Raw genomic sequence first — 61,873 nt, 5'->3', positions numbered from 1 at the left:
AAACACAGCCAGCATTAATGTTGTTAACTACAACTGTGCTTTTCCTGCTTTGACATGTCAACATTTTTGCAGTGAACACTCTAGTAGAAATAGTGACTAGTCAAACTTGAGTTCTTTAGACGGTATAATATGAATTCGGGCAAAAACAATGAATTCAAAAGGTTCAAAAAAGCTTTATGGTCTATTGCATAATGATAGGAAATTGTCTTCAGTTAGGGGCTCACAGACCACATAAAAAAAAAAACATACACCCATGAAACATGATGACTCACATGCAATTACATTCAAAAGCAAATAACTACACCAATTCCATAAATAAATAAGAGCAGGTGTGCAGAGTGCATTAAAAGAAACTGTTAACGGTCTATTTTGTCTTGTTTAAAATGGATATCGCAGTGGGAATGAAGGAGTTTTATGTCTCTATTTGGCCAGAGCGGCTCTGAAGCGTCTTTTTGTCGGCCACGGAGGTTGGTTTGGGAGATTAAAGGGGTGGTAGAATGCAAAACAGAGTTTACCTTGTCATAGTTGAATTACGACAGTTCGGTGGGTAAAATAGGCATACATAGAACCTCAAAGTCCCATTGACGCCTCTTTCCTATGCAAATCTCACAATTTGAAACTGCTGCTGAATCTCAACGAAGCCAGTAGTTGACGTCAACTCAGGTGGCTATACCTTATTTGGCTCTAGTCTGTACCTTTGTCACGCCCCAAAATGTACATACAAACCACTGGTCTGAGACCAGCTGGTGTTTTGAATGTTGGTTGCGCAGATCTTAGACATTTTATTATTCGTCTGCTATTTCATTACTAAATTCACTTTCAAGACTTTTTTTAATGCGAGAAATCTACTATGTAGAGCTCAAATATGGGCCACTTTACGAAAATTCACAGACCCCGCTGTGAGCTGGCTGGAGCTCTATCAGGAGACCCACGGGCAAGAGGCGTTTATTTCCCCGATCGTCAACACACATATCCATTATAAGATGATAACTGGAACCTATGGTTTCTAAGTTGCTCCACAAGAGATTGCGAGCGTAAAACAAGTTTGCTGACTCGCTGTCTCCCCTGCTGATCAGTGCTGCTGTATATAGGAGAAAGCAGAGAGGGTAGGGGCTGCTCCTCATTCACACAAGAGAAGAAAGAAGTGACTGTTTTGGCGGACACAAGAAAGAAATACCTTTGCGTGCTTGCCGGACAATACTGGCATCTTTTCTACAGAAAGTCGCCAGATTTGTTGCTAGTTGCTTTTTTTTGTGTGTGTGTCGCTTGTTGTAAACCAAGCAATCAGCGCGCAGCTCATCTAAATCTTCATGAGCACACCATATAAGTAAGAAAACCTCTCGTTTCAATCCAGGGCCATTTCACAAGGTTGTATTAGGGCACATAGAACAGCACCCAGGCCATTTTCAGCCCAACCAATGTTACATACCCTATTAGGCGACCTTAATGAACAGTGTGAAATACCCTATATAATCATTTTAATACCCCTTTAAAGAAGTCCACTTTGTCACTTTTTTTCCTTACGGTTGATCGGGACAGCACTGTCAATTTGTCACATGCATCCACTAAAATGAGGGCTAAACCTTCCTTCACTTGCCCATTTTAAACCTCTGTTAAGTTAAAAGCTTAAACATTTATAGTCATGTTCAGGTACTTTTTGCTGCCACCTAAGCGCAACAAGTTCTTGCTACATCATTTTCCAGTCTCCCTAACAACGGTCCGCTCTCACAAGCCTATCCAGCTGACACAGCTGGATGGCATCTGACTAATTATCCTTCTCCTCAGGAAAGTGTGTGCAGGTACAAATCACATGATATGGGTGAGTGGTTAGCTCTGTTCCTTCACAGCAAGACAGTTCCTGATGTGATTGTCCTTTGGGGCTGATGCTGTATTTTGACGCAGGGGCTCTTGCCATCCCCCCTTGATTGCCTGATGCGGCGGTACAAAGTGAGACACCATAAAGTGACATTGGCTCACATGTGAAATAGGTGGGGGCTATAGAAGCTAGGGGACATTGGCTACTCCACTTCTTTTTGTTTTTACTCTGACAAAGGGGGTTAAATGAAAGTAAATGATGCAACACACCTAATAAATATCTATCTATCTGGGCTGGGACGATTCGTCGACATAATAATTTGCGTCGACGCGTCACACGTAGAAATCTAAAAACAATATGGCTGCCTCCAGCAACAGCGCAAGTATGGATTCCTCGCACGTTCAACAACACTTTGAGAAAAAGGCTCACTACGGTCTTCTAAAGTGTGGGAGTATGTTACTCTTAAAGGTCCCATGGCATGAAAATTTCACTTTGAGGTTTTTTTAACATTAATATGAGTTCCCCCAGCCCGTCTATGGTCCCCCAGTGGCTAGAAATGGCGATAGGTGTAAACCGAGCCCTGGGTATCCTGCTCTGCCTTTGAGAAAATGAAAGCTCAGATGGGCCAATCAGGAATCTTCTCCTTATGAGGTCATAAGGAGCAAGGTTACCTCCCCTTTCTCTGCTTTGCCCGCCCAGAGAATTTGGCCCACCCATGAGAGAGAGAGAGACATCATGGCTTTCAAACGAGCAAAGTGGCAGTTGGTCAAGGCCACACCCCCACACTCCACATTGCCCCCGCCCCAGAAATGGCACATAGTAAGGAAAGCTCATTATGGGACTGGCTCTAGTGGCTGTAATTCTGCACCAAAGCTGAATTTCGGGAAAGAGACTTCAGATACAGTATTAGGGGACCACTAAGGTCTATATAAAAGCATCCACAGAGCACCAGGTCCTGGGACCTTTAATGCCAACAACAGCGTGGTAGTCTGTAGACTTTGTAAAATGCATCCCGAGTCAGGATAACAGCAGCAAAACACCGTAAGTTCTGCTCAACTTTTTGTCCCTTTCCCTTCCAAGTACAGTTTAGATTCTCTGCCTGAGCCTGAACTTGACCCACGGGCTGGGCTGGGACAATATTTCCCGCCAATATCCTCGGGCCGGGCCGGGCCCTTGATCAAGCATTTGTATGTTTTTTTTTTAAATCATGACAGGACAGCTTAGGCTACGTTCACACCGCAAGTCTTAATGCCTGATTCTGATTTTTTGCTCAGATCAGATTTTTTGTTTGGCTGTTCACATGACCTGTGGCCTATATCAGATTCCAGTGAACTGCGCAAAAGAACAATAACAATTATATCAGACGCAGCACGCTGTTGCGCTAAAGTTAGGGAGGTTATGGAGGAAGTCAGCATTTTTATTTATTATTCAGCTTTTATTTTTTTATTTTGTATTAAATTGTTTGTGTAATGGCAGCCATAACATTAATGCGCAGGTGCTGAGGAGGAGAAGACTGAAGAGAAAGAGACAAATTTGCGGGTTTATGGCTGCAACTTCACTACAGAGGTCTGTGTGACCGGACGGCCAATTTGCACGTCAGGACCGCTACGGGCCTCCACCACTCTGGCTTCGCCCTCGCACACGCTCCACCTCCCCGGCGGTGCGGCGACTCGGGCCGACCCCGAGGGACCGGGATCCCACCTCACTTTCATTGCACCACGGGGCAACCCCGACTTGCGAGCGCGTTAAACTCCTTGGTCCGTGTTTACAGGCGGGTCGGGGGGCGGTTGATTACATCACCTTTTTACGTGAGCCGATCCCCGCCCTGGCGATGCAACGCGCGGTTGGGTAACGAGGACAGTCCGCCCCGGTTAACAGCCGCACTGGAAGCAGGGAGCCCCGCCCCTCCCCGCGGGGAGAGTGGGCGCAGCGAGGGTTTTTGAGGTAAAAGTCACATCAAATCCGCCTTGGCTGTTCACACTGCGGTCGCATTGAAAAAAAAAATAAAAAATCGGATCTGGGTCGGATTCAGGACCACATGTGGAAGTGGCCTAAATCTGATCTGAAAAAAAATCAGATCTGGGCTAGATTTGAGTGTTCACACTACTTCTGAAGAAGCCTGACATAGTCACTTGACCCCACTTGGCCTCTTTGGACTGCGGTCTGAACGTAGCCTTAGACATGAAAGGGGGAATGACGTGCAGGTCAGAACCAAACCCCGGGCCTCTGTATCAGGGGGCGCGCTCTACCAGGTGAGCTACCCAGGCTGTGACTGCTAGAGACAGTCGCAGTATAATTATGCTCTCTCTCCGACACTGGGGATACATTCACCTAATATTTTTTTGTGTAAGCTAAACGCAGAAATAAAAAAGGGAGAGTAAAGTGCTCCCATCCAGTGGAAAATGAAAACCAGAAAAATATTCATGGTGTCTGCTGTCAGCATGAATAACTGTACCACTTATTCTGTTTAACTGGACTTCAGTAATTTAATGTTCTCTACTATGCTTTGACTATTTGTGAAATGGAAAGTTTACACTGATAATACATCTTCAAATCCTTATTTATGCTTTATCACTATCATGTAAACAATGAAGTAAAGTAATTCATCTTAAGAAATCTTAGAGCTTAATCTGCCTGTCAAACGTTGGCCTCTCTTCATTCATTATTTCTCAAGAAAAAAAAAAATTGCTTTCTTCAGAAGGAACAGGTTTAGCCTAAGAAAGTGAGGATTCCAACTGTGCAGCCAGCTCCTGAGGCTCTCGCCGTGTTGCCGGTGAGCAGCTGATGGCCTTTGGCTTCGCAGAGAGCAGCAGGACTCATCCCTGTGGAAACTGTGTCATTTGATCACTGGGGGAGTTGTGAAAATGAGTAACATCCTCTTGAAAATGGCATGATGGGTCACTCTGGTGCGAAGGTCAGTGACCAGAATGGCAGAAAGAGTATTGATCTGAGAAGATCCAGTAAAGTCATACTTGGCTTGGACCCAAAATGCAGAGACGATTATTTTGTAAAATAATATGCTCCGCATCATACATGTCTAAACCTTCTAGGTATCATGTGAAAATGAGTTTAAGAGGGTTGAGTTCCTGCCTGTTAAGCTTAGGGTTGAACAACTTAAACTCAATCATATGTACAGTATTATTAATGGTGTAGCCCCAAAGTGTATATAAAATAATAGTGAAGCAAGAAAATCCTTTTATACAGGAATTATTTTATGGAATAGTCTTCCACTTTATATCAAAATGGCAGCAACGAAAAGAGATTTTAGATTTAAAGTTAGGGCCTACTTATGGAATAAAATAGATAATTAGGGAAAATTAAATCTAGACTGGGGTGAAGGGTAATTTATTGCTTTGTAGCTCATTGTGTTTTATCTGGTATTTTGATGTGTAGTTTTTTATTTTTGTATTGTTTTAACCTTAGGACTGTATGTGTTTGCATGTGTTGTATGTCCTGTTCTCTTACATCAGGGACCATGTTGGAAAAAAGTGTTTCTCCCTTCTCGCCCACCCCTTGTTGTCTTTCTATATCCATAAATAAACCAAAACCAAAAAACGAGGCAGTGAGAAGGTTTTCAAGGTTTATTAAAATGGCTTACAACAAAGTGTTCTGATGAAGTGTCCAGGTGAAAACTTGCAACGGAGAGCCAAACAAAAACCAATACACTGGAAACACTGAAAACTAAGAAAAGCGAGAAAAAAAAAAAAAAAAAAAAAAAAAAAAGGAAGCAACTAGACAGGGAGAGACGCAGGGAATGACAACCATGGGACAACACAAAGAAATCACAAGTCTAAACACTCCAGGTATCGAGGGTGGTAACGAGGGACAGGTGACATGAAGGAAACCCATCAGGGCAGGGCAGACATTAGCTGTGTTCGATACCGTTCCCTATCACGGAAATAGTGTGCTAGTGTGTCCGCCATTTTGTAATGGTGTTCGAATTCTCCGCAGTTAATTTCATTCACTATATAGTCCACCATAAAATACCCACAATGCACTGCTAATTCAAGTGAACATACAATGTACCCTACATTTTACGTGTTTTCCCGGGAGGAGAAGAAGAAGCACATGCCCCGGCAAAAACTGAAAAGGAAAAATGGAGTAGGCATTCGTTTCTAAACAGTGGAAATGCAACACACACACACACACACACACACACACACACACACACACACACACACACACACACACACACACACACACACACACACACACACACACACACACACACACACACACACACACACACACACACACACACACACACACACACACACTTTTGCTCTCCTCCTGAGTGCTGGGTTTGTTTCAGGGACGTATTACAAGTACTTTTGTTTGTTTACATGATGTTGACTCCGTCATACAAATAACTGGCGCATCTACGGATGCAACGATATTTTCAGTGTAGTGTCCGAAATCTCGTTTGGTCTTTCCCTGTACTACATAAGGAATAGTGAGTGAGTGAATAAGGGAACAGTTTCAAAGACAGCGAATCGCAAAGGCGGGAAAATACACAAGGCAGGAAGTAAAACAAGACACGACACGACACAGGAGAAACAGACTTCAAAATAAAACAGGAAACCAACTGACATGACAGGGACAAGACAACGAGGACTGATAACACAAGACATGCTGACAGGAGTAGACATTAAACAGGTGTACAAGGAAAGACATTGGGCAGGGCAACAGGGACACACGAGGTACACACGAGGTACACACAAGCACAGATAACTCAAAAACTGTCACATGGTCAAGTAGCCTAATAAAAACCAATAGTCCACTGAGCAGGACCGTGACACATTTTCTGTCAGTCCATAGCAGCATATGAAGATCAAGGTGTTAGCAGAATGAAATGGTTTTATTTGATGTACTTATGCAAATATTACTTTTCATTTGCGTGATACTTGGAGGGCCATAACAATTTGTGGCTGTATTAGAGCATTGATTTCCAGGGCTCTGAGCCCCCGCTGACCTTCATCCCAGCCATCTAATCACGGAGCATTTTACACCCAGGATGCAAGGCGGTTATAATTAAGGCGTAGGAGAGAAAAACAACTGTATGCTGAATGCCGAGGATCAGAGCTGAAGACCACGGGGTTAAAAGGAGTTTGATTTGTTCAGGCTCTTGAGATTTAATGTGTCTCTGTGCAGAAATGATTGCAAGCAGCAACAATCAGGTGCAGAGCGCAGCCCCGTGTCAATCTACCTCATTATTGTGAATTTATTTTCAAGAATGAACTTTCAATCCCAGTCCAAATCCTTAAACAGGCCGGCCAACTACTAGAAATTATGTTTATGTAGTACTCTGTAATTGTCCCAATTACGCTGTGGTGACAAACTGCTGGCTGGGTTACGTTCAGAGGCAACCATGTTGGGTGTACAAAGCACAACTTTGACACCAGGGCCCAGGGTTATCCTGACTCACATGTGTGCTTAGGTTTAGGCAACAAACCCACTTTGGGAAAGATTGTGGTTTTGGTTAAAATGTAAAAAAAAAAAAAAAAAAAAAAAAAAAAAAAAAAAAAAAAAAAAAACGTCTAAAGTTAACTCTACAGCGGCATAGGGCCATTGTAGGTATGAAGAAATAAAAAAATATAAGAATTGCAGAGCTGAGGGAGGGCGATAAATATTCAGAGAAAAAAAAAAACGTAAAAATGTTACGAGAAAAATGGCTTTTGGTCAAGGAACCAAATGTTATATTTCCTGAAGCACAAAAGCTATCACCTCATCCATGTTGTTTTCTTCTGTATAGGCCCAATTCACAGGAATGTCTCTTCAAAGTCCAGATGCTTATGATAATATTGTGATTCTGATCTAAAATCACAGGTGTTTCCTTATTGCTGAAACCGATTGCAGAGTATAATTTGATGAGGTCATCCACTGCCATACACGGTAAGCAGCGGCATCTGTGCTGTGATGACAAACGTTTCTCGTACATTTGTGAGGTTTATTAATAGCAGCATGGTGGCCCAATGGTTAGCACTGTGGCCTCACAGCAAGAAGGTTCTAGGTTCAAATCCAGGTTGTTCTGGGCCTTTCTGTGTGGAGTTTGTATCTTCTCCCCATGTTTGCGTGGGTTTCCTCTAGGTGCTCTGGTTTCCCCCACCATCAAAAACATATATATGGTCAGTGCCCTTGATCAAGGCTCAGATCTGGAGTTGGTTCCTGGGTGCTGTAAATGGCTGCCCACTGCTCCCTTGAGGGATGGGTTAAATGCAGAGAATTCATTTTTCTATGTGACAATAAAGTACTTTTACCTATGATCTTATCTCGTAAATTTACCACTTTAATGTGTGAAATTCAGATTTTTTTTCCCCTCTAAATATTACTTCTCTCCCACGGCTCTAATTGTTAGGGCTGCCCCCTCTCAGTCCACTAATCTGTCGTTTTGGTCTTGGTCAAATAAGATTTCTTTAGTCGATTAGTCATTTTGTTATGCTTTTTCATGCCGAAAGACTTAAAGTGGCGCTTTTGCATTCTTTGTTTTACATATCTGTCGATTAAATCAACTAATCGATTAGTCAACAAAAAGTGTTAGTCGTCTAAGAATTTATTTAGTTGAGGACAGCCCTAGTAATTCAATCTCAACAGTACTTGAGTAAATGTACTTAAGGCGTTTTTCCATTACATGGTACCTTCTCGACTCGCCTTTTTTGGTTTTCCAGTACGAAAAAAAGTCCCTGGTTCCTGCCAACAGATACTTTTTTTAGTATCACCTCTGTTGAGGTTCCAAGCGAGCTGAGGCGATACCAAAAGGTGACGTGAAAACCTGCAGACTACTGATTGGTCAGAGAGAATCGTCACGGCAGTTTCCTGCGGTGTCGCTATGACGACCAGCCACGCTCACCTCACGCACGAGGCGGTACTAAATCTGCACAAAAAAATGGAGGACGGGGCACCGCGGCCAACTCGAGCCGAGTAGAGTAGATCAGGTACCATGTAATGGAAAAACGCCATTAGTTATATTCCACCACTGCAACCGAGGAAGACTGAGTGCGATACGATCAAAAGCTCCAGAACAGCTACCTTGTGGTGAGATAATTCTGTTTCCAAGGTTCAGAATGAACTTGGCAATGTGTCACAGAAGCACACGTGTTAAGAAAAGCCCTCAGTTGGAAATCCTTTTAATATGATGGAGATGCAATTAGAACAGATCATCACGAGGCAGCGCCTCAAAAAAGGCAAACACAGAATTACTCATTCCTTTTTAAAAAGGATTCTTTTTTTCTTCCTCTAAAGATATAAATATCCTTTGTTTTAAGTTTGATTCCATTTCTATGGATACCGCTTTGTTGCTATGTGACGGAGTTGAAACGTGAGCTAGAGACTGTATGTGGCATGTGAAGGTATTTGATGCATGTACAGTTTGTATGTATTCATCACAGAAGAAAAAGATATTGGGTTTGCCATCTGACCACAAACGTGATATTGAGCTTTTTCTGACGAACGTTTCAGTATTTATCATTGCTAACAAGTAATTTTAGTAATATGTTACGGACTAAATGCAAATCCGTCTGCTCTTTTCTGCAAATACTCACCTCACATCTGATTTAATTATACGGAGGTCAATTAAGTAGTAAGAGGATTAACCATACCTTTAGGCTGAACACTGAATATGGCCCGTTTTATCAAAGGCCTTGGATTAACCCAATACCAAATTAGTCAGGGCTCATTATTTCAGTAGAGCTGGTTTCTGCTTTCCTCTTGTTTTTCATTCCTACTTGGAGCCTCTTTATTTTTGATATTAGGTTCCACAGAAACACAAAGTGATTTAAGGGAGAACACATAAATATGCCAAAAAGGGTTTTTCCCCCTCACTCTTTTTGCTTTCTTTCCTTCTGTTGCACCGCTCTGTAGTCTGTGAAGACTAGAGAAGTCAACGTCTGCTGTCAGTGTTAAGGAGATGTCAGTTCATAACTCCGCGGGTCTGTTGATCACTATGGCTTTGATTATAGCTGTGCAAAATAACAGCTCCCATCTCCGTGCAATCTGTGCAGGCCTTCCTCTCCGCTGTGTGCCATTTAATGGGCTCCTTTTGTTTCCTTGATGTGTTTCTGTGATAATAGTTATCATCAGCAAAGTATTAGTCATATAACGATGTTGGCTTGTTGGTAATTATACCTCAAAGATTTATTAATAAAAATGTATGCTTTCTCCATCAGTGTTCAACCCATGCTTTCAATGTGGAAATATGGGACCTAGTACCTGGTGAAAGATGATCACCATTTCGCTAACAGTGGAGTGCATCAAAAAACAAGACTATGTTCCCTGAAATACAAGGTTTTAACTCAACGGGTGCCATATGTAGGAGGAAGATTTTTTTATTTATTTTGCATTTTGAGAATTAAGTCGAAATGTTGAGAATTAAGTCGAAATGACGAGAATAAAGTCAACGTGACGAGAATAAAGTTGAACTACCATTTCGAGAATAATGTCGAGATTAAAGTTGAAATGACGAGAATAAATTCAACTCCTTTATCAGTGAATCACATTTAGAGCGACTGTCCGCCATGCCAGCTGCCATGTAGGCAACATCATAGATATGGGTTACGTCCTTGGAGTGCCGCGCTCGCCTGAGCCCCACTCCTTCAGGATCAAAACTTATTGTGTCTTGTGATACAACATATGGGTAGATGTAACCATCGATAGCCTTGCATCTGTCCATTACAAGCTATTTCAGTTTGCAGGAATACGGCCACCTCTTCCAAGTTTGTGTGGTTTCTTCCTCTGAACGGACGCAATTTTCGGCACAATCTCTTCAAAGTCCTAATATTTATCACCTTACTGTGTTTATGCGCTAAAAGAAAGAATTTCCTTATTAAAAACAGATTTAAAACAGATTCTGAAGTATAATTTCACGAGTTCATATAGGGCTTCATAATGCATTTTGTAGAAGACTATAGGTAAAGCTTGTAGTTTGGTTTATTCTCAAAAGTCCGACTTGATTCTTGAAATAAGCCATTTTATTCTCGAAATGGTATTTTCAACTTTATTCTCATGTTGACTTTATTCTCGAAATGCAATAAATCTTCCTCCTTAACTTTTTTCCCCTTGATGTGGCCCTAATGCTCCGTCGTACATCTCTCATTATTAAGGCTGTGTTTTCAACAGTGTTTCAACATGCCCACGTTCACTTCCCCTAAGCACTTGCCCTCGGGGGGCGGATCCCCACCGCCAACTTAAGTGTCCATTTGTCTGAAAAAGTGAAGTGAACTTGGTGAGATCGACCCCCGGAGTGCTGAGGGAGCGAGTGAACAACGATGGGCACTCCAGAGGTGAATATCACCCACAATGCATTGCAGTTATGCATTTGGTGCAAGAAAATACATCCATGGTTAGGGGGCAGTGATGTACAATCGCTAAAACTCCTGTTGCTGACCACCAAAGGAGAAGTAAATTCAGAATAAATTGAATTAACCCATTTCCATTTTTTGTTTCCTCATTGTTAACTTGATATTTGACTGAAACATGAAGGCTAATATAACTAATGACAGTTAGCATTTACTTTATAAATGTTCTTTACTAGATATTGTAGGTTTGATTAATTTATTTCTAACATTATCTGTAAATGCAGAGAAGAAATTCTGTTTTTGCGAGATACAGCCTAAGCATTAATATAATTCATCATGGTATAGATCACAAACTTTCTAAATCAGAAACTCATGCAGTGGATTACCAAGCCTCATTGAAATGAGTCTGCAGGTATTTATGATGTGTAAAAAGCAGAAATAATACTTTTTATAAAGAATATTTGTATAGCGCCTTTCATACAAGAAATAGGCCTACTGTGCAGTAAGAAAGTTGCAAAGCTTAAGGAGACATAGAATGAATATAAAAAATGGGGATAGAATGGCGTAATGAATGGAACTAAGATGGAAAATAAAACAGCAGTAGCGCTGAGCCTACAACTGGCAGTTGATCCGTCTAGTATGGGCTGAAAGTAAACGAGGGCAGGTACGTTCCATTTCAATCCCCCGCTGCTGCCCCCGCCCACTTTCCCTCTGCTCTCCAAGTGGCCTTCGTGCGACGTAAGCTCTTACGTCATACCAAGGGCTGAGGGGAAGTGAAGGAGGGCATGATGAAACACTAATGAAACACAGCTTTAGTCATTTAAGTTGATTCTAAATTTGAACCCTAAACTACATGTTGTGCATCAGTTCTTCCTTTGGTGCTTGTTATCTGACCAGCCAAGGTCTCTTATGGGACGTTGGCACAAGCCATTTGATTTCTTTCCAAACTCTGAGCTTCTGCCGTCTTTTAAATGTGCCATTTCTTCATGTACAACTACAAGGTTACTCACACTATTTGGACTCAGATTCATGCTATCAGACGCAGTCTCTGCTGGATGTAAATTAGGTCTTGGACTCAATGTATAAGTGAGATGAAGGAACAGGAGGCCTTTGGAGTCTGTTCTCAACTCGGCAGATGGACTCCCCCACCCACATCCCCCTTTCTTAGTCCTTTCTCTAAGGGCGTTTTCACACATACCTCATTTGGTCCGGACTTTTGGACTTTAGCTTGATCCGAACCAAAATTACAGGTGTGAAACCTCCCCCGGACCGCGGTCCGGATCAAAAGACCAAATTTTGGTCCGATAAAAAGAGGTGGTCTCGGTCCGGACCAAACTGAACCATGGTCCGGTTCGTTTATAGTGTGAAAGCATTTTTTGGATGGTTCGGACTTTTGGACCAAATACAAGAAGCTCTGGCAGGCTCTCCTTGTGTTACAAGACCGGGGAAGCTCCTTTAAGGTGCTTAGTGAGAGAGAGTGACGGTGAATGCGTTCAGAGAAGACAGCTGTCGGCTATCAGAGCAGAGAATACATCAGCAGTTTATTTGTTAAGTGGTAAATGTACAGCGTAGGTTTCAGTTTGTCTCTGAATAAATGCTCCAGAAAGAAAGTTCCTGTGTCTTGCTTCTCAACATCACAACAAAACAAAAAGGGCCGCGGCAATAGGGGGAGAGCAGCAGTCAGTAGGGGGAAAGCAGCAGTCAGTAGGGGGAAAGCAGCAGTCAGTAGGGGGAAAGCAGCAGTCAGTAGGGGGAGAAAATTAGCAGGCAGTAGGGGGAGAGCAGCAGTCAGTAGGGGGAGAGCAGCAGTCAGTAGGGGGGGAGAGCAGCAGTCAGTAGGGGGAGAGCAGCAGTCAGTAGGGGGGGAGAGCAGCAGTCAGTAGGGGGAGAGCAGCAGTCAGTAGGGGGAAAGCAGCAGTCAGTAGGGGGAGAGCAGCAGTCAGTAGGGGGAGAGCAGCAGTCAGTAGGGGGAGAGCAGCAGTCAGTAGGGGGAGAAAATTAGCAGGCAGTAGGGGGAGAGCAGCAGTCAAAACTCCGACACAGAGAGAGGATATGAGAGGACGAGGAAGCCCTTCAACAAACCAATCAGTTAGAAGTATCTGGAGACGTAGCTCACGTATGTGATGACGGCAGGACGTAGGTTTGTCACGTATAGATCTTTAGTGCGCTTGCAAAACTGCAGTGTGAAACCACAAGTTACCGGATCAAATATACACAATGTAACAAAAACATGGACCTTGGCCCGGACTTTCATGTGTGAAAACGCCCTAAGACAATATGGACAGCTAACATGGGCAGTTGCATTCATTATAAGAAAAAGGCCAAAAAAATGACTAACTCAAGATTACTAAAATTATACACAAATACTGAAAGTCTGTTTCAGGACTGTACTGTTCAAAAGTTATGTCACAAACTGTTTGTTACAGCAGCACCAGTTTGGAGGTCAGTCAATATTTTGTTATCGTCAATTAGACTCTCTCATATCTGCCAAGTTTAGTTGAAGGTTTCCTAGTTTATGAGATTCTGATAACTTTAGGACAGGAGAAGACAAAAAAAAACTAAATGAAAAAAAAAAAAAAAGACTAATGGCCCCATCTTGTACCCAGCACAGCTTATTTGGACACGCCCTAAACGCACCTGTGTCAGGAGCTTCACACCGTGCGCTTAGATAGTTAAAATAGGGCCCTACGTTCAAACTTCATGCAAATGTGATTGGTTTTCAAATCAGATCTTTAAGACAGACTGTCCGCACTGCACTGTTATTTGCAAGTAATCAGATCAGATTTGTGTGACCAGACATCATCAACCTGCCAACCAATCTGCGTGGGTTGCTGTGGTAACAACGTTAGGCGTCAGTAACTACTCTCATGAACGGGTTTGTATGATATCGTACGAAAACCTATGCACAACAATTCGTAGGATATCTTACGAAATTACACCTACCGGTCAAGTGACCGTTACGTTTAGCCACAAAAAGGTGACTGTGATGTGAGTACTTGCCGGATGCCCCTTATTTTCATTTTCCCGTTACCTTCTGCTTCAGTCTTTGTGTTGCCGTTGGACTGAGGACTATGGTTAACTGCTCCTCAGATCTCTGCAGTGTAAATTCAGACAGCTAGCTAGACTATCTGTCCAATCTGAGTTTTCTGTTGCACGAATAAAACTACTTTTGAACGTGCACATGTTCCACCAAAACAAGTTCCTTCCCGAGGCTATTTTTCAGAGGCACCATGGCTCCGTCTGGCGCTTAGCGCCGCCCAAGACGGTTTTGATTGGTTTAAAGAAATGCCAAAAAACCAGAGCACGTTTTTCTCCCATCCTGGAGTGCTGTGTGGACTAGCCAGACCCTCCTCCGCAACGCTGTGGAGGAAGGTCTGGCAATGTTAGACTACCGTCAGGTGACGCTCGTGGCAGTTAAGTTTAGGCACCAAAACAACTAATTAAGATTAGAAAAGAAGTTTATAGCGATTATAATTTATCCTAAGGGGAACATGAATGTCTGCACCAAATTTGGCAATCCATGCAACAGCTGTGAAGACATCTCACTCAATACTACAAATGTCAACCTTATGGTGGGATTCATCCCCTAGGGGACCACGAATGTCTGGATCAAAGTGGACCGATCGACTGACCAACAGCCATTCCTAGAGCCATGGTGCTAGTATGGTAAAAAAAAAAAAAAAAAAAAAAACAAACACTGAAAACCCAAAAGGTTTAAGGATGATGAATAGGAATATGGCAGATTTTCATTGTATGTTTGTGTGTGTGCGTGTATGTGTATGTGTGTGTGTGCAGAGAGGGATAAGGACCATTGTTGGTCTGCGGATCAGAGGAAAGTACTTTGTAAACGATTGGATTTCTGAGATGAAACCACTGATTCCACTTCCATGCTCCTCTGAGACATCGTGAGACAGCTGAGTGCTTGTGAAATGTGAGAGGAAGACAGAGATCCATGTCATTCGACTTACGGGCAGCACTTCATACTGGACCACCAAGAAACTCTCCCTCAATGGCAACAATTAAGATGTAACATGAGATTAAACATATTGCAAACACCTTCACACCATCAATATGATACTGCTTCTATTTAGACAAATGATGCAACATAGTAGCAAAATATGATTGAATCAACAGTGAGATATTGTCAGGCAGAAGATATGAATCTACATAAATGCCTGGCATTGAAACCAAACTGATTAATATTGAATAAAAAACGTCAAATTTAACCACCACTTATTCACTTATCTAAAAAAAAAAGAATATTTTTTTAGATATATTGAAACAATGTTACACTGATTAACTACAAACAATTTTTCATGACATTTTCTGTACACATTACATAGAACATGTTACATATAGGTTAAGAACATATTGTTCTTAACATGGAGAGAGAGGAAAAATAGCCTGAGACTTCCCCCATGATAGACCGAGATCAACTAGGCTTTAACAAGGTTGACGAGAGAGCGAGAGCGAGAGAGAGAGAGACATCTGTCCATTATGTAATGTACTCAGATTGCAGTTGTTGTTTTGGATTGACATTTAATGCACAATGTGTGCTTGTGGACAAAAATAACTTTTAAAAGTACCAACAACCATGGCCTCAAAGGATGACCATAGAGACAATTTTAACCCATTAACTAACTACTTCCCCAAATATCTCCTGAGTGAAGCCAGGTCGAAAATACTTGAGTATGGGGCCAAGTCACGCCCATTATGTGATATGTAATTGGCAAAGGAATTTTAAGCAGCACCCAATAATATTTAGTATCTAAAATGAAGTCCACTTACCATTATAAGTCAGGAGCAAGTAGTGTCATTGGCTCCCGCCAGTCTCAAGGAAGGCGTCAGCACACAGTAACATGACTCCTGAAAAGAAACCCACAGAAAGTTTACCTTTAACAGAAAGACTAAAATGTTTTGAAGAATTCTGTTTCTTAAAAAAGGACTTGAAGTCAAGATAAATCTTGACGGGGCGGAGTCATTAGGTTTCCATTAAAGTCTGTGTGTGTATTTCCACTGACTGCGGAACGGCTGAGTTCCAACTCCGGCACAGCTCTGGCGGTCTGCAGCCCTCCAGAGCAGATACACAGAGCTTCTATTTTTGCCGGACGCCCGGAGCGCTCCGCGGCAGTTCAGCACACGGCAGATAGGGGGACGGGACAGGAAGTCGAGCACAGAAACTAAATAAACATCCGGTTAATTTTCAAAATAAACTACACCGTACACAGAGCGGATCATATTTCCCTGCACTACACCTTGAAAACACAGCACAGAGCTGCTTCCCCTCTACTCCTCTGGATGGAAACGAACTATTGTTAGTTTCGTGGTTCCATTCTACTTGAATTCGCGAGATCTCGTGGGTCCTCGTGACTACAGCTGTCAGTCATGGCCGCAGCCGTGCCGCAACAAATCCGGACCTGGTGGGTATTGACAGGCGGTGGAGCACGAAGCCGATACGCAGCGGAGCCGGCCCGCGTTCTGCATTCAGTGGAAATCCGGAGTAAGGACTGGGTAGGTTGGTGTTAAAATTCAGCGGATTAAAGCTAGTGTGTAGTTTCTATCTCCCCCATTAGAAATTATAAGTAAAGACAACAAAACTGTCGGCACGTCCACATGATACAAGCCTTCCATGATCGCACACGCTGTAATGGAATTGGTGTAGTGGTTTTCTTTTGTATGTTATTTTCCGCCCCCTACTGGTGATTGTTAGTAGCTGCACTAAAGAGGAAGTGATGTTTAGAAAGTTCCTTTTTTCCCATGGCTTCATAGAGGGAGCATCACAGTGTACAAATCTGCTTAATCCTGTGCCTTAAAGTCCACAAACCGGCTTCATCCGTAAGTTATCCACTATTTACAGTTATATTAACATGTTTATGTTAATATTTATTGATTTGAGTAAAGTATGTTTGAGGATGTTTAGTTTATTGTCAACTACATAGGGATGTATTCAATCTTTGGTTGTTAAAGCGTGGGTGCTTGTGTAAATGATATTTACAGATTGCAATACATAGTTTTAAGAACCTTTTTGTGTTGTTCATATCAATAATTCTCTACTAATGTACGAGAGATATTTGGTACTTGTAAAGATACTTACTGTGTTTGTATTTTTGTGTTCTTTTTCGCAGTTTTACAAAAATAAGTGATATTTTCCTTAATTAAATCCTGCCAAACACAACAACCTGCCTGTTCCTTGGAGGATATAATGCTGGAGAATATAATGTTAAGCTAGCTGTATAGCTGAAGAATACGTTGCCTGCAACAACCTTTAGTGAGGACAGCATAGTAAAAGGATGACCACCTACTGTGGGAGTTTAAGAAGGATTTCAAGATAGTCAAGCTACACTGCACTTCATCACCATGGCAACCACAGTTAAGTCAGTAGAGGTTTCGGTGAAGACAAAGTAAAAGGCTCACAAGATGGTAGTGAATCAGGCTCAGTCCTCTCCCACAATCACTCCAGAAAGTCACGCTCTTCACGCTCATCAGCAAACTCTAGAGTCAGCTTAGAAGCAGCAAGAGCCCGTGCCAAAGCAGAAGCAGCCAAAGCTAGGCTGGCCTTCACAGAAAAGGAGAGTGAACTCAAAATTGAGAAAGCTAGGCTGGAAGCCAGAATTGATCGCGTCAATCTACAGCGAGAAGCTGAAGCTGCCCATGCAGAAGCTGTAGTTCTGGAGACAGCAGCAGCAGCAGATATAGATGGAATTGACCAGATCGAAGAACTTGAGTTCTTGTCCCTTCAAGAGAGTGCACAAAAAAGGACTGATGACTATGTTACCCATCACGCACTGCAGCCCTTTGCACAGGGCTCTAAAGATAAGGATGATCATTACCCCTCACCTCCAGCACTCACAACTCAACCATTCATCCAGACAGCAAGAGAGGAGAGGGAAGTTAATCACAACTTACTTTCAGTAAACACACCACATCAAGACTACACTGCTAAGAGTGAAGCTCAGTCACAGATCATCAATAGCAGACCGATGTACCAACGCAGGGACACACAGCCGCCTCACACAGATGTACCACAGCAGACAAATGATGTCAAGCATAGTGCTCTCCCCACCAAGCCATCACGTTCAGCCAACACAAATCATGACACTACAACAGCTGATCTTGCCAAGTTTCTCGCTAAGAACCAGCTGGTTTCCTCAGGTTTGACTAAGTTTGATGACCTACCTGAACATTACCAAGCCTGGAGAGAGACGTTCATCAACACAATTGAAAACCTTGAGGTGTCAGCAAGTGAAGAGATGGATTTGCTAATCAAATGGCTGGGTAAGGAGTCAAGTGAGCAGGCACTCAGAATTAGGTCTGTAAATGTCAGACGACCATCTCTCGGTCTCAAAATGGTTTGGGAGAGATTGAATAAAACATATGGATCTCCAGAAGCAATAGAGAGAGCTCTGTTTAGTAAAATAGAGAACTTTCCCAAGATTCAAAATAGAGACAGTAAAAAACTCCAAGAGCTGGCAGATCTACTGATAGAATTAGATGTCGCCAAGACAGATGGGTACTTGCCAGGGCTAGCTTACCTTGACACGGCGAGGGGAGTCCAGCCCATTGTTGAGAAGCTGCCCTTCTATCTCCAAGACAGGTGGTTGTCTCACGGGTCCAAATACAAGAGAGACTATGGTGTTGCCTTTCCTCCTTTCTGCTTCTTCAAAGGGTTCATCTGCAGGGAAGCTGAAGAGAGAAACGACCCCAGCTTTAACCTGCCCACTCTCTCTACAACCTCTTACAAGAGAGAGAAGCAAGGTCAAAATAAACCTGTCTCTGTGCATAAAACAAGCATATCATCATCAGATACAGTATCTAAAACGGAAAATCCTGACAGACAATGCCCAATGCATAACAAACCCCATTCACTGAAGAAATGCAGAGGGTTCAGGAAAATGAGCCTTGATGATAGAAAGAAATTCTTGAAAGAGAACAATATATGCTTTCGCTGCTGTGCTTCTACTAATCACCAGGCAAAATCTTGTGAAACACCCATCAAATGTACTGAGTGTGACAGCAATAGACACCTTTCCGCTCTTCACCCTGGTCCTGCTCCTCAGTCACAGCCAAGTTCTTCCTCTTCATCAGAGAACGGCGGGGAGAGAGAGGACACAGGGCAGTCAGATGTCACATCCAGGTGTACCGAGGTATGTGGTGAGGGATTTAAAGGCAAATCCTGCTCAAAGATCTGCCTCGTAAATGTGTACCCCAACGGTCATCGCAATCTACAGAGAAAAATGTATGCCATTTTAGATGACCAGAGCAACGTGTCATTGGCTAGATCAGAGTTTTTTGACATGTTCAACATCAAAGGAGCAGCAGTAACCTACACACTCAAAACCTGTGCAGGTACAGTGGAAACAGCTGGGAGAAAAGCTCATGATTTCATGGTAGAAGCTGTAGATGGAAAAATAAACATCCCACTACCTACACTCACTGAGTGTAATGAGATCCCCAATAACAGAGCAGAGATACCGACGCCAGATGCTGCATACCACCACCACCACCTAAAGCAGATAGCAAATGAAATCCCACCCCTTGATCCAGTTGCTGACATCCTGCTGCTATTGGGAAGAGACATCGTTAGGGTACATAAGGTTCGTAAACAGCACAATGGCCCTCACTACGCACCATATGCACAAAAGCTTGACCTAGGGTGGGTTATCATAGGTGATGTATGCATAGGGGGGCTCACAAGACAAACACAGTGAGTACCATGAAGACCTGTATCCTTGGAAATGGAAGACCAACTTACCTAACTCCATGTGAGAATCGGATACAGGTGAAAGAAATGTATGGTATTAAAGGTAATTACAAGAATCTTCCCCTGCACAAGCCCACACACAAAAGAGCATCAGTGGCTTCAAACAAAGATAACCTTGGAAAAACAGTCTTCTGCACAACAGAGAATGACAACCTGCTCGCCCACTCAATTGAGGACATAACCTTTCTTCAGGTCATGGAACGGGAGTTCTTCCAAGATGACACAAACAGCTGGGTCGCTCCTCTCCCTTTCCGACACACACGGAGACGTCTCCCTAACAACAGAGACTACGCTTACAACCGCCTGATGTCACTGCGAAAGATGTTAGAGAAGAAGCCTGAAATGAAAGTGCACTTCACTGAGTTCATGCAAAAAATGCTTGATAATGGACATGCCGAGCTTGCACCACCACTCAAAGAAGGAATGGAATGTTGGTATCTCCCTACCTTTGGAGTTTACCACCCACAAAAACCAGGGCAGATCCGTGTGGTGTTTGATTCTAGTGCACAGTATGATGGAATCTCACTGAATGAGGTGTTACTTTCTGGGCCAGACCTTAACAACAGCCTCATTGGAGTGCTTCTCAGATTCAGAAGGGAACCTGTGGCAGTGACAGCAGATATTCGCCAAATGTTCTACTGTTTTGTGGTGAACGAAGACTGCAGAGACTTCCTGCGTTTTTTGTGGTACCGGGAAAATGACATCAGCAAAGAAGTGGTGGAGTATCGTATGCGAGTTCACGTCTTTGGAAACAGCCCATCACCTGCAGTAGCAATCTTTGGCCTGAGGAGGGCAGCGAAACACCAAGAAGATGAATATGGCAGTGATGCGAGGCACTTTGTTGAGAGGGATTTCTACGTTGATGACGGCCTTCGCTCATTTGCAACAGAAGCTGAGGCCATTGATGTTCTCGTCGAACACAGCAAATGCTGGCCGAGTCTAACATTGTGCTACACAAGATAGCCTCAAACCGAAAAGAAGTGATGAATGCATTTCCAGCAGAGGAAAGAGCAAATGATATCAAAGACCTCAACCTCTCTGTGGACGACCTACCTGTCCAACGCAGCCTTGGGGTTAGCTGGAACATTATGTCAGACACCTTCACATTCCACGTTCCTGAGAGTCAAAAGCCATTCACACGGCGAGGCGTCCTGTCAACAGTGAACAGTCTGTTTGATCCATTGGGATTCTTAGCTCCAGTTACTATTGAAGGCAGATTGCTCCTCAGAGAGCTTTCGACCCAAGATACAGAGTGGGACACATGTCTTCCTGAAGCCAAATTTGAAGATTGGAAAAGATGGCAGGAATCACTGTTAGCACTAAAGGAGGTACATATCCCACGCACATATGCATCTTTCTCCACTTCCAAGGCCCGACACACAGAATTGTGTGTCTTTTCTGATGCCTCTGTCAAAGCAATATCGGCAGTGGCTTACCTGAAGATCACAGATGCGCATGGTCACAGTGAAGTAGGCTTTGTCTTTGCTAAATCCAAACTTGCTCCTCAGCCTGAGCTGACAATCCCCAGGTTAGAGTTATGTGCAGCTGTACTGGCTGTTGAGATTGCAGAGCTTGTCGTCAGAGAGGTTGATCTGAAAGTGGATGCAGTCAAATTCTACACTGACAGCAAGGTTGTGTTAGGATACATACACAATGAGAAAAGAAGATTTTATATCTATGTGAGCAATCGTGTACAACGTATCCGACAGTCAACACAGCCAGAGCAGTGGAGTTATGTTCCATCGGAGCTGAACCCAGCCGATCATGGGTCCCGGTCTGTTCCAGCTGCCGGTCTTGCAGGCACTACATGGCTGACTGGACCAGCTTTCTTGACCAAGCCAGTCAATTCAGAGGTCAACGCTGAAAATGAGATGACATACGACCTTGTAGATCCAGATTCAGATGCTGAGATTCGTTCCAAGGTAACATGTCTCACCACCCGAATTATTGCAGGCAAGCTGGGCTCAAAGAGATTTGAGCATTTTTCCAAGTGGAGCTCACTCACCAAAGCTGTGGCCCACCTCTGTCACATCGCTCAATGCTTCTCACTCCCATCAGGCAATAGCAGCTGTGTGGGCTGGCACATGTGCAAGATCGGATTGGCAGTTGCTGACATCACTAAAGCGGAGCATCTCATCATAAAATGTGTGCAACATGAAAACTATTCAGAAGAGCTCAAATGCATTATGTCAAACTGCAACCTTCCCAAAACCAGCCCTCTCCACAAACTTGCCAGTCATCGACAGTGAGGGCTTGCTGAGAATAGGTGGGACGTATTGACCAGGCGCAACTTGAAAGGTGTGAAGCTCACCCTATCATTATCCCAAGCCGTAACCACATAGCAACTCTCCTCGTCCGCCACTATCATGAATGTGTAAAACATCAGGGCAGACATTTCACAGAAGGTGCAATCCGCGCAAGTGGCCTGTGGATAGTAGGAGGAAAACGTCTCATCAGCAGCTGCATTCATAGGTGTGTCACATGCAAAAAGTTGCGAGGAAAAAAGGAGCAACAACAAATGTCTGATCTACCTGTAGAACGCCTGCAGGTTGACCCCCCATTCTCGTATGTCGGACTTGACGTTTTTGGGCCATGGGAAGTCATCACACGTCGTACCAGGGGTGGCCAAGCCAGAGACAAAAGGTGGGCAGTTATGTTCACATGTATGTCCACGCGTGCAATTCACATTGAGGTTATCGAAACCATGACTTCCTCGAGCTTCATAAACGCACTCAGGAGGTTTTTCTCCATCAGAGGCCATGCTAAACAGCTTCGATCAGATTGTGGGACCAATTTTGTTGGAGCAAGTAAGGAGCTGAAAATGGATGCACAAGGTCCCTGTGATTCAAGCATAAAAGACTACCTCCTTCAACAAAGGTGCACCTGGGTTTTCAACCCTCCTCACTCCTCCCATATGGGTGGCACTTGGGAGCGCATGATTGGAGTCGCTCGACGGATTCTAGATTCCATGCTTCTACAAGTTGGACCTTTAAAACTCACTCATGAAGTTTTAAGCACCTTTATGGCAGAAGTCTGTGCCATTGTGAATGCCCGGCCATTAATCCCCGTATCCACCGACCCAGAGGCTCCCCTCATTCTAACCCCTTCCATGCTGCTGACGCAGAAAACAGGGGTATCTCTCTCTCCAGCCAGTCACTTCTCAAAAGGAGATCTGCTTAAGAACCAGTGGAAGAGAGTTCAAGCCTTGGCAGAGACATTCTGGGCTAGGTGGCGACGAGAATATTTGAGCACACTACAGTGTCGGCAGAAGTGGCAATCACAGAAACCTAATCTCAAAGAAGGAGATGTAATTCTGATGAAGGACAGTCAGACAAAAAGGAATCAGTGGCCAATGGGTATTATTATAAAGGCTATTCCCAGTAAAGATGGACTCGTAAGAAAAGTGGAAGTTAAAGTGACAAGAAATCATACAGTCAAGATATTCTCTAGACCCATTTCAGAGGTGGTCTTGCTTTGCTCCCAGGAGGACAAGAATACTCACCAGCCAATTCACCATGGGGGTCAGTAACAGAGCTACTGTTGAATCAGGTGACATGATGGTGACCACGGGTCACATAATTCACAGCCTGCTGAGTGCAATCTGGTGAAGTAACAGCTATTCCCCTGGACAGACTCTTATTTGAAAAGAACTTGGGTTAATATGTATATAGTGGCATATTTCTTAATATTCCAGGCGGGGAGTGTAATGGAATTGGTGTAGTGGTTTTCTTTTGTATGTTATTTTCCGCCCCCTACTGGTGATTGTTAGTAGCTGCACTAAAGAGGAAGTGATGTTTAGAAAGTTCCTTTTTTCCCATGGCTTCATAGAGGGAGCATCACAGTGTACAAATCTGCTTAATCCTGTGCCTTAAAGTCCACAAACCGGCTTCATCCGTAAGTTATCCACTATTTACAGTTATATTAACATGTTTATGTTAATATTTATTGATTTGAGTAAAGTATGTTTGAGGATGTTTAGTTTATTGTCAACTACATAGGGATGTATTCAATCTTTGGTTGTTAAAGCGTGGGTGCTTGTGTAAATGATATTTACAGATTGCAATACATAGTTTTAAGAACCTTTTTGTGTTGTTCATATCAATAATTCTCTACTAATGTACGAGAGATATTTGGTACTTGTAAAGATACTTACTGTGTTTGTATTTTTGTGTTCTTTTTCGCAGTTTTACAAAAATAAGTGATATTTTCCTTAATTAAATCCTGCCAAACACAACAACCTGCCTGTTCCTTGGAGGATATAATGCTGGAGAATATAATGTTAAGCTAGCTGTATAGCTGAAGAATACGTTGCCTGCAACAACCTTTAGTGAGGACAGCATACACGCGCTCCCACTCATTTACTAGTAGCCAAGGAGGACACAGAGGATAAAAAAAAAAAAATTGGGACATTGACTCTTCAGAAAAAGGTAATTATCTTCACTCAAGTTTCTGCTCGGGAATGTCACTTCTGAACATAGTCATACTGAGAAACACAGAGATAGTTGTGTGGAGCTGATAGTCTTACTTAGCTTTGTAGCAACTCATTTGGCAACGGCTTGAATGTAACGGACGGTCAATAGTATCAAAAAGTTACGCTCTAAAGCTTTAAAAAAAATGTCTGAAAACGCCACCTAGGTTCTCGTAGTGAGGCCTAGGACCTCTTTAAAATTAAAATGGGATAAAGCATTAAAACCCAGGTTCTTTTGATCGGTTTTGACTCCCATTCCTTTTAAACTTCACTGTTTTTTAGGATCCTGGGCAGAGGAGGCCAGCCAAGATGCACAAACCCCTTGTTGTAGCCTTGTTGCTGCAGTGTTTTAATAGATATAGATTTGTTTTAGCTGCGATTCGAAATTCTGTTTCTGAGTAAAAATGACATTTGATGTTTATTCCCACAAACATTTGTCACCAAGCACAATAATATCCCCCTGACCTGTCCACGGGCACGGTTATTGTCCATAAGCACCATTACTGTCCCAAAGTATGTCCTTGCCACTGTCAAAGCACTGCCCCAATCAATTGACTCAAACAATTTCTAGAACCACAACACTGGCACTAGACTACATGTCAGACGGTTAGATTGCTCATATAGCCTATGCCTTCTGTACTGCCTCTCACCTATTTGGCTGAGGAGACAATGTTGCTCTAGGCTACATAGGCTACTCAATATAATCACAGAAATGTGTGTACAATGTGTTCTACATTAATTTTCCTCCAAAATTGACGTATTTGTTTTTCAAACACAAGAAACGTTCACAACCAAAATCCTAACTTCATAGTTTTATTTTGTGGAGAAGGCAATGACATTTTCATTGATGCAATATCCCAAATAGGCTTAGTTAGGCTATTTATGTCATTATTTATTTATCCATGAATTCATACACAAAATGTACTCATCTTCGACTCAAGACATTCATGCCTAATATCTGTGAAACTAATATCTGCGTTATATTTTTGTCGCAATCTAATATTTTTATTTATACATTAACAAAACAATACACTGGGACATAACGCGTCCCAGGAGCATCTGGGAAACGGTTTGTGACACAATGCTATTTTCCTTTCACCACTCATCGAGTTCTGAAGCTTCGAGTAGTGAACCAGTCCCTCCAGAAAATCCCAATTATGCGATCGCATAATCAGCCAAAGTCCGCATGCGGGGGCCGCATTTTTTCAAATATCCCGCACTTTCACCACATAAATTGCCGATTTCCGTGCAAAATATGCGGTGCTTGCATGATTTCATAATCCCTGCATTTTCGTTGCAAAAAAAAAAAAAAAAAAAAAGAAAATCACATATATCTTAGCAGAAAGTAGAAAAATGTTGCGTTTACTCACGTTTACTTCACACAAGAGCAGCCATTTTCCCCTGTTGCCATGGGAACGTTATGAAGTGACGTAATTACGCGACGTGAACATCAAAAAGCAGGGTGTTGGAGGTTGAATTTGACATGTACTTTGAGTCTCTTAAGTTGGTATCCAATAAGAAACCTATCTGAATATCTGATGTCTACTCAAATTTCCTTGTTTAAGTGCTCCTGCTGTCTATATTATTAACAATTTTTGAATGTCTGTCTCTTTTGTATCTTTTATTTCCCTCTGTTTAGACTATTACTTTTATTTTTACTTTAATATTATATTATTTGTATATATGTTTGTATCTTATTTGTTTACTTATTGCAATGACTGAATATCTGTAAACTATTTTTGGAAATTAAAAAAAGCAGGGTGTTGGGGAAATCACTTTTTCTTCTGTTTGTCATCAAACCGCAGTTTTTGCAAGTTCCCGCAATTTCATTGCATAAAATTACATAAATATCCCGCATATTCCATCGCATTTTTTAAGAAAACGTGCCGCATAATCAAGGATTTTTGCCCGCAACAATCAATCACAAAAAAAAACTGTGTTTTTCTGGAAGGACTGGTGAACCTTTTTTCGATACAATTGGACTGAAAGCTTCACTGGTTCAGAAATCTTCCGTTCGACATCACTAGTTTGTGTTGTGGCTTTTGTATTTGTGTCGAACTGTCTCGGCCACTGTAGGCTTCATCTCGCCATCACTAACGCCCTGGGACGTAGGCTCACACTCACCTACACTGCAGGCGGCATCTCTTCGCTCCCCAGTCCTATCGTCCCCTCCACGCCACCGTCTCTGTTTGCCGTCCTCTCTTATTCCTCTGTTCAGTCACACGTTCTTTCCTTCTTCTCTCTGATTGCCACCTAAATTGTCTTTTCACACCGCCACAGGTGGCTCCCATTAGCCTTAATTAGGCACAGGGGTGAGACAAGGTCAAGTTAGTGTCAACTACACAAATCAAACGCTACAAAATAAAAGCATGCAAATCAAACTCACAAAAAGGACAGGCTCTGAAAGGTCTCCCGTGGAAATTCTACATGAAGGTTAATCAAGAGTTTTGATGTTTATTCATATTGCCTACATGACAATATGTGTGCTGATTAAGCAAGCCTAATTCACCTGTTGCCAAAAGTCCTGAAAGTGACCATGAGTCGCTCCCCTTGAAGAGATGCAGTCCCTGTAACTGGTGGTTTATCATTTTCCAACAGCCTGTGGCACTGCTCTGGTAAGACTCTAGAGAAGATAACAAAACCAGCAACCACCATCTGTCTTCATTTTCCAGCGCCGACAAAGATGAAAAGCTCCCTTATGTTGTCTTCTTAAAGGTCCCACATCATGCATACATTATTTTTGTATTTTGGGTTTCAACTAGTATATGTTTACATGCTTTAAATGTAAAAAAAAGGTATACTCTGTCTGAATATACCTGTATTCACCATCTGTCTAAAACGCTCCGTGTTAGTCCCCCCCATATCTACTCTGATTCGTCAACGTTTCCTGGTCTTCCATATCTGCACTCTGGGAATCTCTGCGCCGTCATTGCAGCCGGGGAATGACTGTAATGGCACTGTAGCGGCACTTTCTACATATGTATAATATAGTTATGACATCACAACCATACAGATGTCCTGACAAGTCATTTAAAGACCCAGTTTCTACATATGTGCATTTCTCTGTGGAATGAGCGTTTTAATACACACAGTTCACAGTATTTAGATACTGCAGCTCCTCGACCTGCTTAATAATATAAAAAAAAAGACATGAACATCTTACATTTTACAATATGGGACCTTTGATAACCACTGCTTGCTCCTGATTTTCTTCCGATATTTCTTGCGTGTTTGAAGATATCTTGCCACTTTTAAACACAGTAGTACAAGGAGTTAGTGTCTCTAAATTACAGTGGATGTCCTCCTCACTCTCCATTTAAAAGTGATCTGTGACGTCAACTCTTTGACCTGTTTTGTAAGGATTGGTTTGATCAGTGTACCATTGGCAGTTAGTTTCAGTTCGTTTTAAATACATTCTAAGACTGCCAACATAAGAATATTCCCCGTTGTCGGATGTTTGATTGGTGTGCCATGGGGCTTTAAACAGAGAAATCTATTATAGAACAAGCAGAGACAGTCATTTATCCATCAACAATGCAATGTGACTGTAAGATACGGTATGTTTTGTGTGAGGGGCGAAGCTGTCATGATACACATGGTACAATGTTCACAGACTAGTCGACTACCTTGCTTTCATCCACGCATACACCCACCTTTGATTAAAGGCAACCAGCTCACACCCGCTGGTGCTGTAGCTACTGAAAGTCTTTCTGGGAAACAGGAAATTACAGAAGGTACAACCTGAAGTAGCATTATGAGGTACGTTTAGGGGAAATGTGTGCAGCAGAAGAGAAACGAAATAACCCCTATAGAAGGTAGATGTATGATATCTGATCACATCAGCATCACACTGGGCTCTAATGCAGCAGCTTTTACAAATTTTGTATCCACTTCTATTAACAAACCGATGAGGTCTATTTGAAATTATGCCTTTGAATAAATCCAGAGATTTTCTGTGAATATCGTCCCAATTACTCTCCTGTCAGGACTGGACTGCTGTGAAAGGGAAGCATTATATAAACACAGGAACTCTGACACTAAAGAAATGATCTATGGAGCAACGCGTTGCTCGTGTTGTTGGTGGTGGGCGGCAGCTGTATTTACCACCGGAGCCTGTTGTTTCCTGACTTAATGAGCATCAGGGCCACTTCAGAGCTGATGGCACCGTTCAACTCAGAGCAAGAGTGGGATTTCACCAACTGGTTCTAATAATAATGATAACAATAACAATAATAATAAACCATTAGAACTGTTTGCACGGCTCTCTGCACTCTCTGCTTTTCTTATGTCACTGTGAAATGTAAATGTGATCTGAATGTGAACATTTTATCATTTCAATCTGGAATACTAATACAGAAGCTGCGATTGTGCCATGTTGTGAGTTGATATGGGGATGTCAATTCAATTATTATTTTGTTTCTAAACTACTGTATTATTATTGCTGTATTTTCAATTATTATTTACATTATTGGTTCTGTCTTGTGTGTTATCTGTAGCCTAATGTAGCATTCCTCCAAAAAAAGGGAAAGGCTAGAGACATTGACATATAAATATATATATATATATATATATATATATATATATATATATATATATATTATGTATATATGTAAGGGTTAATGCCCGACGACGGGTCCATTGTCAGGAGTGAATGGACAACGGAGGAGGCCAGAACCGTCTGACACGCAGCAGATAGATTTTCTTTTTCCATTAATGTAGCGCATTCATTTAGAACAGTCAGTTTCACCAGAATTCCTCAGTAAGTGTCCTTTATCACTGTTTTATGGACCCCCTGCAGCCAATCATAAATTGAGTATTCACCCAAACCATGGTATAAAAAAATATAATGTTCAGAACCAACTAGGAATGATCCGAATCCAGGATTCGGCCGAATATTGGGCTTTTTGACGGGGTTCGGTTTCGGCCGAACCTTAGAATTTTTTTCTACCGAACCGAACCCTACGCTTGCACTGCTCGCGCTATGCTGGTCGACGTAATGACGCTGCCGTTGATTATGGGAAGGTGTTTACGTAGGTGGACCATTCAATGCTGTAGGCTGCAACCAGCCAAAAGAAGGAGACCCAAGCAGAGCCACATGCCCAACCCGCAATGCCGACCTGTCCCGTGGCGGCAAGGACCCCAAAACAACACACAACATCGCCGCTGCCAAAACATTTGCGCATGAAACATCCGAAAGAATACGAGCCACGCATGAAGGAATCTACAGACAGACGGCAGCCAAGACGCAGCAACCGAAGGTACGGCAGAGGAAGGACAGTCCCAGCTAAAAACTTGTGTTAACCAGACAGTGCCCCTCCTGGGCTGACAGCCGTTCTGTTGCTCGTTAGCTAACGTTAGCTTTCTAATTTCACCCACCCAACATGCCTTCATCATACACTGGTTAGCAAAAATTTGCCAAACTAAACTGTCACTCATCTGGCGATAGCGATGTGCTTTCCTACGATGTAAAAAGAGCGTGTCAAGATTAAGTTGTTACATTTAACTATTTGCTTACTTCATTAATGTGTTTACTGTGTTAATGGACTGAGGAAAAACTGAAAAAAGAATTCGGCAGAATCTTCACCAGTGGATTCGGTATTCGGCCAAACCCCAAAAATCTGGATTCGGTGCATCCCTAGAACCAACATGATTCATAGGGGGAGCTCAGTGGCCATAAAGTAACTTAAAGCTTAAAGTGTCCATATGTAACTTTCACTTTGGGTTGATTCTAGTGGCCGCTTTGGACAAAAGCGGTAGTGTTTTTACCACACCTGCTGTCATAAAGGTCTTTCCACTGGAGATTACTGAGTTAGCGTTACCAAGGAGGTCATATAGTCATGATGAATCAGAAAATCATTCATTTACAAATCCATATTACCATCATTGTAAAAGAAACTGCTGCCAGGACAACTCCAACTACAAGTTAGGTTATGACTCTTTCTATTCTGAATTTTTTAGTCCATGGACTTTTCATCTTTGAAAAACTTCCCTCTAGCCGAGAAAAGCGATTGAAAAACGTGGCGTCACCGCAATGTAAAGTCTATACAATTCAAACCAGGGCACTACCAGCTGAAGATGAAGAGGCTTTACAATGTTTGCCAAATCTGTTTTGGGTCTGCTCCTTCATATAATCCCCCTGCTTCAGCCTGATCCAAAAGAAACGCTGCCATAATTCAGGCTTTTCTTTTTAATGTCTTCATAAATTGCACCGATGAATGTGTCTGCCTTTACGTGCGCCGACGTTGAGAAGATCTATTTTAGAATGTCATTATAAAATGTTAAATACGCTACCGTTGCTGAAATGCTAACATGCCTCCGGAAAAGCTAAATAAAGCACACAGCTGTTTTGTCAAAGACGCTTTTGTAAGCTGCTGACATGTGCTTCATTCCATTCAATTTGCAATTCTAAAGTGACTGAATATTCCAGTTCTGTGGTAAAAATACACTGTGTATTCCCCTTCTGTATAATGCACCTCAGTTAGTGCTGTCTCTTGATTCCAGTGTACTGCTGCTGAACAGCTTCTGAATCCCATTTACAAGTTCTTGTCTCCCCCTGCAGGGCATCGGCAAAGCTCACCTCTTACTTTGAGTTTCCTCTTGCAACACTAGCTGTCACTGTAACACAGGGTATGAACATACAGTCGTATTGTACATGGACGACAAAAAAAAAAAAAAATAATAATAATAATAAAAAAAGATTAAGAAACTGGTTGCATATTCTTTTTTTATGTGAAAGGAACACAGCAGATTAACGATAACATCATTCATCCCAAAGATTGACATTTGGATGCAAATTATCTCCATCTGTTCTCCATAAATTCAACAACATGCTTTGGCATTCAGAGGGGAATTTACACACCTTGAAGCCCAGGAAACTGACTCATGTCTCCGAGAAAAGGATGTGGAGTTTTTTTTTTTTTTTTTTTCAGAAGTGTCAATCTCCTCTTTATTCCACACAAACAAACCTTCAATACTGTTGCTCTGCAGGTCACCCTGTCCCTTTTTCATGCTGTATTCCTGTCCTAACACCACATCGAGACACACGAGTGGAGGAATTAAAGGTCGCTATAATGAGTAATACAGGATATGATTATTTTCAAATCTGAACTAATGTGCAGGATTTCATTTGAAAAAAAATTTAAAAAAAATGTTACATTGTTAATGTTGTGGCCCGGTTAAGTGTGATGCCCTTTGTGTCGGGATGAGCTCAGACCGTTTTTTTTTCTTCTCGCGAAAGCGAGTTGAATGAAATGCCAATCTCATCATGTAGTTCATTCTTGTTTGATTTCAAACTCCATCCAGGGCTAAAGGGCGAGCGTGAGTCATGGTGGCGTACTGTATCTGCACGAGTGGGCTGTGTGACACGGCTCGCGCACTGAGGCCCACGTGCTGCTTCTTTTTTTTTTTCCGCCCGTGGTGATGTCATCACCAGAGACTTCCTGAACACAAGGTTCATTCACAGAGCCCTCCTCCCTGACACGGGGGCCAAGCACCAAACAAGCTGTCTCCATAGCAACTACAGCCTCCAGGCATTGCGAGTCCCCTTGTCCTTGTTATTTGTTATTTAAGGGAGGACCGATGGGGTGTGTGTGTGTGTGTGTGTGTGTGTGTGTGTGTGTACTGTGCACGGACACGTGCGCCGCCTGTGTAAATAGCACATCCTTCTAACTGGGTTAAACTTAAAAGTCTGACTATTTTTTTTTTTTTATGGTAAATTCTATAAATGATAAACAAACATGTCGAGTCTCCTGTGAGTCTGTCTGCTCGGGACAGGAGGGGAGCATTTGATGAGTCACTGTTTACTGTTGGTCTAGTCATTTTCAATTTCCCTCTCGTAATAGGCAGCATAGAGAGTAAAGAGACACCTTTGAGCTGTCTTTTGGGGGGGACACGGGCAATTGTAACATCCCGAATTGCACCAATCAGAAACGAGACAGAACCATGGAACTCTGCACGTGCTCTGTGGTGATCCCTCTCGGCCTGCCAATGGGACAAACTGATGTCTCACACATGTCCAAATGTTTCTGCCAAGACTTTAATTATATGGCTTTAAATAAACTGGAGTAAATTTGTCAAAGGATATTTGATTTTTTTAACGATGTCTATAATATTCAGAGTTCATTGTGGTCCTTGGTGTTTTACATGAAGTTATGAAGCGGGTCGCTCAAATCCAGCGATGTCATTGGTTCATAACCGTGATATACTAACCATACGCAACGGCTGTGATTCGAATTGCATTGCACGATAAGTGTTACTCTGCACACACACTGCCACGACCTCAGAGCTGGTTTAAAATCAGCAAATATCCCTTTAACTAACTAACTGATCGAGTCAACCGCCACTCCCGTCTTCTTCGTGGTAAAATTGCTGTCCGGTATCTTTGAAGAGAGCCTAGATAACAGCTTCAGTTCCCCGTCGAAAAGGGCTGTCGATTTTACCACGCGGGAAAACGGGAGTTGCTGTCCTACCGCTGTCTCGATCGGTTAGTTAGTTAGTGTTATTGTGTGCCGCCGCTTTGCATCGAGCCGAACAACGCCCCTTAGCTGTGAGTTAATCCCAACATACCGGCCTGTCATGAGCTATCGCTTATTGCCTGTGTTGTTACAATCGCCCTAGTCTATATCGACAGCGTTCCACTTCTGGGATTGCTCAGGTGCCGCCAGAAATTTCGTCGGATCTCCCTCTTTTTAGGCCAACATGTCCGTCACCTTCCGCTTTCTAATGTGTTGGCGTTCTAAACTCCGGTGGATTTGTGAGGACTATGGTTAACTTCTCCTCAGATCTCTGCAGGGTAAATCCAGTAAGCTAGCTAGACTATCTGTCCAATCGGAGTTTTCTGTTGCACGACTAAAACTACTTTTGAACGTACACACGTTCCACCAAAACAAGTTCCTTCCCGAGGCTATTTTGCAGAGGCACCGTCATTGTGTCTGGGGCTTACCGCCGCCAAAGGCGATTTTGATCGGTTTAAAGAAACAGCAATAAACCAGAGCACGTTTTTCTCCCATCCCGGAATGCTGTGTGGACTAGCCAGACCTTCCTCTGCAGCGCAGCGGAGGAAGGTTGCTGTTCTACCGCTGTCTCGATCGGTTAGTTTGCGCGTGTCATGGGTGCCTCCGCTTTGCGTCGGGCTGAACAACGGCCCTTAGCAAGTGTTACGTGTGGGGTTAACAACCTGCAGGTGGGGGCTGATGTAACGTTTGACTTCTAGCGTTTAAATCTATAGTGTTGCTTGTAAAAACATTTGATGAACTGTTGACAAGTAGAACCAATGACCATACCATATCGCTTGTTTATTCCTACCCTCTCATACGACCCATAGGAGCGTTTTATACTGAGTGTACAAACTACTTATAAGGTCGTTTTTCGGGGGATGACTTTCTCAGTAGAACACAGATAGAAGTTACCTAGGTAAAAATTGAATCCAAATAGTTCAAGAGGTTTTTGAGTAACGACATTAAAACCAAAAATTATTATTATTATTGTTATAATATATAAAAAATGCCCCCGGTCTCCCCTAAGTGCACACACTACTAATGTTCTGGGATCAGGACCTTCAATGCATGATCAATATTCATTCATTCATTCATTCATGAGAGAAACTGGAGAGGAATGATAAATGAAAACAAGAACAATGATGTATATGGTTATTATTTATTACTTAAAGGATACAAAAAAATAGCACGAGACAGAGACTTTTTAGGGAGGCACAAAGTCTAGTAGACTCAAAATGAAACAAATACATGACAACTATCCACACAGAAAATAAAATAAGAAAGCATCAATAACGTTTTCATTACCAAGGATTTCTTTAAGGATTGTAAAATAATAATAACAAATGCATAAACAAAAATTGAACATATTAAAAGTGAGACTTAAAAGTTTTAGGCAATGTGTGATAATTCAAAGTTTTACACTGTAGTAAAACAGATACAAGATATGATGATAAGTATAACATTGCGTATATTATAAACACATGTAAAAGATACTTGACAGACAACAAATTGTTTCCATTTTAGTCCACTCAAACTTTATCGTAGCACATGGACAATAACACTTTGTATCTAATATTTACAGAGAAGGGGAACATGATTTAATGAAATTACATTCAAGAAATGTCAAATGCATTGGCTCAATGAGAAATATCAATATTAGCTCTGCTCATTTACAAAATAATTATTCCTATCACATAGGTCCATATCAAATATTAAAAAAAGATTTAAGATTCAGTCTTACATTTTAACTTCTATTATGTTTTTACCGCTTTACTTCACTTGCAACATTTTGTCCTCTTTACAATCATACAAATGGCACTTTTAATGTACTCCAATTCACTCAGTGAAATATTAAAAAAAATATATATTGTTTTAATAACTACAGCTTTTTCTTCATCAAAGCAAACAGTTTTAGCACATATACACACTGTTTCCCTACTGTGCTTACAGTGTGTATACATTATAATGATAATTACAGGAAATAAAATGGATGCTCTTTACATCAGCAAGCATTAAGCGTCTGCATGGGCAGGCATGGAGCCTATGAAATTCAACTATACACATCACTATACGCACAGTATAAGCGTTGGAATATTTGGTTTGAGACAAACAAACATATTTGATTAAAAAAGAGAGCAAGAAAACCATTTAAAAAATTTGAGAGTACAAAATCTCTTACTTCAGCTTGCACGAGCCAGACTTAAGAAGACATTTTTAAATCCTTTTCAATGCAAGATTGAAAGAAGAAAATAAAAAAATCTACTTGGGCATAGAAAGCATTTAAAAACTGCAGAGCCATGCTGTGGCTGGAGCATGTCAGGCCCCTGTGAAGCCACTTTGGCATTATAACCTGAATATAATGCAATATTTTTGTTAAAATATAAAATGGTACATTATTCACATGACTCAAATATTTTTTATATATATATATATATATATAAAAGAAATTACATTGACCCCCTGTTATTGAAAACAGTGCATATTAGGAGGTGTCACAATAGTTCATTTGTGTATGGTTAAGGCAGTGTGCGCTTCAATTCCATTAGAAAACTGCACTTAAAATGAGATGATCAGCATGAAAGCTTCGGGCAATATTTTCATGTCAAACACATGAAGTTACACACAGCGTGTAGTACACACTGTGCAAGAAGAATGAATGGCACGCTGTTGGCCACAAGACACACGCGATAGTATTGTAATTGGGTTGAATTTTTGGTAGGAAAATACAAGCTGTTGACCAAACACTTTACTTCAAAATGACGCTACATAACTGTCATTCACCGATATGAGGCACACGTGGGAGGCAAACAGGTGTGAGCTTTATTGCCTGACAGAATATGGCTAATGCTTTATTTTGTTTCATCTCTGTACTCAACAAACTGCATCCAAACAAATCAAAAAACTCTAAAAGTTAAGGCACATTTACCTGTTGTTTCTCATTGGTTGGTTGGAGACCTGCTGCTGGGTGTGGGTGACAGACGTTATGGGTCAAATGAATTATTGTGTTTGTCAAACGAGACGGTTTATTGCAGGAAAGCATCCAAAGCAAGCACAGCAGCCGGGAGTTGATATTTCTATTTCTGTGGCTAAAGAAAACGAAGGAAGAGAAGGTCTGATTTCTGGTGGATGTGCGTCACCAGTGGAAGGTTGAAGACTGTCTGTGTGTGTGTGTGTGTGTGTGTGTGTCTGTGTCTGTCTGTCTGTCTGTGAGTGAGAGACGTTGTCGTCATTTCCCATTCCGGTCTGTCCTCTATGTCTGCCCTCTGGCCTGAACGCCCGTCAGATCCTTTCTTATGATTTCATTCACTGAAAAACAAAGAAAGAGAGGGATGTTAGACGGCAACACAATCAATTGATAATAATTATAATAATAATAATAATGGTGTTAAAACAGCCAGCATTAAAATGTGAAATTGATTATATTCCTGAAATACTGTTGACAGAGAGGATCAGATTTTTTTGGACATCAGTGCGCAGGGCGTGGATGGAAGGCAGACGAAGGCTGCATTAATGTGGAGGAACCACTAGAGGCAGGGCAACGCAAGAGCTGGTCAGCGGTGACTGCCTGTTGCTCGGATGATTGAAAGTGTGTGTGTGTGTATACACATCAACAGAAGAGGATGGGGGTTGAAATGGAAACTGTCTGTGTCATTGTTTTAAAAATAGAACCACGATGTGCTGGGGGGGGTAAAGCATTCAAACTAAAATTTGAATTAAATATTGACATTCCTTACTTTTTGCCAACATGTACTGTAAGTATTTCAAGCTATGTTGTGTATGTGCTGATAAAATAACCACTGGCATCCAAGAGGTAACGTGAAGAGGAAGTGAAACTACCTCTGTTTAAACACAGACATAAAGTCACATTTATAGTAACAGGTAGTGGTAAAAGAAGTATGCAGTTCCTTTATGTAAGTAAAAGTACTAACACCACACTGTAAACATGCAGGTAAAAGCCCTGCATTCAAAATGTTCCTTAAGTGAAAGTATGTAAGTATGTAAGTATCATCAGGAAGGAATAAGGAGTCTGTGTGACTGGTGTTTATCTGGGAGTCCAGGCCTGGAATCCTGCTGACTGGCTGACTGGCTGGCTGACTGACTGGCTGGCTAGCTGGCTGGCTGACTGGCTGGCTGACTGGCTGGCTGACTGGCTGGCTGACTGACTGGCTGGCTGACTGGCTAACTGGCTGGCTGGCTGGCTGGCTGGCTGGCTGGCTGGCTGGCTGGGTACACTGAAAGTAGGAGACATTATAGGCCGGTGCCACTACTTCCACTGTGCATCGGGGAACCCATTAGGGTCGATGAGTAATATAAGTATTTCACAGTGAGCCAAAAAAGCTTTTTGCCTGTAACCAAGCCACTACAGAGCATATCGTGTGTGTGATTTTGTAACCGTGGCAATTGGTAAAATCGGAATATCAGCATTGATGGTGCATTTAGCTGTTTGTAAAAAAGTTATTGGCATACACGTTTTGCCATATTTCTTGCCGAGTCAGATTAGAAGCTGGATATCCACTATCTGTACACTAAATAGGAAGCTACAGCCAGCAGCAGATTAGCTTAATTTAGCTTGGCTCATTTTTGAAAAGAAACAAAAAATAATGTGTTAATTAGTGAGCTTTAGAAGTGCCGGTAGCATTTTTTATTTTTTTTTGGACGGAGTCAGGCTTGCTGTTTCCCCCGTTTTCAGTCTTTAAAGCATTAGTGCATAACCGTTTGTATTTCTCTGTATTTCTCAGTATGGCTATGTTAAGAAGATTGTGTCGTCCGGCGACTTTTGCGCGCAGAAACTCAAAATTACCTCTTCCGAAGAGTCCGTCATGTTTTTTTTTTTAATCCTCCGTGTCCTCCTCGGCTACTAGCAACTGCGTGGAGGAGGGGTGGGGGCTGTTCGCGATCACGGAAGGCTTGTATCATGTGGATGCGCCTTCAATTTTGTTGTCATTACTTAGAATTCCTCATGGGGGCGACAGAAACTACAGATTATAGCTTTAAACTAAGCTAAGCTAATTGGCTGCTGGCTGTAGCCTTATAATCAACAAACTTCTCATTCTATTCTAACTCTTAGCAAGAACGATAATAAGTCAAACTAATTCCCTTAAACTCAACAGGATTAATGAAAGATGAAAAATTTTAAGATTAGATAAATTAAGATCATTCACGACTGAAAGAATCATCAGTTGTTCAAAATACTAATGGTTGCTGCCTTGCACGGCCTTATTTTAGAGGTAGAGAAACTTTATTTAGTGGGCTTGTGTCAGCTCTATTTTAAGCCTCGCTTTACATAGTGGCAAAGGAAAAGGGGAAACAGAGAGAGGGGATTTCACACTAACAAAACTAACTTTGGAAGATACCCACTTTGTTTGATTAACCCAGATGAGCTGACAAATACATTTTACCCACTCTAGTGGCATAACTCCAGGGATGGCAATGTCTTGTTTGGTTGGTTGGTTGGTTGGTTGGTTGGTCAATTCACCAATTTGGACTAAAAATATCTCAACAATTACTTGGTGGATTGCCATGAAATGTGTACAGACATTCATGGTGCCCAGAGGATAAATTCAAATAACTGATTCTTTATCTTTTCCATTCCATTTGTTGTTTTGAGGAACATGTCTAGACAACTCTTTAATGAATATTTGGTACACACATTGATGTTACTCTCAGGATGAATTGTCATAACAATGGTGATAACCTGATTCCTGAACCTAGAGAAACTTTACATAGTGGCAAAGGCAAAGGGTGCAACTTTTAAAACATGTAAAATGAAACCAGACACCATCTCACGCACAGCCCACACATCTAAGCAGATGAGAGATTATGGAAGGGCAGAACAGAGTGCCCCAAAACTAGCTCAAAACTGTTTCAAGATGATGGCAAATTCTTATTTAGGACTAGCAGTTAGGAGGTGTAAATACAGGGACCAATGGATAGAAAATTATTATTTCTAATTGAAATGACAAAGTAGCACCAACAACTGCAGCAAAGTGCTATGAAATCTAATTAAGCAATGGGACCGACATCCTCTTCTATCCAACGAGCCAACCTTTGTCTCGTCTCTCTTTTCTGATCTGATCACTTGCAGATGTGAGAGAAAAACTGCCCGTTACAGCAGCTCAACACTGAGCACATTTTATAGCCGGAGCGGCATCTGAGGGTTGCAAAAACTGCAGGAGCAGCCAAACCGGGTGCTCTGCTGTCGTCACAACATCGGCGTCCCTGTTTATTTTAGTCTGTAGTGGAATTCCCTCTGACACCTAATGCCTTAAAGAAACTTTCATCTCCCCCAACGGTGCCACAGGATTTTTTTTCCTGAGCATAAAACAAGCTTACAGAAGCAGCAGGAGCGCCGCAGTGGGGCAACATACAGTGGGGCTTTACTGAATCTAATGAAGGGTTGGCACGGACCGGCTGTTTGAGGCTGGCTTGGGGAACACTCAGGCCAGTCTATTCAATAGGTGAGTGTCTGGCTCCTGAGTTCTGCACCAATGAGCTGCACTGTTTACCAAGCGATTGGGAGAGGAGAGAGAGAGAGACAGATGCCCTGTACAGTAGCTAACTCAGTCGCTGCACACTGCCTGCTGCGACCTGGAATGTGTGTGTGTGTGTGTTTGTGTCTGCAAGTATTTGCATGTTAATACAGTATACGTGTTTGTGTGCAGAAGGGTGTACAGTATGCTCATGGCCGACGAGGGATTGTAATGACAGCATGAAGCTGAGAAGCAAAAAAAAAAAAAAAAAAAAAAGAGAAAGTAGAGAGTGGACTCACAGCTAACCACCAATCTCACCACAGATCTGGTGTGTCAGTGCTCCAGTGTTTGTCTTCAGATAATGCGCACATGCACAGTGAAAGAGTCACTGGTCACGGTTATTGTTCCTTCTCTCTACACTGGCTGTGAAGAGATTCCTTTCTTATAGGATTCTAAAGGAAGATACCTCTGTCACTCTGCAGGAATGTATTCCAAAGTTCAAATGGAGGTACTGTGAGGAGCCACGGTTAGCTGAAACAAATGTTACTGTCTTTTTAGTACAACATTCCCTCTTACTTTGTTTTATTATCCCTCCAACACAGTTCAGCAACACTGTCTATAGAAACAGAGAGAGGGGATTTAGATACCCACTTTGTTTGATTAATCCAGATGAGCTGATAAATACATTTTAGTACATACACTACATACAATACATTTTAGTTCTAGTGGCATAACTCCAGGGATGGCAATGTCTTCTTTTGGTTGGTTGGTTGGTTGGTTGATTGGTTGGTTGGTTGGTCAATTCACCACTTTGGACTAAAAATATCTCAACAATTACTTGGTGGATTGCCATGAAATGTGTACAGACATTCATGGTGCCCAGAGGATAAATTCAAATAACTTTGGGGATCCTGTAACTTTTCCATTCCATTTGTTGTTTTGAGGAAAATGTCTCGACAACTCTTCAATGGATTGTTGTAATATTTGGTACACACATTGATGTTACCCTCAGGATGAATTGTCATAACAATGGTGATAACCTGACTTTTCAACTAGCGCCAACAGGTCAGGATTTCAATTTGTCCAATACTTTGGTCTATGACCAAATACCTGCAAAGCTAATGACATTCCCGTCAGCTGTACTTTCTCTTTGGAACTTATTAGTTAATGTTAGATGGTGAACATGGTATGGTGAACATTACACCAGCTTATTATCAGCATGTTAGCATTAGCTCAAAGCATCACTGTGGCTAAGTGCAGCCTCACAGTCTTGCTGTAAAGAAACTGTGGACTTTGGCCTCCCTGTCTTACAGTGTAAATGCATTCGGAATAAAGTATGGACTGAGGGAACTATTACAGCAACTGATGCATCCTGAACCGTACACATGGACATATGAGTTTTGCTTTATAGAATATCTTTAAGAGGCTGACAAAGCCAAAATCTACACCCACGAACAAACTAACTGTACACTGTAAATGTATCAATATACAGTAAGTGTCTAAAGCAGGATATCAAACATACGGCCCGCGGGCCAGAACCGGCCTGCCATAGGGTCCAATTAGTCCCAATGGGTGACTTCGCAAAGTGTGAAAAATTGCAGAGAAGTAATCTCCAAATTTACCACTTTAATGCCAGAGAATATCCGAGTTTTTTCCTGTAAATTTACGACTTTAATCTCATAAATTGGGACTTTTTTTTCCTGGGATTATTAGCCCCCCTCCCCCCACTCCGTATCTTTTCCTAGAATGGCCCTAATACCAACATTGCCAACATCAGCCTGACAAGACAGGGTTGGCAGATAGGGTATCTGATCTTGCTGAAGTGGTTTTACTAGTCCGGCCCACTTGAGATCAAATCGGGCTGTAAATTGCCCATGAACTAAAAAGAAATTACGCCCCTGGTTGAAAGCAGTTGTCACGCGCACCTCAATACGGCCGTAGCCCCGTGTGGATACAGCTAGGTTGTGTATTTGATCAAGCCTTTCAAATGGGATGGAAGTGAGCTGAGACTAATGCGTGTCCACCGGGCTGTTGCTGTGTGCTTTATCTCTCCCGGCCCTGATCTCTACCTGCTGGAACAATTCCACCTGCTCCACTGCCTCTGGGCTTTATTCCACACCCACTAAATCTGTCACTCTCAGCATTCGGAGACTATGCCCGAGGCCCTTTTGCTATTTTCACAAACTCTGTGGTAGACGTTCTGGACCTTTGTGGTCCAAAGGCAAGGTAGTGGTAGGGCTGTGCAATTCATTGAATTCTAATTGCGATTTCGGCTCCTAACAATAATAAAAACAATATAATCGAGAAAAACGATTGTTTCGCACATCACATTTTGCAAGTAAACTCTTATTATTTTGTGTCCCGAAGGGGAATTCAAACGGGTAAAGTATAAAGGGAAATTTCACAGTTCGAGGTGTTTTCACTGTTGATTTGTTTAATCTGTTTCACTGTTTGTTTTTTTAACTTCAATAAATGCAACATCTTTCCAAAAGTCAATGAGTAATCATGTTAAATAATCGTGATTTCAATAATGACCAAAATAATAATTGAGCAGCCCTACCCACAGGTATCTTTTTTTTCTTCAGTTGAACAGATTGATATTTATATTTATCAACAGACAGTGTCTTGTTTGAGCACCAAATGGAGGCATGGGAACTTGTGTGAGGGCTGCAGATAAAAGCCCTCTGCGTGGGAGATGATGAGCCACGTTTTGGCACAAAATGAAATACCTGACTTTCATTTAACACTCTTCACTAAAGTTGACACAGTTCAGGCATGTTTAGATGTGACAGTTATCGACCACAACACTGGGGTGATACCAGGATGTGGCATAACCCTCTTTTCACAAATGACTACAGACTGAAACGCGCGTCTCGATGAGTAATGTTGACAATTTCACTTTGGTGAAAATGTGTTTTGATGGTCCCAACTTAAATGATTGTTTTGTGGTCCTGGATCAACACCTTTGCAGTCAAACACAGAGGGGATTTTTGACTTCACATAACTTCTCAGCCTCTGTGAAAAAAATACGTTTTCAATATCGGGAAGTCCCCCCCTTTTTTTTCCTCATTGAAGTAGATCGTACAATGTGTGGGGGTGGATTATCACCTGGAGGAGGATAAGCAGGGGGGCAGACCATCCAACTGCAACTGGTAATGCATTACGCTTTTAACATTCAGGGATGTGGCATTATTATATTGTAGTTTTAAAATAATAAAATCACCTGCAGTTCTCTGGATAAATGAAGGCAATTAAAAGGTGCTCTAGGCGATGTTGGGAGACGTCACTTCTTGTTGACGTTCAAAGTATTGTCGCTCGCCCCTCCCTCCTCATCATCCCGTCCCCTCCCCCTCCCTTCCGCGCACTAATCCATCCATGGCACTAATCCCCACCCCCAAATCCTTCTTGTCAGTTACTGGCTGGAACACCCTTTGTTATGTTTAGTGGTGTAGGTTGGCCACTTTGTTTTTTGGAGCCTTGGCTGTCTATAGAGACCGCATTTTTTTTTGTTTTTTACAGTGTTTTCAGGGGACAGGCAGCTAGCGGATAGTGAGGAGATGTTTGCTGTATGTGACAAAAAATGTTGTAGCCTAAAAAAAACGCGTGACATTGGAGCACCTTTAAAGTAGCTGGTAATTCTGCTTTAAGTTTTTTTTTTTTTTTTTTTTAAGATTTCCAAAAAGAAGGTAAAGCGCTATTTAAAACAAAAACTGAAATTGAACAAGGATGCAGAGGCACTTTGGGACGCACCATCTGATGATGGGTAGGGCTTGGTTTAAATTATCTTTGCTTGAGTGTTTGTGAGTGATCTGATATTGATTCATAAAATCCAGAAATCCATGATGGATGTTTAAGTAAAAGGTACTTTATACAACCTTTTTGGGGGTCACTTCTTGGTCACCTGGTGCATTCTAAAAACTATTTCAGGGTTGCTTCTTGCTTGTACAATTTACAGCAAAGGTTCTCAGAGAACCTCTTTCGCATGCAAAACTGGCATTGTGACTGAAACTCCTATAACCTAATTGACACTGAATTGAAAATAACCGTATCGGGACCTTGTGAATTGGAATCTAATCGATTCGGGAAATCCTTGGCGATACCCATCCCTAATCATGGGAAGATCAAACAGGAGGCCCAGTTTGACTGTTCCTCTGACTCCCTGTTAATTCACAACCCCACAGCCCTGTTGCTGTTTACTGTGGAGGGAAACCCTGCAAGTTCCATCCAAGAAACACAAATTCCATTGCTGGCCCTTTTTCTTTGTTTCATTTTTTCCATTAAACACACGCACACGCACACACACACACACACACACACACACACACACACACACACACACACACACACACACACACACACACACACACACACACACACACACACACACACACACACACACACACACACCCTTCCCTTTTCCTTTCCCCTACCCTCCACCCTCCCGCTATCTTACAGGGATCAGGCTGGATTTCTAGAGAAGAGCAGCTGCAAATAGGACTTTCTTGTGCCAGATTGGCAGAATCGTGCAGTCGAAAAAAAATAAAAAAATAATAATAATCCTCTGGTGGGTTCCCCCACAGAATCGAGGGGCGTAAGGCCAAGGAGAAGCCCCGGCCAACTATAACAAACAAAGAGGCTTTCCCCAGCTCTCCCAGGCAGCCCGTTCCACTGTTTGACAATGGTTGCCATGGAAGTTGTTTTTAACTTCATAACAGTGTCAACATGTCCAGGCGATCAGGAGAGTGACAATTTTTTTCTCACTCCCTCGCTGTCCTTAATGTGAAGGAGAGAGAAAAGCTGATTTCCTGATGTGTGGCGTGCCAGACGAACTCCTGCGACCAGCAACATTGTTGAATGCGGCGACGTGATGACAACTCAAACTGCCTTTAAAGGCTCTGACACACAGAAAAAGACAGTCGGACTGATCATTCGGCTCCCGTCTCTCAAAAAAGTGCCTCGGAACACACCGAAGCGACGCCGATCTTGAGAATACGTTCTGAGGGTGACGTAATACGTCTCTGTAACAGCAGGCGGCGCTAATCTGTACCGGAAATGACGGAACATCTCTCTAGACCTAGTAAACACAGAGCACGCCGTCGTCATCACAGAGTGTTGATAGTAGTCAACAAGGATCGCTCTTGTCATGACTCGCTGAACGGAGGAAAATACCATGGCGAGTAATAAGAAGACACTGGCGTTGTCAGCTCTCGGGCTTCTTCTTGTGGAAGAAGCACTGATTCGCTAGTCAAAGGCTAGCAAGGCTAAAACACACCGGACAGACTCGAGTCACCGGCTTCGCCAGACTGTCCGACGGCCGATAATCGGGTTGGTGTGCCAGCGCCTTGAAGCTCACCTTGCTGACACGGACTAAAGATTAGAAAAATACGGTACCCCTTTCAGAGGCATTGTCCTGAAAAAACATAATACAGTTTAGAGAACCTTTAACCAAAGTAAGGAAGAGGTTTAACCTCCCGCCTGCTGCTGGATGTGGCCTGACATTCATTCTGTCAGAGGGTAATGGGGTTGACAAGAGTAAGTACAAACACATGACTCATAATCCCTGTTATTTCCACCTTGAGTGGAACATAACTCCAGCTCCTGTCGAGGATTGTTTTAACAGTGCGAGTCTTTTCTGTTGGCTTTGTTCAGAGGGATACTACATCGCGTAGATCATACTGTAAATATCCTTGAATTGTTCTTAGGAAAAGTCAGATCTCTGTCTGATCTCTGTCTTATCATCGATCTCTTTCTTTAAAAAGGGAATTGCACATATTCATCACTTGTCTGCCTGCCTATGTTTTAACCCCATTACGCCGATAAGACACACAATGTGAACACAAACATGTTATGTGATCCCACTCACGCAGAGTATAAAAGCATGAACTTACACTCACCATCATCTAGGTAGGCCTGGTCCAAGTTCTCCTCCTTGACCGTCACCCTCCTCTGTCCGTCTCCTGGAGCCTCCATCTGCCCCGTGCCGGGCGGAGCCCGGCCTTTCTGCTGCGTCTTCTGCGCGTATGGCTGCTGCTGGATCACAGTGGGATAGTGCTGAGCAGGGTGGTTCACTGCCTGCGCCTGGGCCTGAGCCTGGGGGGGTGTGGGTGAGTGGGCGGCGGCTGCCTGTGGGGAGTAGCCATCGCAGTAGATGATCTGCTGGCTGTCAGGCTGCGGAGCGGAGAGAGGTTGAGGCTCTTCTCCCCGGAGCAGGTGGTGGTTTATGGGGGAGAACTGGATGATGGAAGGGTGCTGGCCCGCACCGATGGGACCTACAGACTGAGCCGGGGAGCCCGTGTGGACCAGCACCGACCGGTGGGGGTCAGGCATCATCCCTCCAGTCTGCTGATAAAGGCCAGGGCTGCCGCTCAGACTCTTGCCCCCGCGGGAGTAGACGATGGCTGGGCTCTGCTGCTGGAAACGCCCGTCTTGGCTGGGAAGGCTGGAGCTGAGACGCTGGCAGGCCATGCCGGAGACCAGGCCGTTGTCTGGGTGGAGGACGCTGCGCGGGTTATGGTAGTAGGAATGAGGGGATAAGCCCAAGATCTGAGGCATGGCAAAACCCATGTGGTCCGCTTCATACTCATCTAGGGGCTCTGTCTTGATGGATGGAGCTGAAAAGAAATCAAAGAGATGAGTGTAAACATTGCTTTTTTTGTGATCAATTGTTATTTACATAAAATGATATAAGGTGAGGTTACAACTTAATGGATCGCCAACTATATTCACAAATGTACATGCATTGATATAATATAAAATCAGCTATCAACTACATGAGAAAACAATAAAACAAAACAAATAAAAAATGGATAAATAATAATCATTTCTGCCTCACCCTTCCCCCATCCCTAAAACCCCTCCCTTTGGATTTGATTTGGATATTTGCCTGGTTCTGTTTTCTCCATATTTGCTATGTGTACAGTACAGGCCAAAAGTTTGGACACACCTTCTCATTCATAGTGTTTCTTTATTTTCATGACTATTGACATTGTAGATTCTCACTGAAGGCATCAAAACTATGAATGAACACATATGGAATTATGTACTTAACAAAAAAGTGTGAAATAACTGAAAACATGTCTTATATTTTAGATTCCTCGGAGTAGCTACCCTTTGCTTTTTTTGAAAACTCTGCAAACCCTTGGTGTTCTCTCAATGAGCTTCATGAGGTAGTCACCTGAAATGGTTTTACCTTCACATTTGTGCTTTGTCAGGGTTCATTAGTGGAATTCTTTCCCTTATTAATAAAAAGGGTGGCTACTTTGAAGAATCTAAAATATAAGACATGTTTTCAGTTATGTCACACTTTTTTGTTAAGTACATAATTCCATATGTGTTCATTCATAGTTTTGATGCCTTCAGTGAGAATCTAAAATGTAAATAGTCATGAAAATAAAAAGGAAACGCATTTGAATGAGAAGGTGTGTCCAAACCTTTGGCCTGTACTGTAAGTCGAGAAGCCATCTTTGTATACTGACCGAATGTGGAGCCTTTAATCGTGTAGCAGCTATGATTGCAAACATTCTGAGAGGAAGTAGTGCGTACTTTAAAAAGCATTACCTACTGAGATTTCCAGTAAACTCATGACAATAATTATTATTATCACTTTACATTCAAATCCCACATTGTGCTAAAGAGGCTGAGCAGCATTCTTACATGCCAGCGGTGTGTAGGTGAAATGTTGAGGCTGGCTGCGCTTCCTCTTGCCATTAATGACGTAGAAGTTGACTTTGACAGAATGGCAGACAGACGAGTCTCGGTAGGACGGCACCTCCACAAACAGCATACTCTGCAAGACAATGCTCTATGTTCTTAAAGAGACCTCGTGCTTTGAATTATGAATCATGACAGCTGACCCGTTTGGTGTGTTTTACAGGTGTCATAAGAGTATTTAACAAACAGTCGTATTATACTGTAATACATACAGGCTGGCTCTTGTCTTTGTCCACTGTTGCTTCCATTTCCCAGATTTGCTGCCCATCTAGAAAAGAAAACGAGAGAAAGTGAAAACCGAGCCTTAAACAACGTGGCAATTAACTCCGCAATAAAGTCAGTAAGGTTGATTGTTTCAAGATGTACTAGACGGTGGTAAAACTCTGCAAGTCTTTAGCCTGTACGTTTGGAAATTGCTGAATCGCAAACAATGAAGAATTAGCTCATTCAGAGCTGTTTGTATTTTACAAATGTAGAATTCAAATACAGTTATATGTAGTATATTTGTAGCCACTGTAACGTCTGTCTAGCAACATCTGATTTTACATCCATGAAAAGGCCTCTTGATTCATGTCACTTTTAAAACCACTTCCTCTTACACCACCAAGCACAGCCAAAGCTAAAAGGTGATCTGCAGGTTTACCCCGCACACGTAGCCATCCATTATTAATCGGAGAGACACGTGGCTATGTGTGGCTCCTGTCAGCTCTCCAATGCAGCGCTGACAGAAACACCAACATTAGCAGGGAAGTAATGAGAACCTGAAGGCTTTGCTTCCCGTCTGTAACGATTCTGGTTTATGTAATGTTACATCACACTTCTTCAGATTACATGTAATCTGTCGCTTAGGCGAAAAAGTAGAAAACTAAACGGTGCTGGTAAATGTAAACTCCACATGCCCTAACACACGATGGCAGGGAGTTCTGTTTGAATGTTGCTGTAGGTGGGAAAGCCTTTGTCAAATTAAAAACACATGGCTTAAATGAGTCAGCAGGAGAAAGGGGGATTCCACACATTTTTTTTCCCAAAATGTATTTTTAATGATCAACTCTCTCTCCACATCTTACAAAACGTGGTGACTACTGCTTTCTTGGTGTTTGTGTTTGTTTGCAATTCTACTCTCAGGGATACACCTCTGGGGGCAACTGTGTGTGGAGGTGGGAACGGGGAGCGAGAGAGCTGGAGAGAAAGCCCAAGCACGGGGCGCCTGGGTTGCTCACCTAGTAGAACGGCGGCCCCATGTACAGAGGCTCATTTCTCACCGCAGCGGCTGCAGGTTCAATACCGACCTGCGACCCTTTGCTGCACGTCATTCCCCCTCTATGGGGCTGGGTTCCCGAATTCAATACTTTTTAGGCAGAGAGAATTGCCTCTGAAGTACTGAGTATCGAAAAATGCCTCATCATTCAATACCCAATTTCAATACCTTAGGAGTAAATCTCATCAGCGTCAGTGAGCCAGTAAGCATGCAGCATGCTTCTACCAAGATCTAATAATGTTTGTGATTGGCTGTCTAAAGTTAACACGTCGTAGAGACACGCAGGAAATACTCTACCTTACTACACGTAGTAGGAGCTGAAAAATAAATAACGAAATTTGAGCCGTAATGGTGTAATTTCTTTTGGTTTTAGAAAATTGGTATGGATTAGGAAGTCACGGTATTGGTATCGGTATTGCACATTTGTAAACGATCCCCCTTGGCCGGGGGGGAAGCTTTCCCTCCCTCCGTACAGCCCTCCCTGTCCGAGCACAGGCGCCAGGGGAGCTCCAGCCAGAGGCAGCTGTCTCTCACTGGTCCAGAACTTTGTGTCATACAGAAACTCTCCAAAACAATGGCAATCCCTCCTCGTCGGATTGCTTTTTTCCGACTCAGTCTTACTATCCATTACGGTTTTGTGTGTCGTAACACAGCGGCAGGGAACCCCAGAGAAAAAGAGAGAGAGAGAAAAATGAAAGTTTGAGTTGAGGTAGCCTGAGGAGTTCTCAGACAGCAGTGGAATCAGTGAGTCACAATATCAGAGAGCATTTTAACATAACTGTCTTGTCGATCTTCGAAGGAACATAATATTACATAACAAAAAGGAAAAAAGGCTACATTTCTCTGCCACAAACAAACATAAAAATCTATTCTTTCCTTACACCGAGAGGCGTCAATCAGAGGTGTCAACAACAATGTGACACGTCACGTGACACACAGAACTAATAGTCACACAACAACAGGGCCATCTGAGTAGCGATAAGACATCATGGAAGTCAGTGAGGAAAGTGCAAAAGGAAGTGAGGCTGCAGCGTTATCATTTGGATCATACAAATAGCTTACGTGGCTCCATCTATACAATGATGGGGGGGTATATGAACGTGTTACACAGACACAGATGCTTACGAGTCATTGTTATAACTGGTGTTGTGGTGTTACTGTGACACTGTGTAATAGCAGAACTAACAGATGCACAGACCATAAAGGTTTCATAGCTTTAGTCATAGGTTAGGTTCCCGGGAAACGCATGTTTTTAATGTTACAAACAACCTATAGTTGAGTTTTTAGTTTAGCTTCATTTAATCTTTGTGTCATTGCAAATATTCGGCACATCCCATATGGGATTACAAGACATCACTATTTAACAGACATCTCCCGGTCTCGCATATACAAATCATATGGAGAAATACACGAATAACAGAAGAAAAGAAAAAATCAAACATTTAAAAGAAAACAAACGACCACAGTACATACAAACTGTTCTCTTCTCCCAGGCTTTCTCAAGATAACTGGCTAATTTATATGTTTCACATGTGAACAGCCATCTCATATAAAAATCTAAAATAGAAAATGACTCTCTCCCACAGGCTGTGAGTGATGCTGGGGGGGATGATGTGATGCAATGTTAGGGCTGGGCAATATATCCATATTGCGATATGTGTTGTCTTTTTCTGGTTTTAAAGGCTGCATTACGGTAAAGTGATGTAATGTTCTGAACTGACTGTTCTAGTTTTATTTTTTGCCTTTACCCACTTAGTCATTATATCCACATTATTGGTGATTATGTATCAAAACTTTCATTGGGTAAATATTTTGTGAAAGCACCAATAGTCAACCCTACAATATCGCCGTAACGTCGACATTAATGCATTTCGTCAGAAATATCGTGATGTTCCATTTTCTCCATATCGCCCGGCTCTAATGAGCTGGCGATGCCACTCACCCTGGGTTTTCTCCAGAAAAATGACTTTGGAATCGGAGCTGAAGTTCTGCCCAGTCAGGATCATCTGCTGGCCTCCCAGAACAGAGCAGCTGTCCATGTCCTGCTTCTCCACCATGGGAAGCTCGTGGGCTGAACGCTGGGCTGCCGGGACACACAGAGGGGTGCTGTGTTACACTTACAGTCTATCTGCTGTCACACACGCTCACATAAGGGCAACATTTAGCACATAAACCAGCATTCACTTCACTTTAAAATGACTGGCAACTATTTTGATAATCAGCTCAGTCATTTTTCAAGCAAACTTAGTGAAAAATTGCCCAAAGTCCTCTGTTACTTTCTCCAATGTGACGATTTACAACTTTTTCTCTATTTTATATCTTTGTAATATTTTGGGCTTTAAAGTGTCGGTCAGACAAAACAAGACATTTGAAGACGTCACCTGCATGCGGCTGCAAATGTTTTTTTTTTTTTTTTACTTTTCGTAGATTCATTGATTAATCAAAAAAAGTAATCAGCACTTAATCAGTCAATAATAAAAATATTGGCTAGTTGCAGCCCTAAACTGCAGGGACAACACATGCAACACTTCATTTGAAAGCTTTGTATTGATTTCTCACAAGAGCACAAACAATGCGTAACCCAGAAGTGACTGTGTTTAACAAAGAAGAGGGGACGCTGATGTCATTCCACAATCACCACCCACAATTGAGGAGAGGTAATAATGGAGGTTGAATATAGGGGTATAGGGTATGTTGAGGAGTTAATGTCAGTGTGGCTTTCTCATGTTGTACCCTATGATCACCCATTATTTCAGCTGAAACTCCACACTCACTGAGGCGAGCTGAACCTTTGAACTGGTTTGTCCGCCCTACTGCACCACGAGCGGATAAAACAAAAAGGAGGTTGACACCAGCAGGGGCCCTGCCTGCTCAAACACACCATCAGTGACACAGTGGGCTTATCACCGGGCCTGACAGATGTGTCACAGGTGGCATTGTAAGCTACTTTACGCTTGATTGGTTTTCACTGACGCCAATTGTTCTGAAGTTTGTCTTGCGACAGACAGGTTAATAACTGTTTTTCTGTCCGCTCTGTGATCGGGAAACGACGATTATAAATGATATTGTATTCGCCGTGATGATTATTTTTTTACAATGACAGGAGCATATTGCAGGCAGCCCGTGTCACTGATATGCTGAATGCTATGTCTTAACCAGGGTGTTAATCTAAGCCAGATAAAGGGCCTTCTTGTTTGGGTTTTGATAACACCAGGTGCTTTAATAACGCTGTGTACACATGCACTGATGTACCCAAACACAGGCTTTACTACTGCGCACATATACAAACAGATACACAGGCACTGACACATGCAGCGCCCACCTACTGGATGGAAGCCCTGGTTGCATAAAGACATCTTTGTGCACAGGACTCTGGACTATCAGCCCAGCTCCAAACTGAATGTCGGTTTCTTTTTTTGTTTATTTAGTATGGAAGCGTAATAGAAAAAAAATGCCCTGTTTTTCCCGAGTTTACTATCTCGTTTCTGAATTAACAAGATGGTTATCTTGTAAAAAAAACAGGTTTTTTTTTTTACGCTTTTGTAATTTAGTGTGTTGTTTACTTATGAAAACATTAGCATTTTGACCGCAACAGGAAGCACACGCGGGGAATTCGTAACCCGATTTCAAAGATGAGGTAAAAAAAATAGCACAAAAGGCATATCGTAAAAGTGTTTAAGGTGTACAGCTTACAGCACTCGATAGGATGGGAGGCCACTTGGAGAGAGACGTGCTGTCCTCCAGGCTGAGGTATGTGCACACGGAACACGAGACGAACGCGCGTGTTTTTCCGCCCGACGTCGGTCTCGCCCTTCCTCAGCTCGATGTCGGCGTTCCTCAGCTTCAGGATCCCAGCACAGTCGATTCTGTCACAAAGGATAAATATGTAAGCAAAACTGCCAATGGGAATGTATATTGGAAAAAGTGGGAAGATGTTTAATGATTCAGAAATGCACAATTCTTAAATGCTCACATTGCTTTCATGTTGTTCTTTGGCTCCAGGGGGATCTCCAGGACTTTGGTGCCGTGGATGACCTTCTCATAGCTGGTGGTCGTAACGGTCTTACCGGTGATGCGGTGGACTTGGTAAAAGGCGTGGGGCTTGAGGATGCGCTCATCTGCTGTACCAATGAAGATCTGCAGACCAAGTGGCTCCTTGCCTCTGTAGCCGTGTAACTGCAGACAATAAAGACAGTCAGAATCACTTCAAAGCGTCCGCTAACTCTGCATTTCCACATGTTGCTTCCCCCCAGAGGTGGCTAATCAGTGTCCGACCCACATCACATGTAAAAGCATGAGCCTTCCGTCTGCAGCCTTGAACAGAAAGCAGCAGAGAGCTCCCATCCTATGGCCTTGCCCTGCTCGCTCTTCCGGAACCGGATAAAGGAATTTAGCAGCGGTCCTGACTGAAACTGTCATGAACATCCAGCCTGACTAACACATTTGGCATACAAGTAATCAGATAGGTATCAGATAGGTGAAGCTGTGAACTGGAGATAGCTATAGAGAGAGAGAGAGAGAGAGAGAGAGAGAGATGTTACTTTTAACCTGAGAGTGCCTCCTGAGGAAACCTGCAAAAACCACAAAGCATCAACATGCATATAAATGCTGTTTTTGTGTGTACAATGTCGTGCATAACGTTTGTCATAGAAAATAAGTGGTTGCAGAGGGGGGTGCCACAAACGGCACAAACTTTTTTTTAAAGGCTTTCTACGGAAAATGTCACTGTAGTAAGTCCTATTGCCTTTCCACAGCAATTATAACTAACAACAATAGAGCTGGAGAAGGTATTTTTTTCATATTAAGACCGTTTGTTTCAAGATTGGTCGAGAAAAACTACATAATGCATCAATCACATTTTAGAAATGATCATCTGAGTGAATGCAAGTGACAGACTTCCAGGCAGCCGGCCGCCGAGTGTGAGCAGAAACTATGGCAACGTGAGCGAGCGTGCTGGCTCCACATCCAGGTAGCTGACACACGGAGGGAAACAGAGGAAGCTGACTGCAAACACTCAACAGGCCATGTGAGCAGTCAGCCCGTTGTCATGGTAGTGGCAGGAGCAGTGAGTCATGACAGAAAGCAGTGTAGGAAAAGTAAAGTGGAGGGTACGAGGCTCAGAGAGAGAGAGAGAGAGAGAGAGAGACAGAGAGAGAGAGGGAAGGAGGGAGAGAGGAAGAAGGAAAAACAGGGCTCAAAGGAGGAGAAGAGGCAGGAGGGAAAGACGAGGTGAAGGAGTGCAGCCGTGGCAAGCCAGGCCTGACCATCTGATTGGCCTGGCAAACCAGGCAGAACTGACCTCAGGGTGAGGCCTTCGGGGATGGGCAGAAAATGGAAAAGAAGCGAGGGAAGCTTTATTTGCAACAAGTTCCTACTATCAGCAACCCAATTAGCTTTGAAATGTTGCCCCGGTAACCCAAAGAAAGGGAAGTTGAACCTTTTCTTGGACGATACAGCGAGCCAAAACTGTGTCTCATGGCACAATTTCGAAATTCAACAGTCTATTTAGCTCAGGGTTTCCTCCAGAAAGGTTGTTTAGCCAGGTGGCTAGTTCCCCCCCTGGCCCAGCTGGGGCCAATCACAGCCTGATGGCAGCATTAATGTAGAGCCCAATAGTTTCTCACAGAATCATGGAATGCATGAAATTGAGAATTTCAAAAAACTATAAGACAGATTCCATATGGGCTCTACATGAAGTCAGTGCTAAAGGCTAACTGGAGATTTGAAAACATGACTAAATCTAATTTTCTAACCGAGCCGCCCCGCTGTTACTGTAGCTTTTAAAAACGTCTTAAAATACATACAAACATTATTCCCAGTGTCTTAGGCCTGGTAGGGGGCAACTTAGGCCCAGTGGGCCACCAGGCTTGCAATAAACTGGGGGAAACCCTGTAACTATGGACCTTTTTCACACCAGACATTTTGACTTGTCTTAGTAGGAAAAGCACAGCTGAAATTGATAACCTTAAAGCGTAATTCTTGCCAAAATGCAACCTAGGGTCTTTTGTGAATGTACCTGAGTCAAATTTTCTTTCAAAATGCATATTTAGGATGGAATCACCACTTTTAAGATTTACCGTATTTCCGTTTTTCGGTCAAATGGCCTTTTGAATGGGAGTGCTAGGGGCACTTTTATGCTAGCCTCAAAATAGCGATTTTTAAAACCCTTAGAAGGCTTGATACAACATGAAACTTTGCTCGAAGTATCACCAGGGGTTCTACACCTTAACGAAAGCGTTGACAACATTGTTTGTGTACCCAGAGTTTACTAAAAAGAACAACTAACCGTAGCTCATGTCGTTTCCGGCTGCTACCACCTCGGCAGTCAAAACGAGTCGATATCCGTCATTCTTATGTGAGGCTCCTATTTCAACTACAAGGTCAATATTGCTTTTCACCTACGACAAAACAACGAATTATCTGTGCATTTATATGGAACTAAGCTTTAGGAGCTTTCCGTCTTTACTCTCCTCCCTGTTACGTTGCATTCGGAAATCGACTGTTTTTGACTGACAAAATGGCTGCGGCCGGAAACAACAAGAGCTACGGTGAGTTGTTCAAAACCCTTCTTTTTAGTAAACTCTGGGTACGCAAAGAATGTTGTCAACGCTTTCATTAAGGTGTAGAGCCCCTGGTGATACTTCGAGCAAAGTTTCATGTTGTGTCCAGCCTTCTTAGTGTTTTAAAAATAGCTATTTTGAAGCTAGCATAAAAGTGCCCCTAGCACTCCCATTCAAAAGGCCATTTGACCAAAAAATGAAAATACGGTAAATCTTAAAAGTGGCAGCTCCGTTTTAAATATGCTTTTAAACGTAAGTTTGACTCGGGTACATTCTCAAAAAGACCCTAGGTTGTATTTTGGCGAGAGTTACGCTTTAACAGTGGCTCAATTCCATCAAGTGTCCCAGTAAGCTGTTTCAGTGAGTCAGCATGCACAATACCAGGGCCTCTCCTAAGTGGAATGCAGCCATCATTAATGGTTTTGAATACAGCTGTGCTTTTCCTACTAAGACATGTCAACATGTCTGCCGTGAAAAAGTTAATTTATTCTTTTTAGTTATACTAATTTATTGTTTGTTTATCTCTAGAGTCTTTTATACTTTTTTTTTCCTCTCTCCCCTGCTGCAACAATGTCAATGTCCCCATTGTGGGATTAATAAAGGATTTAGAATTTTGAATCTGTGTTTGAATTCCATGTTGTGACTGACCCAGATTCGCAATTTTCTTGAACAATCATCCATGCACTATTCATTTAATTTTACACACGTCTAGAGAGTGTTACAACACTTTAAGTAAGCTTCCTAATACGGGACCCACGCAGTCAACAAACCAGTGTGTAAGAGGAAGTCAGGGACGACATGAACACAGGCCTGTTTGTGTGGGTTTTTAACCACAACATGGGGGCGAGGGCGCACAACAGCAAACTACTAAAAAAAAATGAAAATCAGAGAGCTTGTGTTGCTCACTGACCGGAGTTCCGTTCTGAAGGTTTTCATAAGGCTATGGGGTGGTTACAGTGTGCCATACTGTATGTCTGGGGTTAAGGCATTTGTGAGAATGAAAAACAGCAAATGTGCTATGAGAGTATCCAGAGTAACTCACATGAAGTCATTTTCATACAGCTGGCCCTGGGCAATAACACCATCACCACTGAGTGCATAATGAGTAGGAAATACCATTACTTGCAAGCCCTCCTATCAGGGCCGCCCCAAGCTCCCAGTTGGAAGGCTACTGTAATTGAATGGACAAACCTGACAACGTGCCTTCATATGGCTGTTAAATGCAGTGTTAAATTCACAATTTGGTACAAGTCTTAATGGCAATCAAGGACTTTCTTTATTTAATCCTGTTTTGGCCGTACCTGCACAACAGGATGTCCTCCTGTGGGGGCTTTGACTGCACCCCTGCTCCCCTCTGTCTCATAGTGAGCTCTGTGGTGTGGCTTGGGCTGCACGTCGATGTGGAGCTCATACTGGTCTGTGCGTCTGGGGATTGGCCATTCCAGCGGGGGAAGAGAAGCCACAGGGATGCTACAAGACAGGAAGGATACAGAAAAGGATGGAAATCATGGAAATGATTAAAGTCACGTTGCTTAGAAGATGGAAATGTATCTTTTGTGAAAGGTGTGTTAGCCATAAGCAATAGGTCCCGGCCTGCTGATTTACCTGCAGATGCTGGAAACCAACGGCTTGGACCAGATTGGGGGGATAACAAAGATAGGCTCTGCCGCAGGTTTGGCTTTTATGTCCTGGTCACAGGACACCAAGTAGTTCCCTTCTGCGTGGTTCTCTGGGTACAGAGTGTAAACCTGGTTGGACGTCTTGACTATTTTAGTGGGCACCAGGCCTGGCTGACCATTGCCGAAGCCATTCATGGCGTCGGCAAGGCTGCTGGGTGTATAGTGGGCGCCTATGTTGTGATCTTCATGGGCGCCGAGGGGGGAGGGACTGCGGGAGCGGTGCCCAAGCACTAAGCCTGGATTTCTGTACATGTCGTAGGTGCGTTTGCACTGTGGGGAGGTGGAGCGGGAGCCAGGTCTGGAAGAGGGCGAGCGGGGTCCCAGGCAGCCGTCCTCAGCTAGGCTGGTGCGAGGAGAGGTGCCCGGAGAGGTGCGCGGGGAGCCAGTGTGGATGTTCTGTAATCTAGGGCACAGGTCTCCAGGGTTCTGGCCGTTGCTAGGGGAAACACAAGGAGACGCCCAGGGGGAATAGCTCTCCGAGTGCCAGCTGGTGGAGGAGTTGCTGCTGGCGGGACTCAGGCACTGAGGCTCACGGTAGGCAAGGTTTTCATGGCCAGGCACAGTGAGGGTGGGTCTGGGGCTAATGTTCAGGTGGTGGTTCTGCAAGGAGTCCCGGCCATGGTTGTAGTGCTCACGGGAGGGGGTGATTTCGATCCGCGGGCTCAGGGCAAGGCCCGCAGGTCGGGTATTGTCCAGGTAGTGTCGGGCCTCCTGGTTCTCATACCCAGAGAGAACTTCTGTGCTGTAGGAGGGACTGCAGGACTTGATGCCGTAGGGGGAGGCCTCCTCCAGGGGGAATCCCTGCTCAGACTCAGGGCTGAGGACTTTGTGAGGTGCAAGGTTGGGGTCATCTGCACGGGAAGAAAGATGAAAAATCATCACAAAACAGACATTTGTAAAAATATCAGTGTTGGAATTGTAGACATTTCCCATCATTCCAATAACAAAGCGCACCTCTAAAGGACACAAGTAACTCCACCTGTAGACATAGATCTTGTTGTGTTAAGTCAAATTGTTAAAAATAAACAGCTTTTAGCTAAAAATGGCCTCTTCATGTTGACATTTTCTCTCATGTGGCTACATGTCAGAACCTTCATCAAGAAGCCTGTCACATTTCATTCCTGATTTTCTTGTTTTCATTCACAAGAATAAGGCTCACAGGCCCAGACAGTGCTTTTAAATCTCAGTCCCAAATAACCAAGAGAGGGAGAGGAGTCAACTCGGGGTTTCCCAAAGACAGACCTTGATCTCCCGCAGCGAAGTCGCAGCAAGGTGGTTCATATTCAAACAAGTACTCGAACTCCAAATCCTCATCAGGGCAGTTGACTCGGCTGAGCTCTTCCTCCAGGTCTTTCTCGTCGTAAAAAGAGGTCATCTGTCTCAATTTGTTTCCCCTATCACGACTCCCTCCGAGTTCAGGCTGAGAGCGACAGAGACAGAGACGCGGCTGAGCTGGATATGGGGAACCTGCGCAAGTGCCAAATGATGCATCGGCGAGCCCTGCAAAGAGGTGAAGCCGCGCACAAGTTTCCTGTTTCAGCCCGCCGCAGTTATTTTCAGATGAAGGCGGGTCTATTTTTTTTTTTTTTAACACTGAAAGCAAACAGAGTTTCGAGTTCATCTCTGTGTGTGATCACGCCTCCCCCTCCTCTTTGATGCGTCAAATAAAGAAAGAAGAAAAAAAAAAAAAAAAAAGCAGAGATGTACAGCTTTCAAACAGATTAGCGTGTTTTGACAGTGTGTGTGTGTGTGTGTGTGTGTGTGTGTGTGTGTGTGTGTGTGTGTGTGTGTGTGTGTGTGTGTGCAGGCTGCTACTGCCCCCGGGTGTCTGACACGGGACAGTGACACAGCCGCAGCAGCAGGGTGCTGACTGCCCCTCCGGTAAAACAGGGCCGGGACGCATCATTCCAGGTCTGTGTGTGTGTGTGTGTGTGTGTGTGTGTGTGTGTGTGTGTGTGTGTGTGTGTGTGTGTGTGTGTGTGTGTGTGTGTGTGTGTGTGTGTGTGTGTCTGTGGCAGGCTGCTACTGCCCCGGGTGTCTGACACGGGACAGTGACACAGCTGCAGCAGCAGGGTGCTGACTGCCCCTCCGGTAAAACAGGGCCGGGACGCATCATTCCAGGTCTGTGTGTGTGTGTGTGTGTGTGTGTGTGTGTGTGTGTGTGTGTGTGTGTGTGTGTGTGTGTGTGTGTGTGTGTGTGTGTGTGTGTGTGTGTGTGTGTCTGTGCGCAGGCTGCTACTGCCCCCGGGTGTCTGACACGGGACAGTGACACAGCCGCAGCAGCAGGGTGCTGACTGCCCCTCCGGTAAAACAGGGCCGGGACGCATCATTCCAGGTCTGTGTGTGTGTGTGTGTGTGTGTGTGTGTGTGTGTGTGTGTGTGTGTGTGTGTGTGTGTGTGTGTGTGTCCTTCATATAGGAGGTAGACGGATGGATGAATTCATATTGTTCCCTCGGTTGGATTGGATCATATGAAATCAATGAGCCAAAGACGACGCGTAGATGCGCTCTTTTACAGCTCATAAAAACGCTCTCCTGAGGGAATCCCCAGATTGACGCACGGCGCGACGCAGCGCAGCCTGTATGCTCAGTCAGCAAAACAAACGTACACTATGTACCCCATACATAGCAAACTTTACATTTCCCGATCTTTTCGTAGTATTAAAAAAATCCCAACTTTGACTACAATGTTGATTATGGGTTCATTTGGGCGTGCAATCCACATGAACCACAACCAGTGGCAAAGCAAAAGTAGGCTACCATATCAGTCAGGATATTAGAGCCTATTCGGGCACTTTTTTTTCTAAATATATTAATTCTAGCCACACCTCAATGTCAGTTGAGTAGTCAGGCAGGCTCGAAAATGTAATGCAAAATGTGCAGAACACACACTGATGTCATATAATGTTTGATATAACGCATAGTAACTTTCTTTTTCATTAACATCCAAAGTGTACCCTGCTATTTTGCGCCGATAAAGTGAAGTTGTAACATGACATATAATGATATGCCGCTGTATTTAATTGGCTCCACGTTTCTCCCCCCAATATGTTGGCGTTTCCCCGGCGATACCAAGGCACGCGCTGCTGTGCGCGGATCACCTTAAAAAAAACAAAGCCGCAGCAGCGTGTCCCCATCCCAAACATCAACATCCGATCTATCTCTGGAACTGTTTAGACAGACAGACAAGACAGACAACTGACACATGACACCACAGCCCACATAGTCACACAGTTAATAAAAACCCTCCGGGGGTCACACTACTCTATCAATTAAAAATCAAATGGTTTGATTACCAGATAATCACAACACTTCAGCAGTACCTTGATCCATCGACCTCATGGCGTGGTACTGCGCCAGCATCCAAGTCTCTCTAAACATCTGGAGAGAAAAGAAAAAAAGCAAAAAGCACAAAAAAAAGAAATAAAAATAAAAATTACTTTCCGCTAATAACCATAACAGAAGAAGCTCTCTTCGGTTAAAAAAAAATGTCGAAAGGAGACCAAACTTCAAGCTGCGACACAAGCAGCTGTGCGCGCAAACTCCCGTTCTTTTCTAAAAAAGCATGCAGCCGCAGCAGCTCCAGCAAAGGATCTGGTATGAAGTCCCTCTTCCTCGAGCTCTATAAGGATTACTTGTGTGTATCAAGAGCGGCTTCCTTCCCCGCTCTGGGTGTTTATAATGCTCCCATGCTGTAAAATAACGGGATTCCCTCAGTGTTTCCTCCTGTTTGTGCGCCTTTGCCATGGAAACCTGGAGCCGGTCCATGTCGGAGACTCAGGGCTTTCCTGCAAAGCCCCACACTCAGGAATCCATGACGTCTCCGGATCCTGCGCCAAGGCATTTCTGCGGCTTCTCTCAGACAGTAGCACACAAGAACTTCATTGTAGGGATGAAGAAATGACTGTAGGACACTGTAGGGGCGAGAGGGAGAGAGGGAGAGAGAGAGAGAGAGAGAGAGAGAGGGAGAGGGAGAGGGAGAGGGAGAGAGTGAGAGAGAGAAAAATAGCTCGGAAGTTTCATTATAGGTTACATGAAATGTATTTAACACAGTGTAATAGACTTTCCTGTCGAGCAGTTCACTCTATCTTCAGATTTGTGAACGATTTGTGTAGACCCAGACAGCTTTAAAATGTTTCTGTGGTCATGGTTAAGTTGACGTTTTGAACATGGAACATAGATAATTCCATTGTTCCCCCTTTTCCATTTTCTCATGGAAATCTGCAGCATCTTCTGATGCTTGACTGAAAAAAAAAAAAAAAAAAAAAGGCTGAATGAACAAGACCACTACATAGACTGACCCCAGTAGTCACACACACACACACACACACACACACACACACACACACACACACACACACACACACACAAACACACACACACACACACCTCAGGTCACTGAAACATGGAACCATAAAGTCGCGCATCACTGGAACTCTTCATCTTTGAATAAATCACATGTGTATAACCAACAATAACAGTGCTGGTGGTCTTGCAGTTGCAGTTCTACAGCATTTCACCTTCAACTGTCCACGTCATGCTACTTTAAATACCACAGCGACCTTACTCTAGTGTTGGCAAACAATCCGTGAGTAAATCTAATATACATGTCTGAGTCATGTGTGCTGTCAAGTGTATTAATAGTTGTCAGTTCAACAATAATTGGGTGGGGGAAAAAAAGGCCCAGCCGTGTCTGGTCTGTTGAGGTTCCCTTTTACTTTCTGTACAGATAATGAAGGAAAACTTTGGGGAGGAATGAGATTTAAAGTTCAAACACCTTCAATCAGACGTCTGAACCTTCAGTAGCACCAACCGATCTGTGTGTGCTTCATCTGGGCAGGAATGCTACATTTTATACGGTAGATCATTGCTTTTTGGTAAGTTGCCCACGTTCAACGGTAGCACACGGAATGTGTTTTCAGGTAGTCGAGAACACAGAAAAGCTCAAATCTATCCTGAATGCATTTGCTTAAGTCAAGAAAACAGGTAGCTGAAGCTGTTTTAACATGAACAAGTCCACGTATTGCCCCAGGAGAGGAAGCATAAGCCAGCCAGAGGAGCCAAGTTAAACTAACATTTCTGTTTCAGTGCCATGGATTGATGCCTGCTCTGGTGCTGCTAGCGTAGCGCTGTGCTTATAATATAGCATCCAAAATACAGAACAAAAGAAACATAGGATTGGATTTAGCCAAAAACATTTCCCCTTTTGGATTTATCCAAACAGAGACTCAGCTATCTTAATATTTTAGCTGGTAGGCAGATTTTTCGGACCCATTTTTGCCATACAGATAAAGAGTGGTGTTAATGTTCTCATGTAACTCTCCAGCAAAAAAAAAAAAAAAAAAAAAAGCAAATAAGTGTATTTCC

The 61,873-nt window shown here is 43.0% G+C and overlaps 1 protein-coding gene across 3 annotated transcripts; it reads right to left on the bottom strand.

Moving 5' to 3' along the window:
* Positions 1-35,236: 35,236 nt before the first annotated feature.
* Positions 35,237-60,312, bottom strand: nfatc2a (nuclear factor of activated T cells 2a). 3 transcript variants are annotated; one of them, XM_028583110.1, is made up of 11 exons: positions 59,830-60,312; positions 57,750-57,927; positions 56,434-57,358; positions 56,130-56,298; positions 52,242-52,444; positions 51,962-52,134; positions 50,211-50,351; positions 47,223-47,278; positions 46,954-47,086; positions 45,189-45,911; positions 35,237-36,136 (listed from the first exon to the last, which is right to left on the bottom strand). In XM_028583110.1, exons 2-11 carry the CDS (start codon positions 57,880-57,882, stop codon positions 36,081-36,083), a joined length of 2,712 nt encoding a protein of 903 aa, XP_028438911.1. In that variant the 5' UTR covers positions 57,883-57,927; positions 59,830-60,312; the 3' UTR covers positions 35,237-36,080. The 3 variants fall into 3 exon arrangements, with proteins under 3 accessions (XP_028438911.1, XP_028438914.1, XP_028438913.1); XM_028583113.1 differs by lacking the exon at positions 57,750-57,927; XM_028583112.1 differs by lacking the exon at positions 59,830-60,312 and having other exon boundaries at positions 45,195-45,911; positions 57,750-57,997.
* Positions 60,313-61,873: the final 1,561 nt, after the last annotated feature.

Source organism: Perca flavescens, chromosome 7 (genome assembly GCF_004354835.1).
Source record: "Perca flavescens isolate YP-PL-M2 chromosome 7, PFLA_1.0, whole genome shotgun sequence".
NCBI classification, from domain to species: domain Eukaryota; kingdom Metazoa; phylum Chordata; class Actinopteri; order Perciformes; family Percidae; genus Perca; species Perca flavescens.
This window is presented reverse-complemented; position numbering and strand designations above follow the sequence as displayed.

Excerpts from the sequence above, each read along its gene's own strand:
- nfatc2a (XM_028583110.1), bottom strand. The coding sequence starts at position 57,882 with ATGACCTCTTTTTACGACGAGAAAGACCTGGAGGAAGAGCTCAGCCGA. Across the intron at positions 47,279-50,210 it reads TTTTCTGGAGAAAACCCAGG|ATGGGCAGCAAATCTGGGAA; the intron begins GTGAGTGGCATC and ends TTTCTTTTCTAG. Across the intron at positions 45,912-46,953 it reads CACCTACACACCGCTGGCAT|CTCCATCCATCAAGACAGAG; the intron begins GTAAGAATGCTG and ends ATTTCTTTTCAG.